The sequence below is a fragment of the Ceratosolen solmsi genome, unplaced genomic scaffold (assembly GCF_000503995.2).
Source record: "Ceratosolen solmsi marchali unplaced genomic scaffold, CerSol_1.0 scaffold7, whole genome shotgun sequence".
Classification (NCBI taxonomy): domain Eukaryota; kingdom Metazoa; phylum Arthropoda; class Insecta; order Hymenoptera; family Agaonidae; genus Ceratosolen; species Ceratosolen solmsi.
The window spans coordinates 159094-231182 of NW_011948413.1; the positions used below are offsets into that span (position 1 = coordinate 159094).

Here is a 72089-nt window from a genome sequence, read left to right on the forward strand (position 1 = left end):
TACTTTGATAATTTACATATTTAATTTGCTAGTCTATTGTATAGTTATTTTAAAAAATATTAATTCATATGAATACAAAAATTATAATATTTCATCTTCGTGTACATAAAAATGTTAAAATTGTATTTGATGTATGTTTTATACATAGTAATTATTTATGATAATTTAAAAAATATAAAATTATGAAATCGCTGTATCAAAGAAAAAAGAAGTGTCAAGTATAAATTTTCTACTTTTCAAATATAATTTATCCTATAACTATTAATGGTCTTTTGAAACATAATAATATTTTATATGTAAGAAAAATAATTTTATGAAAATAAGCAATTTTTTTGTTTGAGACACGATTCTGTACAATAAAGACATTAATTATTTATATTATATAAATTACATTACTAGATGGTTTTATTGCATCATTTAGGATATTGTTATAATTGAGTATACTAAATTAAAAATTAGAAGAATTAGTATGTACTATTTTCAATATTTCTATTCTGTGAACATCCTGCAATAAGAACGTCAAATTTCAATGTGTAACCTTTTCAATCTTATGGTTTCATATAATCTAAATACACTGCACTTTATTGCGTTACTATCTCTCAACCTAAGTAGTTTCAGTTAATATTTAATTTTTTTATTCAATTGTTTTATCAGTCATGAAAAAGCTTTAAATCAATCAAATTCCTCGAGAAAAATAGATTTGATTTGTTTAGTAAGTGTTTTTGCTTATTTATATATTAATATTTAATTAAGCTAAATATACTGATAATATAGACAATAAAACTAAAGGCGTTCTATTCATTGTAATATTTTCATATTAAATCTTTTCGTTTTATTAAAAGTACTACTACTACAGTAAAACTACTACAGTAGACATAAATCTAGGCACTAATTTTTAAAGTTTTTCTAAATACGTAAAAATTAATTTTTAATTATTGATCATATTTCTGTAACAACTTGTAAATATTTTTATACTTGGTATTTAAAAATATTTATATATATATAATTCGTTTTCTAAAAAATATGTTCAAATTTGCATTCTACGAAAATTATATATATGACATATTACATTAAAACAGAAAATTAGTTCTTATAAAATATAAGATAAAACGGTTTTCATATATATTCAATAATAAAGGTTATTTTTAAAACTAAAAATAATTTACTCTATTATAAATTGCCATAATCAGGTAATGGATATTATATATACACGAATCATTATTAATGTGTAATTTAAGCTCGATTCTAAAAGGAGCTTTGAAAACTTAAACTAATTCAATAAAAAAAAAAATGGAAAAATTTTAAATGGGTTAACGATTTAAAATAAAACTAGCAGAAAGTATATTGAAATAAAACAGAAAATTTAATTTGTTAAATATATAATATACTATAAATATATACATTTACATATATATATATATTTATAACTTGCTTAGAACCATATATTTGGAACCTTGTACTTTATCTATTACTGCGACCTCCCTTCTTTTTACGTCCATTTCTCTGTTTCTTTCTTTCAAGTATTTTGCGTGCTTTCAGTATCTGATCAGGAGTTTTAAGTTCACTTTTAATTCTAATCTTCTCTTTCAATTTTTGATTATGCCTTGCCCAATGTGTTTTTGCTGATGTTTCAACTATAATTAAATATTTTGATACACTTAAAATATAATAAAGTATGATAAAAGTATTAAATAAAAAGTTATACCCATTTTTCATTTACTTTAATTTAAAAATGTTGTTGAAGACATATTTAAAATTTTATTATGTAATGATATGATCGTGCATTTCATTAATACATAAAAATTTCGAGTTGTAATTAAATAAGATATATATTTGTTTTAATAAGCATTCAAAAACAGGATTATTAATAATAAGTAAACCAAATAATTATGTAATAATAATACAAAATAACATTAATTTTAATTAATAAAAACATTTGGTAAACATGAGCATATGAAATTCCTTAATTATCTGTTTCAGGTATAAGTTTTATGTTGCATATTGTAGTAGACTAATATTGAACTGTTTTATGGTATCTAATTATAACAGAAATTAATTTCTATATATATTGAAAATCTACATAAAACATATACATAATATTTTCCAAGAAGGGTATTTTGACAATAATATGCATACCTATTGGTGAATCAATGACACTCTTCCTAACTTTAACAAGTGAATCGTGTTTTATTCATAGTTAGTATCACATATATATAATAACAAAAATAAATCCTTGCTAATCATACAAATGAATTAATCAAACATCTATCAAGGTAATAAAATTGATTTATCTTATCTATATTTTTCTTATAATTTCTATGATTTTAACAATTATTTATGTATCATAATTTTTTGTATATTCAAATTATACTTTTTTTAAATAAAATTAATTATATTCACAATATTACTATTGTTTACTCATTATCAAAGAGTTATCAAAAATACGTCATTTTAATTTTTTTTTATTTTTATTTGATTATTTATATTTAAAAAATAATAAATTCATTTTTAATAAATAATCAACAGAATTTCCCCAAAATAATTGAACAAATATTGATTTTTTAAAATAATGATATTGTAATTTTTAAAAATTTAAATTATAATCATACATAGATTAAGAGTAAAGTAAATGAAAATAAAATAAAATTAAACCTTAACTAGTTTATAATTAATCAAAAGATAATTATTATTTATTTAAATATAAAAAATAATTTTTTAATTAAAATATATATTTATTAACCAAATAAAATAAAATTTATATGAATTACCTATGTAGACATTAAAAAAAATTAATTGTAAATGATTTCTATTATATTAGTTGCAATTGTGTTATATATATATAATTAAAAATAATTATCTAATTTTTAAATTATTATTAATTTTCATTAATAGCTCTTATCAAACTTACGTTTTTGCATTTGCAATGACACTTCATTATCAGTATTATCATCATTTTGAATTATGCCAATTTTATTCTTCTCTTTCCATTGTAAATATCTTTTAGTTTTATATGTTGATGGAATCCAAGTTCCTGATTCCGTTTGAATTTTTCCCGCTTTAGGATTCTGTATTATAACAAATTTTTTTAATAAACTTAAATAATTCTAAGTAAAATATTTAAAATTTTGTTTTACATTTTCAATCGTGATCATTTTTTTCTTTTTTCTATCCCATTTTTTTATTTGATTTTGAAATCGTCTTGAATTTTCGTTGTCAGCAGTAAAATCTAAATAAACTTTATCTGCTTCAGTTGTAAAATTATTTACAGCTAATCTAGAATAAAATATATAATTTACTTTTTATCATTGAATTATGAAAAATGAGTAAGATATAAATTTAATTCACCCTTGTTCAGTATGCCTATCTGGAGCTGTATAAGGTACATAAAATTGATCATCTTTTAGAACTTTTTGTTTCTTTTTATGTTTATTTTGACATATATCATATATTTTCCTTTTTTTTGAAGTTATAACTTGACTAAAAGTATCATTAATTTCATCTATACTACTTGGTGATAATTGCAGGCTTTTAGCTTTATCTACAATTATTTTACATAAAGTTGAATTTTATTTAACTTTTAAGATTAATAATAAAAACAATATTTACAATTTAGATTTTTAGTTGACACTTCTTCAATTTTTTGGTGATAATTTATGATATTTTCTTTATGAAATTTTCTTTTTTCTTTCATTATTTTATAATCCACCGAAGAAGGTTTTGCTACTATTTCGAAAATTGTCTAAAAGAAATAATAGAATGACAGAAAAAAGAAATTATTGATTTTAATTAAAAATATATTGTTTTAATCACCCCGCGTGGTTTATAACTTTTTATTTTTGAAATTAGTTCAGCTGCATCATTATTAGAATTTCGAAATTCTGGTAAGATACCAGCTATAGAAATATGTAATTCTTTTATTCTTTTATTACTCTCTGTTGATGCTGGTGGTCTAGATCGTATATATTGTTGATATGCATTATTGCATACATTTTGCATACTCGACTAAAAATAATGAGAAAGTTTTAATTTGAATTTCTTTTCCTATATTTTTAAAATGGTAGAAAACTATTTTACAATATCTGTAATATTTTTATGATACATTATTAATTCAGAAAGTTCTTCTTCAATCATTGATTGAGGTATTTTGCCTATAGCTTCTTCTGGAATATTTTCTGTTTCTGATATAGGAATTATGTTGAGAGAACGTCCAAGAAATAAATGTAAATCTAAAAGATAAGCATACTCATCTGGAGCAACTATACTGTATGCATTACCGCTTCTTCCAGCACGTGCACATCTACCTATTTAAAAGATTATTTATAATAAATAATAGCAAAGAATATATATCTATTACAATTTAAATAAAAATATATTGAGATTGGGAATATTTAATCTAACCAACTCTATGAATGAATAATTTGCTTGTTGCAGGAAAATTAAAATTAATAACATTATCTAAACACGGAATATCTATTCCTCTTGCAGCAATATCTGTTACAATTAAAACTTTAACTTTTTCACTTTTAAATTTGGCTGCATTTATTTTACGTGCTGATGGATCTAAATTAGAATATATAAATGTATTTGTAATACCAGCTTTATCAAGAATCTGTAATCATTATTATATGATTATATTATTAAATTATTATATTTTTATTATTCAATTCTTAAATTAAATGAAATTTTCACTTGATGAATATATTCAACATGGTGCATAGTAGCAACAAAGATTACTGTTTGAGTATCAGCCTTCACAATATGTTTTAATAAACATAATAACACAGCTAGTTTTTCTTCAGATCTGCAAGTAATAAAGCAAAGTTTCAACTCATCAGGTAACTTGCTTTCTACATCTAGACGTACAAGGATTGGATTTTCTAGTCCTGCTTTTGCAAATTCAACTAATAATTTTGGTAATGTTGCTGAAAATAAAAGTGTCTGTCTAGTTTCTGGTAATCTATTTAATATTTCATTAATTTGTGTACCAAGTCCCATTTCAAATAATCTAAATTAATAAATTTTGCTAAATATATATTTAAATCATATTTTAGTCAGAATAACAAATTTTATATACCTGTCAGCTTCATCAAATACTACAATTTCAATGTTTTCTAAATTCATATTCATTTCAATACATATGTGTAAAAAGCGACCTGGGGTAGCAACGATAATATCTGGATTCCCATGTATAGCCAAAAACTGATCATCCATACTATCTCCACCCAAAATAACAGATGATTTTAATCCTGTAAATTTTCCTATTTCTTTAATAAACTTCAATGTTTGAATAGCTAATTCTCTAGTTGGTGCAAGAATTAAAGCACGTGCTCCTGATTTAGCTTGTCTTGTTTTTAATTTTTCAAACAAAGGTATTAAAAAACAAGCAGTTTTACCACTTCCAGTGCGAGCCATAGCAACTACATCTCTACCTTCAAGTGCTAGTGGAATAGTCTGTTACAGTGAATAATTATGAACGAAAATTATTAAGTTATTATAAATTTTTGTTACTTTTTTGTTTAATTTACCTTTCTCTGAATTGGTGTTGGTACTTTATATCCACGTTTTAAAATCCCTTTTATAATTGGATAACTCAAATTCATTGCTTGAAATCCACCTGATTTTCTACATTTTTTTTTGTTATTCTTATTAATTTGATTAAAAACATTTTTTTCATTATTGTTACATGAATTTTTAAAATTAAATAATTCTGTTTCCATTTTATTCTAGTTACTAAGGTTTGATCAATTTTAATAAACAAAAGTGGAATAAATTTACGTAATAATCTTTAAATGCAAATATTTCCATGCCATTAATCTTAACCTCTTTTGTGAAGAACCGTTCGTTTTTTAAAAATTTATGTCCTAGAAATTTCTCATCTATGACGATCTAAAAATTTTAAATATATTTTAATATACAATATAATAAAAGAAATTTGTTTGGAATATTGTTCTTAATTTTAAAACATACATTATAATTATTTTAATCTTGAAATATATTAAAATTAATTAAAAAATTGTCTGAAATAATTTCATATATAAATTGTCGGTCATAAACTATTTTTTATCATAATTATGGATATGTGGTAGAATTGTCAAATTTATAAAAATAAACAATAATATATTTTTTAATTAATATGAAATTAAATGTAAATTACTGTACATAAAATTTACAGTAAAACAACGTGTTAGATGCATATATATATATATATATATATATATATATTTGTTTTAATTAGAATTAGAAATATAGAAATAAACAAGAATTCAATTTTGACCAAAATGAATTTTATTTCCAAGACTACAATTATTGTAAAATGGTCTTCGGTCTTCGTAAAAAATATATAAATAATTACATTAACTATAGTATGTTTTCAATAAATTAATCTATAAATTTATAAATAATTAAAATATATTTTCGTAATTAATCAATTCATCTTAGAAAATAATTAAACATTTTTATTACAATTTAATAAAGTTAATAAAGTGGAGAGTTGTTTCTTTAAATGGTTCGATCAGAATTTAATTCCAAAAAATTTTAAATATAAAAGATGTAAATAATATATTTTAAATTTTAATAATGAATAATAAACCATTAGAAATTTGCAAAGCCTTAAATAAATTTTTAAGTATTTTGAGCTGTACAAAATGGTATATTACTTTATTTACAAGCCTTATCTCTTATATTTAATTGTTTTTACGTTTTTATTTTGTGGTACAAAAGAATTATATTTCATAGTATATTTTTTCAGCAATACCACTTTACGTGATCTACAGAAATTTTTAAATTGCGGTCATATTTTATGTATTTCATGTGCTAATACAAAAAATACTATTTGTAGTCAATGCCAATTTTCAAGTAAAAAAAATAATTCGAACATTGAACAAATTATACAGATGTGTTGTAATATTGCAGAAGCAGCAGGTTACAGGTTAATTTATTAGTATATAGTAGAAATAATTTTAACTGCTAATTTTATAACTATTACAATATAAACATCTTATTAATAATCTAATGTAATTATTGTAATGTATTTTAATTTTGGTTCTACATTTTTTAAAAATCAATATTTTAATGTACATCGTTAAAAGATTTAATTTTTGTGAAAATTTACATTAATGATACTGATAAATTAAAGATTGATTATTAAAATTAAAATTTTAATATTTAATTGTATATTATTAAATTAACATAATAATATTTATAGAAAGAATGTTGAAAGTATAAATAGAATCAATAAATCTGACTCATTATCTGAAAAAAATGAATGTAATTCAGACATACTCGAAAGTAAATTCAATTTGAATAACTCAAGTATGACTACTGTTACTTTAAATCAATTAAAAAGAAAAAAATTTAAAAAATTGAAACGTAAAAGTAATTTAAATTTTAAACAAAATATAAAAAAAGTAAAAAATTGCACAGATATACCAAATATGATTATTCCAAAAAATATTAATAAAAGAAATTATTGTGGAGAAACAAAGTTACAGGAAGCATGCAAGAAAGTAAGATTTATATATAATTATTAATATTAAATAATTGACAAAACTATTCTAGGGACAACAAGAATATGTAAAATATCTATTAAAAGCAGGGGCTGACCCTAATATTTCTTGTTATGCAAATTGGACACCATTGGTACTTATTGATATTTTACTGTATATTCATATAATATAAATATTTATTTTAATCTTTATTTTAGCAAGAAAGTGCAGATTATGGATTTTATGAAATAACTAAAATGTTATTAGAATCAGGAGCTAATGTAAATCAACCAGGATATGAAGGTAGAACTGCCTTACACGAAGCAGCTAAAAATAATAGTTATAACATGATATGCCTGCTTTTACAATATAATGCAAAGAAAGATATAATTGATAACAATAAAAAAAAACCTGTGTACGTTGAAATTACAATTTGAATATCTATCTTTTTAAGTATGATATTCTGTATAATTTTTAATTTCTATCTTTTAAAAATAAAGCATAAGCCAGATTTTCATTTTAAAAATTAATCTTATATGGAATGAACATATAATATATTATTTTTATTCTTTTAGAGATTATTGTATATTTAATGAATTATCTATTATTTTAAATTGTGATGCAGAAAATAACATTCAGCATCCTAAAGTAACTACAGAAATAACTAAAAATTCTGAAGATCAAACTAAATTTGAAAACAATAATTTACATGATATTATGGATAAAAGAATTTTAAAAGGAAAACAAGTGGAGAAATGTCTAAATTCTGAATATAATATTAAAATTGACTATCACATTGATGATACAGAGAACGATGTTAATATAGTATTTGAAAATATTCATGAAAATTATTTGGATAAGAATAATTCATACAACATTAAAAATATTTTTTATGATTCTTCTACAGAATCTGAAGAAATTATAGATATTATTAATTAAAGTCTTACAAAATTCATTAAAAGTTCTCTGTATTTTATAAAACTTATTTAAAAATATCTTAATTATATGAATTCTTTATGTAATACAAATTTGTATACATTTTTATTTTTTATTTTTGTATTTTTAATTAATGTGATTTTAAGTTATTATATTTCTTAAATATATGAACTAAAATAATTTAAATAAATTAAATTTTTCAAATATTTGATATCACATTACATTTCATATTTATGGCTTACAAATTGCATTCACCCTAAGGTAATAACAAATGATAGTAATAATTTAAAAACACAATTAAAATTTTTTTTATTATTTTATAAAATCTTAAATAAAAGAATTAAACAGTTAATAAAATTTAAGAATATCTTTTATAAAGCCAAATCTAAACAAATAGTACCAATTATTACAATTATCTGAGAATTCTTTTTAAAAAATATTTTATTTTAATGATAAGAAAGAGTAAATACTAATACTAATAAAAATAAAATTGTTAAAGTTTTTCTAAGTGCTTCATTAAAATGTTTTATATATAAACTGTTTTAGACGATATCTATTCCATGTTTTTAAACATTTTTACATCTTATTTTAAATGTTGACATAGTCTATAAATCTCATTTGAACAATGCTAAGAAAAATTATATCAAGATTTTTGAGATTAGATCTGATCAAGATTAAATTTCATAAGTGCAGATTATATAGTATCCTAATATTTCGTTTTTTGAAAGAACATTTCAAATCGTTCAGAATAAACTCTAAATTCTTACTTTTCACAGAGTAATTATATTTTAGAATTTATCAAATTTATCATAAAAAGAGCCATATATTTTTTAGTATAAATATACATCTTTTATTAATATAAATCAATTAAAAGTCAAAAATGAACTAACTTTTAATTTATTTTTGTTTTCACTTTTCTCATTTTCGTTAGATTTTATGTTTCAATGAGGTGATTAAACTAAAATTGGAAAATAAAAAGTAGTAATTAATTAAAAATCAATCATAAGTTTTATTGGGGCATTAAATTATCTTTTCGCATAGTTTGTAATAGAAGTATTTGTTAAAATATATAAAATATAAAAAGACAAAAAATGTTTTTATGTAACTGTATTAAAAATTAATATTTTTACTCATAATTAAAATTTACATTTTATTATTAATATTTTTTCTCGTGAATTTAGTGATTTTAAAATTGGCTGGACACAATGTAGTTTATTTTCAATATTAAACTACCGGCAAAGAGTTTATACAGTTTTCTTTGTAAAGGCATGTTATACTTGGTTTAAAATCTGTGTTATGTATAAAGAAATGTAATTGATAGTTTTTATTTATATTATTTGCATATACGTAAAAAGAAAGACAGCAAGAATATATTCATTATATAACTCTTTCTAATATAAACTATTTTAAATCTTAATATAAATCTTAAAAATAAATTTATTCTAAAAATTAAGTTATATATACTTTTGTTATGCTTTTATAAGGTAATGTATATTTCTGCGTTCACTTAATTTCCAAGATTACAATGTCTAATGAATACTTCTAATGAATATAGTGAATAGATGACATAACATTATTATAAAATTATTCATTTTCCCAAACAAGTTTAATAGCTTTAAATCATAATATAATAACTTTGAATCATAACATTATGAACAATAAAAACTTTTTCATTAAGTTTATATTTTGTGATAATTAATACTTGCTATATATAGAATCTATATTAAAATTAAATACATTTGTAAGAATTAAGAAAAAAAAAAATTTTAATTTTCCATTAACCAAGTTTCAAATGAATTTATAATATATGATGTTTGTTAATGAATTAATAAATTCTTTAAATTTTATAGCAATTTTCTTTGTTTAGAAATAATACATTTGATTTATTGTTATATGACTCTTATGTAAATATGTAAAATAATTAAAATTTAACCATTGATAATTTTTATTTTAATTTAGTATTCACATATATGGTATTTAATAAAATGTATAAATACTACATACATCAAAATTTAATCTAGATATGCATCTAAATAAATATTGTATTAACTTTTATGATAGAATAGATATATTACTGTAATTGAAAATCGCATGTCCATGACAAAATCTGTTATACATGACTCTGTAAGTGCATGTGCTATCTGTATTATATATTTTAAATAATGTCACTCAATTATCTATAGTAAAATAGATCTATCAACAATTCCACTTGTTAGTAACTACAGTTATAACACTAATTAAAAATATTTTTCCTAAATTTTAAGTAAAATTTATATATAAAATAACAATATTTAATAATTAATATAATATAATAAAAATTAAATAATAAATGTAACATTTTATTTAGGCCTATATTTATATGAACTAAATACTTATACTAAAAAATTTATTTACCGTATGTATAATATATAATAATTTAAAATAACTTCTTATTTATGTACGTAAATTTTTTATTCTAATTGTTGAATTTTGAAATTAAAAATGTTCGTATTATTAAATATACGTGATGATTAGAGACTTGAAAAATGTTAAAATAATCAATTTATGAATTTAATATTAATTTATTAAAATTGATATTAAATTATAAAAAAATTTTATGATGAATTTATATTATTTATAACTAAATTTTAAATGCGTATGCGTATTCGCACTGAGCATATAAAAAATTCATATACTCAAAAATTCATGAACTCATTTATATATATTAATATAATTTTGATATTTGCATTGATATCAAATAATAAATATCTTTATATTTTTTACATTAATATTAGGAAAAAAGTTTATTAAATAGATTAAATAAAATTTAAGAAAGACAAATACATATATATAATTCAGAAAATTTATATAATTTAAAAAAATATTTTATTATATAGTTAAAAAAAAATTTGTTTCTCTTTGTATTTATGTGTATTAATATCAATAAGTCAATTCGAACATTTTAATAATTATACTTATTACAATAATACTTACGAATATCTACGATTTATATATCAATAAAAAACATTGAATAACTGCAGAAAAACATGTGTACATATAATTATTTTAGTATTGTATTTTTAAGATAAAAATATTTATCCAATCTTTATTACTATTGAAATATATTTTATAATATATTAAAGTCTAAAAAAATTGTGTTATAATAAAAATGATAATAGATTTTTCCATAAAAAATATTACAATATTCGTTACATGTTGTCACTTTGTAAGAAATTAAGAAAATTTGATTATAGTAAATAATACAATTATAAATTAATAACAATTTACATATGACAAAAATTAAAAACAAAATTTGTAAATGAATAAAAAATAAAGTAAAATGAAATAAATGAAAAAGAATAACCAATAATAAATAATGCATATTTAATAATCTATTAGCTTGAAATGATTATGAATATTAAATTAATTATTTTCAAAATTGTTTAAAAACAATGAAAATTATTATTCGGAAAAACAAATTTATATCCTTTTTAAAAAATCTTTTCTTTAATATATATATATATATATATTTATACTCAATAATTTAATTAAAAGAATTAAATCAATTTGAAACTCAGAAAAAACACGCATTACATTTTGAAATTTTGAGATAAATAAGTTTTCAGATGATTTTTTAGAAAATAAAATTAATGAAAAAAAAAATAAAAACCAGTTGAATATATATCTTACAATTTTTGTTTTGTTTGATAAACAAATATAAATTGAAAATCAATTTTTTTTATTGATTCATAAATACTAATAAAATTTTGTATAATTATCAAATTTATTAATTTTCAAATTAATTTTATATAGCCTGACAAAAATTATTCCAAATACTTATATTTAAAATTTTTAAGGCTAGAATTAATATATTGTTAATTATAAATTAATATTTGTTATTATTGATATTGCATAATCGAGCAAATTAATTTTAATTTTGAGCAATTTTAGAACTATGAAAATAATCATATAGAATTGTATTATTTTCTTTTGTTATATAATTATGTCATAAATTATGTGAAAAGTTAAGTGTTGACTGTGCCAATAAAAAAGATATTTAATATATTAATTTTTTTATAATGTAAAGTTTCAATGTTACATAGAATTTGATTTTTACTAAAGTTAGTAATTTTCTGAAAGTTTAAAAATTACTATTTAAAAATGACTTATTAAACAATTTATTGAATATTTAGTAGTATTTAAAATTTAATTTATAGATGAATACAAATCGAAGGATACTCATTTTACCAAAAGTTTGATTTATTACTTTTGTAATTATATTTTTCTTTGTTTATTTTTCTAAAAATGAGTACATAATTATATATTTCAGATTGTACATGCATATACTTTTGCATGCGAGTTTGTCATATGTTAATATATATATAATATTTATACATTCACACATGAATATATGTACACTCATTTATATAAATAAAAAAAAAGTTAATAAAATGTTATATCAGAAACTTCTTTATAAATACAATAGTTGGAATATTAATGTATATAAATCTTTTATGGTGACGGGAAATATGCAATTACAGAAATTGAAGAACAAAAAAATTAATTTAAATAATCAAAAAAGTAAAGTAATATCTAAACATGTATCTAAATTTCTACAAAAAACAAATCAAGAACATTTTGTAGATATAATACCAAAAAGATTGTTACAAAATAATTGTAATAAAAATAGTCTATTATACTTAGTTGACCCATCAACTGCAAAAGATTTAACTTCTATAATTTCCCCAGAATTATTACAAGATCATTATTCTGTTATTGAATGTAATCCAGGATTGGGATTATTAACTCAAGAATTATTGAATATTGGAATTCAACATATTACACTTTTAGAAAAATGTGTAAATTTTTATAATTCAAATAGCCCTTTATATGCAATTGTTCTGAAATATAATACACGTTTAACTTTAAAATATATTCCCTTTAATTCATTTTGTCTTTTATCATTACGTAATAAATATCTGTATCAATATGATACAGAGAAGTCAGTAATATCATATTCAAAATATAAAAGAATAGCATATATAATACCAGTTGCAAATAAAACCTCTATATCATTGATAATATATAATTTTTGTAATCAAACAAAATTATTTGACAATAGATCTATTTTTTATCTAATTGTTTCGTCATCAATTTGGAAGGTATATGTTATTTATGTTTAGTTAAAAATTGCAAAATATAAATAAAAATTTTATTTAAGTAAAAGCATTTATTTTATGTTACAACAAATATCTAATCTTTTTTTAATAAATTAAAGTATAATTTAATTTTGTGTTTAAATTTTTTACAATGTTTTCTATTTTAATTAAAAAATAATTCATATTCTTTTGGAGGAATGAATAAAGATTTTCATTTTATTAAAATTTTTCATATAAAATATTATTTATAAATTTAATCTTTAATTCTGATTTCAGGATTTATATGAGAATGTGGAAAAGACATATACGCAATTTAGTAAACATTACAATCGTTATTATATAATATTAAAACTTTTTTTCAATATTACATTACTTGGAAATTTGTCCAGGAAGGCTTTTTTGCCATGGCCCAATTATGATTTAAATAATTGCAATATTAATGATTCTGATTTTCTAATGGTTATCAAAATGGAGCCTAAATTACAGTATTTATTTACAAAAATAGATTTAAAACATTTTTGGTATTTTCTTCGATATTGTATGAGATCCAAGACGACAAGAGTTATAGTGGAACTTGAGTAAATATTATTTAATACAATTATTTCAACTTTTAGCACCAATTCAATTTCATTTTATTACAGAAAACTTGTGCCTGGTTGTGGTATGCGACTAATTCTAAATAATATGAATATGTGTACTAGATTTAAAGATTTAAATCCTAATCAACTTTTAACTTTATTTAATGAGTTTAAATCATGGCCAGAATATACACATTTATTTTATAGAAAGTTTTATAAGGTATTAAATATCTACATCTGTAAAACATTTTTTTAAGAAGAGTTCTTATTTATAATTTTTATATATACATTTTATGTATATAAATTATTATAAATAGTAACTGTTACTAAAATCATAATTTATTTAAAATTTTTATTGTAATCAGCTATATTATAAGCTATATTATAAGACAATAGTATTCATTTTATAAATATTTTATTGAATAATTATTTCTAAAGAATAAAATATTATAATATATATATATATATATATATATATATATATATATATATATATATAATATTATAATATAGAATATATTCTATATGTAATATAGAATTATATATATTAATAATATAGAATTATATATATTAATAATATAGAGAGAAATACCATAATATAGTTAAATTATTATAAAATTTTATCTTTGAAAGATTATTTAAATTTTAAATGCACTAAATAGTAGATATTCTAGTCATAAAATTTGTAAAACTTATATTCTTTTATTTTATGTATGTACATAGATTGATGATGAAGAAATCTATGATGAAGTGGAAATTAATTTTGAATCCAAAGAAGCTGAATATAGTAGAAAAACGAGAGGTAGTTTATAAAAAATATTAGTAATAAATAGTTTCAAATACAAATTGTTAAACAATTTATTAAAATTGTATAGATTAATTATAATATTATAACTTATAATTAATATTTAATTAATTTATTTTAGAATTCAGATGTTTGTATATATTACATATATTTTTGTATTATTTCTTTAGACGTTTTAATAAACGATAATATATTATTTAGTTTTGAAGGTCTTTATTTTCTATTAATACAGTAATTAGATAAGTTAATCATACAAATCATGTTTAACGTGTGCTTATCATTATTATGAGTATTTTATTATTTTTAAATATATTTTTTTAATAATTTAAAGTAATTTTTGATTCTCAATTTTTAATGATATAAATATCAAATGTATGTAGATTTGGGATACATTATCTACATTTTTTTTTAATTATATGAATATAGATAATTAATATTTTAAATAAATTTCAATGTTATTAGTTCAATTTTTAAGATAGCCAAAATAAATTCGTTTTAAAGGTCATAATGGCTTATATATTTTATATACTATTAAATATTTAAATAATTTTATATTTTATTAAATATTTTTTTAAAACAATTTAAAGTAATAATACTCAAATTGATACAAATATTTTTATCATATACGTATTGATGACTTATACTTTATGTACATAATTCTTATATTAACTAAAGTTCCTGTTCTATAAACATTATTTTGAAACCTTTAATTCAGCAGATATCAAAAATGTATTTGCAGCTCTATTAGCTTTCAATTTAGTTTTTAACATTATTTTTTAATTGAATTACATTCAAAAACACATTATCATTTAATAGCTGTTAAATCATCATCATTAAATGTTAAAAATACATAAATATCATTGTTTCTTATATTGACAACTGTAAAAATTAATATTATATCTGGATATTGCATAGGCATTTTCCCTTTTTGTTATACATTATAAAACCTTGTTATCCATACTTAATGCTAATTAGATAAAAATATATTAATAATGACTTATAAAAAATTGTCAGTTATAAGCTTTATTGGGTAATTGTTTAAAACCTTCAATTACTTGCAATTCTGTACCAAACTACTATATTTTATTCATCCTTTATATGTAAAAGATTAAAAATTTATTTTGTAGATTATCTGTTTGTGATAATCATAAAAACGATGTCGATTATTCATATATTAATGTACATATTTGAATATCAATTTATTAAATAGATTTATTTTAGACACGATACTATTGAAAGTTGTACACTAACTCTGTCTTCTAATTAAATCTCAAAAAATTCTCTGCTCCCAATTAAATTAATTAAAATATTTTTATTAATAATATTATTTACAGTTTAATATTTGTTATAACTTAGTTTACTATGAATACTTAAGAATGTTTCTTTGTTTCGTGACTTTTTATGAAAACAAAATGAGAAAAGTAAAAATGTAAGTTTCATATTTCTCGATAAAATTAATATGATTAATATATTTTGGTGATTATTTTTAGTAAATTTGTAAAATTGTAAAAATTAAATTGTAGTATAAATTCAAATATGCTTTCAAATTGATTTTAAGTTATTAGTAATTACGGAATATAGACAGCAAACATGTTTACAAAAATGCCGGTCATGCTAACAATATGAAAAAGAGATTTTCTTTAAAAAATTCCCTCTTATCTACTACGTGAGTAAAGAAAAAGAAACTTGCAGTCATGTTTGTTAACTAGTTTTGAGCGTTACCAAAGATCACCAATTATAAAAAAAAAATAGTGTATGGTCAATGTTTATCGCTTTTAAGGAAGTCTCCACACCATGTAAAAACTATCAAATAAAGGCGTAAATTTAGCTAGACAATTTGCTAGAAGGTGGAAAAGAGGTACGAAGATAAAGTTTATTATCTTAGCAGTGTGAGTGTTCGTAGTTCTTTTACATTGATTTTGCTACCAAGGTATATCTTTTTCTGATAATAAAAATTCAAATGTGTACGTCAGTGATAACTCACCGACAAGCAATACTACGTTAAATACAAATATATGCATGCATATGCGCTCAAACCATCATTATTGCTCCGTTTTCGTCAAAACAATAATTTCACTTTACATTAGAATTTAATTCAAACACTACTACACAACTACTAGAATCTTTTATATACATTTTGAGAATAAAGATGTAGAGACAAAGCAAAAATCATGCAGGAATGACTGAATTTTATTACTTCATATTTTGTAACCCTAACAAAATTGTTCATGTACATCTTAAACATTGATATTCTTGTGCAGTGGATCATTTGTAAAATTATTGGCAACATGTAAAAATAATTTCGGAAATATTTATGAAATTGGAAAAAATTTCATAATTAAAAAAATCATGTACATTTAAATATTTTATTAATAAATAATATTCTAATATATAATATATTTCGATATTAAAAAATACTACATCATTATTCTGCATTAGTTGTCCGTTGTCTTAAGTAACTAAAAATCTAAAATTCTGAATTTATATAAAGAAAAATAAAATGAACAAATGTATAAAATAATATAAAAAAATTATATAATAAATTTCTTCACCATTCTGTACTAAGCTGATAATTGTTCTGAATACATATGTATAAAAAAATATTAAAATCGCAAAAAATATCAGAAATAGTCGAAATTAATTAAACTATTGTAAATACAATAGTGTTTAAAGTTTCAATATTAAAACGTAATTATCCGATTAATAAAAAATCTCATCGCTGCATTTAATGCAAAAGTAATTTAACAATTATTTTAAATGAATTTGCATATATACTGTATATTGTCTGATTTTACTATAAAATAAATTAAAAATCAAATAACTATATTAAAATGATTTAACAATGCAAATTAAAAATAGAAATTACAATAAATTACATTTTTCATTTGATATGCATTTTATTATATTAATTACATATTTTATATAGTTGTATAAACGCAATATTCATTTATTTTTCTTAGTTTCATATATAATTATATATATACTTATATATATGCTACACTTGAAATTAGAGGGTTTAAGAATTATTAGATTCTTAATATATATAACTTTTTAATTATTTGAGCATATATGTATTTAAATATTTATTAAATATTAAATATTAAAAATTTTATTAAATATTAAATACAATACATATATTTTATTTCAATCACTATTAAAGGTATCAAAAATATATTTCAATTTAAGATATTACAAAAATTAAAGAATTATTATGTTAATATATTTTTAACATATTTTAATGATATTATAGAAAATGAGCAATGAAGTATTAAATGATTTTTATAATCAATGCTTTTTAAAATTATCGTGTTATTAAGCTTTGTTTCAATACTTCTCAATATCTGTTTAAATTTAATTGCATTATAAAATAAAAATATACAACCATTATGTTTCAACATTTCAAATCATAATTAAATTAATATGCTTTTAACGTGACATTTATTAACAATGATTTACTATAATTTTCCAGATTTTAAAACGGAAACTAGTCAAGATTTCAAACCGTTTTTGAGAAAATATGCTGTTGTATCCAGGGGATAACTTTAAAAATACGTGGGTCTGTGATTGTCAAACTTATTGGTCTATTTGCTGAAAATTGATAGTTGTAACAAAGCATTTTCACGTGGACCCTGTGCCAAACATTATTATATATATTTATCACGTACCGAAACTATATCGATTTTTTTTGCGAATCCCTTCATACGAAATAATTATGTATTCTATAACGGTGATTATTGCGAACTAAGAACCATAGGTGCACCCTGTGCAAATGTTCAAATAGGGATTAAAAAACAAAAAAACAATTTTTCAAGTTGATTGCGAAAAATAAATTATATTTAAGATCGTAAGACACTGCAATTAGATAACTTAGCAAATGATAATTTTAGATTAATTGTTAATCATGGTAACTGTTACTTACAAAATATTCATTAAATGTGTTAATATATATATGTATGTATGTATGTATGTATAAATTGATTTGTAGATAGAAAATTTAGAAAATTATATTTAAAAAATAATTGTAGATGTGTGCATGTTTATAATGTAAATTTATAAGATTTATTAAAATAAATATATATATTATATTTTTAATTTAAATATGTACATATCTTAATTTTTAACCTTTCTTTCACCAAATTAAATCTTATACTAGTTGCCAATATATTTTTCCAAATATTACACTTGCTTTATACTGTTAGTAATTAAATTAATAATGATTAATAATTAGAAATCATATACTAATTAATAAATTATAGGATTTTTTTTAATAAATTCATAATTAATATTGACAGGATTATTTTATTTCATCCAATTTCTGCTTGTTGGTTATTGCAACTACTTGCTGCTTCAATCAGTCTCTGCCTTTCTCTGTACATAGAAACTTTCATATTTTCTAGCTGATGATATCGAAGTAATTTTAATGTTGCAAATACAGAAAGACCGACCCATATTGAAAGACTACTCCAAATTCCAAATTGGGCTACACCTAATTCTATATGGAAACCAGATGTATCTATATGATCTTCTTTATCGATGTTATTACCTGCAGCAAGTTCACAAGATGGAAATCGTTTAGTCATGTTCTTGCACCATGTCATAAAACCTAAAGTAACTATTACTGCAGCAATCAAAGAAATGCTTGTTAAAACAATAGATGTAATAACATCTATAAAAGCTGATAAGAATGAACTATCTTCTCCCTTATACATCAGCATGGATAAACAATAGATTTGTACTGCTGATGTTAAAAATAATATTAATCCAACAAATATTGTATAATTACAATACATTTGAGAAGCCCAATCAGCAACGAATTGACCATCACTTTCTCGCCAGATACCTGCAGAAAATAATAAACAATGACCTCTGAAAAGAATAAAATAATTATTACATTAGAAAATAAGAAAAGTATTTTTATTTTATAGTACAAAATTCAATTAGTTTTAATAAAACAATTTTTTAAATGGCTATCAATTATAAGTATATTACACTACTTAAGAATTTCATATATACATTATATAAATTTTCAGAATTTATAAAAAAAATATGGTCTCATAAATTAAGAAATGATTACCGAAATTCATCTTGATGTAAACTCATAGGCACAATAATACATAAAGATAGAATAAGAGCAACTACATATCCAGCTATTTGACTCAATAATAAAATATTTGTTAGGGCCATATTAGGTTTAGATTTTCTTTTTAATATCAATTAACGAATAATCTCCTATTAAGATTTTAAGGCTATGTCAGAATGCAAATGAACTTTCATTATTTTTTTATGCAAACTTCAATAAAGAAATTTTTATGAAAACTAATTTTAGGAAATCCATAATTTATATATACTGCTACAATTAAATAATTTATATGCCCACTGTACCACTGTTGACAAGAATAAATCACGTCATTAAAAATAATTTTTAACACCAGATTGAATATATTTAATAATTTGATTTAACTAATTTAACAAGAAATATTTACTCAAAGAGCATTTTACCAAAGATTATAAAATACTAGTAGAAAAAAAGACATTGCTGTTAACTGAGCTTGAAGCCTTATACAAATAAATTATTCTAGATACAGTGTTGCCAAAGAAATTTTTAATTTAAATTTTTAATCTGGTATAATGCCATTTGTAATGAAAACTTCTTAGAAATTAATTATTCGGAATATAAATAAAAAATATTATTAAATTAATTGTCATTCTAAATTATATTTTTTTAAAATATAGATCATAGTTAAATATTTTTAACTCGTAATAATTTTATTTATTTACGTTATAATTAAAAAAAAAGATAATTTTTAGAATTCAATTTATATAATACATATAATAAAAATTATTAAATAATTAAATAATTATTAAATTAGACAATTAAATAATCATGTTAATACGGAATATTTTTTATGTTAATAATTTATATTACAAATGTTAATAAGTATGTTATTTTTTGGATTTCTAGTATGAAATATGTTATATTAAAATGTCTCACTTTTGAAAATATGAAAATGTATAAATGTAAACATAAAGGCTAAATGTTATAATTATATAGTAATACGCTTCTTAATTTATTTTCATAAAAATTAATGATATTAGTTATAAATAGTATAAATTTTAAGTAAAAGATTATTATGTTATTTAATATTTTTCATAAAATATTGGATCAAAGTAAACATTTAATATAATAAAAATAAATAAATAATAATGTTACATAATAAATAAGTAATCGAACTATCTATAATAATATTTATCGATGATGAATTGACACTTACAAGGTATAATTTATTGTATTCAAATTGCTTTAGTGCATAGAACATATCATATAGATGAAATAATATTTTCCTGATAAAAAATCATCATAATACGAATATCAATGAAAAATAATGTTTTAAGAAAGTGAAGGGGAAAAGTAGAGGGAAAGAATAAATAAAATATATTGTGTGAATTTATCGAACACAAAGTAAATCCAGACCAGTGGGATCTGGCAACGCTGTCGAATTTCGCGCGTTTCCGTACTGTAAAAGTAATCGAAGAGAAAGAAACACGTCTTCCATGGTAAATCCATGTACTAAGTGTTCGTACATACTTTACTCAAACACATAAACAAAAATGATCCACACATACAAGGAGAAAAAAAGGAAATTATTTGACATTATTAGTGCAGTAAATATGCGCATAGCTCTAGATTATATTACATACGCATTGCACTATCATTGGTTTGTACGCAAACATACATTCTGACGTATCGTTAAATTATTTTCAATGCTAAATAAAATTCTTAATTGTGGCGTATTTCTAAATGACAAATCAAAAGTGTATTGTATCGTGTGTTTCTAAGTGTAAGGAAAAAGTGACAGAAAAGCAGATAATAAAGGGACAGTCAACCTGTTGCTTTAAATTTTTATTTTCTTGTCCTCAACAACTGAAGGTATTTATAATGGAAGCTAAAAAATAAACTACGTACAATCAAGTGAAAGAATAACAAAAACGAAAGAGAGAGAGAGAGAGAGAGAGAGAGAGAGTAAAAAGCAGAGATGAAGAAAGAAAACTCAGTGAGTGAGATGGGCACAAGAGATATTAAGTTGATATCACGGTAGAAAAGATTGTCAAAATATTAACTATTGGTGCTTCTGCTGCTTTTCTTATGCCATCAGCTGATTTCGATTTGTTCTACCTTTCATGGTTCTCCACAAATTGGCGGATGAAAACACAAAGGAGCATAGTGACATGTACGGTTGTGTGTTTGTGTGTGCTTGCGTCCACGCGAGCGTGTAAATATAGAAGAAGGGAGACAGACATATTTAATAAAATTTGCTTTCGTAGAATGAGGCAATTGTCAGGTGCTGAATCTTAATATCGCACACTATTGACACGTGCTAAATGAACTGTTTACATTAAAATTACGATCGAAGTTGACTGTTTACGATTTGAATTAATTTTGTTCAAGACATTACGGACCAAGACATCCTTATTGTTTGTTACTTCTCTTTCATAAGTACGCGATAACTTTTTTTCTACCCTTTTATATGTATATACAACGAAGTGTAAACATATTAACGAAAAACAACAAATTGAATTTTTTTTTGATAATTAAGTAAGTTAGAGGTAATAAATGCAGTTTTTAGAGTGAATGGTCACTCCCTTAGCCAATAGAAATGTCTTGGCTGGGATGTTTACCATGGTCTGAAGGAATAAAAAAAAGAGCATGCAGATACCTATTGCAGCGGTACCTAGGTCAGTTCCTAGAGGAAAAACTGACTTTAGATCAATTGACAGTGGACCTTTACAATGGAACTGGTCGTGTTACAAATGTTAACCTAGATGTACAAGTAAGCTACAATGATAAAATTTCCCATTTACTATATATAAACTGATATGCGAATGAAACATATTTAAATACAAAAATATACATGTAAATATTATTTTAACATGAACAAAGTGCATAAATTTTGGTATTTCTTCCATATAAATAAATTAATTTTGTATACTATTTCAAAAACATTTAAAAGAATAGAGTTTTTTTTAAGAAATTCTTAAACAAATTTAAAATTAAAAATATCTGCTTATTTTAGTATTCAAATTTAAATTAAGATGTAATTAAATACAAAAGTTGTTGGGATAGCAATAAAAGTGGTATTGGGTTGGTGATTAAATATTAATGAATCAGTATATATGATTGTAATAAAATAAATGATTTTTTTAATAACATTTATAAAATATAAAATAATAAAATTAACAAAATATGATTGAAAATTTTATTATATTACATAATTGACATGGTAATGTATATAAAATATATCAAAAGCAAATTTTTATATTTTTTGACAGTAATATCGATAAATATGTGATTTGATAATGGTTCAATACAATTAAATTTTTTAATTTGTATAAGTAATATGAATAGTAAATTGTTAATAATAGAAATCAAAATATTTAATAATATTAATGAAAGATTTTTAAATTATACATATGAAGTTTATTAAATAATTATTAAATTTTTAAAAAATTCATGACATATATAATAAAACGATTTAAATATCAAAGAATTTCGTAAATATTTATGATTCTTTTTTATTTTTTAAACGTGATTAAACAAATAACTTTATAAATTATTAATATACATCACAAAAATAATTAATAATTGTAATAAAATATTATATTGTAAAATATTTATTCAATCATTATAAAATGATAGATAAAAATAAATAAATAAAAATGTTAAATTTTAATACACATTAGAGAATTGTAATAATGAATATTTTTATTTGTAAAATTACATTTATACTTTTGAAATAATATTTACACATAAGGTTTAATAAAACATATATTAAAATTAAATAAAAAATTATTTTAGGCTCTTAATGAGTTGGGAGAGCAACAGCATTTGCCATTACAGTTTGTTGATGGTTTTGTGGCAGAAATGTCAGTTAGTATCCCATGGTCAGCGTTACTAAGTGATCCAAGTTATGTTGAAGTAACTGGTCTCAGATTGACAGTACAACCTAGACAGAGACCAGACACAGGAGCTTCCATGTTTGAGTCTATGTGGAGTTCAATGACTTCTAGTATGCAACTAGCTCAGGAATGTTTACAACAAGATGCCAATAATATAAGCAATTCTCAGCCATTGGAAGGAATTGAATTATTTGCTCAAACAATAGATTCAAGTATTACTAAAATGTTTTTATCATTATATTATAATAGCCATTTAAGTTAAAATTTTAAGGAATTTTAAGGTAGAGGTTTAATGTTATTAAAATTGTTATTCATATTTAAAAAACTTTAAAAGTAAATTAAAAAACATTAAAATAGTTTTCACTGTGCATTTATAGTGATTCTTAAAATATTGTTTATAATTTCTATATTCATTTATTTCTTTTTATTGTATAAAATTAATAATTGATTCAGAACTTTCATGAACTTTTGGCTACAACTATTTCAGAGTAAATAAAGAAAATTATTATTCAATATTTATATTTTTAGTTTTATGCAGAGTTAAAATACGATTTTTGGATACTGTAATACGTTTGGAACATGTGCCACTTGATTCTAGTACTGGAGTAGCAATGGAAATTTTTATCCAAAATTTGGAATACTCAGACGAAGCTGGATCAGATCCATCTCATGCCACTTTAGATCCTAATCAATCATCTAAAGGATACGTAGTATCTGCTTTTAGTACAAAGCGTTTTTATTTAGAAGGTGTTACTTTTCATACAGATGAATTTCCGTCACAAGCAAGAACATTTTCCAAAAGTGTGATAACCATGAGCAGAGGTTCTACTCCAGAGTCTAAAGTATTTATTTATATTTTTTAGAAATAATACTGTTACAGTAAAGATAAAGAGTAATTAACCCTGATGTTTTTAATATAAATTTTTTTTACCATGAAATATTAATACTGTATAATAAATCTTCAAAGATTAATTTGTATAATTAAATTGTATTATCTACAAACATATTTTTCTTATAGAATTCAGATGGACAATTTTCATCTGCACAAATATCTCCGATACAAAATATGCAAATACCACCAGATACAAATATAATTAATAATTTAAGTGAATCAAATCCCATTGTTTTTGGAAAATTGTCTGGACGTCAAGAAATTCGTTTGAAATTAAAACAAGGTGAAGGTGTTGCAGGACCTAAAGTAATTATAAATATTTACGTTATAATAAATTAAATAAAATGTTATTAATATTCTTATTTAATATGTAGGTAGAGTTTATGGCCACCCTAGGTTCTTTTACAATATTCTTAAGTCCTAGACAACTCCATCTTTTAATGGAATTGATGCATGGTCTTGCCTCACCAGATATAGAAGATATAAGCAATGTTACTCCAAGAACAACTTGTACAGAAAAACCCATGGCAAATAGTGATTTTAAGAGAGTTGAGCGAGAGCTTTTAAGTCAAGTTAACACTATTCCAGGATTTCGTACAATGGTGATCTAAATATTAATCCTCTAAAATTTATATAAGCACTTATATAAGCATTTTAACTGATTGTATTATGTACTATTAGTACATATAAACAAAAGCAAAAAAATATTTTAAAATAAATGTTTCATTCAGTAATAATTGTTTAAAAATATCATGAATTATTTATAAAGGCAATGATTTAATATTGTAATATATTCAATGTAGGATTTGCGTCATGCACAAGGTTGGTCAACCACATCGCATGATGATTCCGATAACGAGGACGAATTTTTGCCGATGTGCGTACCCGGAATTAATTCTATGAGTAATTCAATTTTAAGTAATAATGCAAGTATGGACGGGAGCCTATTTAGTAGTAGTGTAAGTTCGAAAAATTCGGCAATTAATACTTCGAAGCAGCACAAATATAGACAGAGTATCGATGCTGATACCTCAACAGAGACATCGCAGTTTCATGTGAGAGTTTCATCAGTGGCTATGATATTGCTTCACGACAATATATTAACAATTGGTATTGATGCATATGGTCCAACTAGAGCCAGTACTGAGATTATGAAAACGACTGCGGATAATTTTTTTATGACGCTAGGGATTTTTGGAATGGGTGGTTATGGTAATAAAGACTTTGAAAAGGCTTCAAAGCTCTTTGCAGATGCTTGCCAACATAGTCATTTACGGTAATAATTTTACTTTTAATTTCAAAATTCTTTTCTTATTCATTTATTTTCAAACAATAATTTTAGATTTGATTATAAATAATATTGAGTATATTTGCATATTTTTAATATAAATTCTATTTTTCTTCTAAACATATAATAAATAGGAATATCATTAATTATTATTTTGTCTATTAATATCATATCTAAATTTTATATTATTTGATTTTCACTTTTTAATATTCCAATTTTATAATACATATATTAATAATAGAAATTTAATTGATAAAACAAATTGTAATTATAATGGAATATTTTTTAAATAAATTTTCGTACTACCATTTGTTTATAACGAATTCATTATTCAATCATTTAGATTTTTGGCAGCTCCTTTAGTAGTCGAGGGAAGCGAAAAGACGACTGTTCAATACTCTACAATATCAGGAAAACTAAGTTTAGCTAGCTTAGAAATTGTTGAATGTTTAGTTGATAGTATGTCCAACAATCAAGGATTGAATAATGCGACGTTTATAGAATTGCTTACTTTTCAAAAAAAAGCCACTACAAATACAACTTTTTCAAATAAAACAGATTTTGAAATGATATTTAATTATACGGAAAAAGCTGTTAGACATGGTCAAATGATAAAATACAGCCATCCTCGGGCAGAATTCGAGTGAGCAATTAAATTTTGTATCAAGTTAATTTTAAAGTTGACTCTATTTATGTGTTAGTTTTAATTAAAAATTATATTTTAGAAATTGTTAAAAATAATGATAAGTTAACAAAGTATTAAAATGAATAATTTTTAATAATTCGAAGTAAAACATGCTCTATCAAATAATATTTTAAGAGAATATTAATAAAATATATTATTCAAATTTTTAGTATAACGTTAGAACCATGTCAAGGTGAGTTCGATATTACAATAATTGATAGAATATCTACATTTTTAAATCGACAACCAATATGCACATTTAGTCCAAGTTCAGCCACAGCTAAACAAAATGTGGTAAGTTTTGTTGAATAAAATTATACTATTTATAAAGATTGTTATATTAAAAATTTTTTTAATTTTTCAGAATCAACAGAAGTTATTTTATCAAGCTGTTGAAAGCACGTCACTGCCAGATACTCGAATTGATATTAAAGTGTCGTCCTCTAATTGTATAATAGTCCTCAGGTAACTATTATTCAGTTTTCATCAATTATCCAGATTTAATAATTTTTCTCAAGATTTTTTTAAAGAATTTCACTCTTACAAAAGAAATATTGAGAAATGGTTTGTTTATTCAGGTTCCCCATACCGGATCTACGACCCTTGCATGATATGAATCGTATTCCCTGGTGGAAGCGTTCAGTACGTCCAGACTACGTGACGTTACATCTCACGGATGCAAACCTACATACATCGTTGGATAGTCGGCAACCAAACCTAGCGCGACATGAGATCCAATGCCGTCAATTCTTGCTCACATATACAGAGGCGGAATCAGATGTACCCCTACATATCGGCAAGGGGTCAGTAGATGAATGCCGCTCTGATGAATTTCTCCAAAATGAAGACGAAGGCTTCGGGTGGCCTCGGGTTGTCATAACGCTCTTTCCACAAAATCTAGGTGGACCTCTGATGGAAGATAGTTCCGAGGGTGAACCAGAATCAAGCTTGGATGAGACACTTGAGAATACTCCAAGACATCAGCCCTCACCTTTTAGTTCTAAACGGATCATTCACGAATCGGACACGCCACATGCGAAGCCCTACAATCAGAATGATAATAAAGAAGACTCTGAACACAGGTTCATATTTTTCAGTCTTGTTTATTTATTAAAAATTTTTTTCGAATGACTATGAGTATGGATGTAAAAACTTGTTCATTAGTTAATATTGGATCAAAATTTCAATGAAAATTATAAGCAAAAAATAAAAACATTTTTATTTATTTTCAAAATATTTTACCACTGAAAATGTTTTATAATTATATTTGAAATGATTTAAAAAATGATGAGAGTTTATCAATAAACAATTATTTTAGAGAGGGTGAGGAGTTGATTATTCCTGGCAATAGGCAAGAAATGATGGAATTTATAGAAGAAGGATCACAAAACTCAAGAATTCAATTGGAAATTGGCTTACCATGTGCTTCTATTCAAATACCTTCAAAGCATCTATATGAATTAATATATAACAGATTTAATACTGATCTTTTTCTGTGGGAACCATCTGCGCCACGACCTAAATACGCATCAAATACTGAAACGAATATTGGTCTTGACTTTGCAACAACACTATTACAAGAATCTGTATATCCAAAGTAATTATCATATTTATTTTAATATTGTTTATTGACTTATTGAGTATTATAAGATAGTAATATAATTTGTAAAAATTGTAGATTCAGTATGTGCAAAAGTGGTATCCAGTATGATTCTGACTCTGACACAGAAGAAGAAGAAGGAATATTTCATTCAACTACAGATAGACTGACAAATAATCAAAGGCAAAATCATATTTTCAAAAATAACCAAAGTAAGGTAGCTGTAACATTGACAATAAGTCAAGGAATTTTAACCATGTACACCCCGGTTAGAGATTCCATGAGAAATGTAATACCTGGCCAACAAGGTGAAATTATTATGCGGTTCGAAGACGCAATATTATTTTCGGTTTCAGATTATAAGGGTGATGAAAATCTAAGCTATGTCTGTTTAATGATTAAAGATGTTAAATTATACCATTGTGGCTTAGTAACCATACCTTCACAGGATCCTCCCTTAAGATCAATTAACAGCATTATACCAAAACATTGTCAACGTTCAATATATAGAAGCGAACCTGGTGCTAATATTTCATTGAATTTAATAGAAAAAGATATGCTATCTGTAGCTATTCGAATACAAGCTGCTCATGAGACTCATAGAATAAAGGTAATTAGTAAATCAATTGTTTATTGTTGACATTCGTTTTAATTTAATATTTCATATAGACTTTTAGAGTAGCTGCTGGAATAAGTGATGCGACTTTGAAACACACAGTATCAACTTCTCAAACTTCATGGTTCACACAATTAACAGATTGTTTAGATATTATTGATCATCCTGTTGCAGGGTATATACCGCCTGGAATTTTAACCGAATTACATGTTCATCTTTGGGATTGTGCTATCGATTATTGGTACGTTCAGTTCATGGTTCACAGATATTTCTTCTATATATTCACGATTATTTCAATTTCAGTCCTACATATTTGCCGTTGAGGTCGATGATAACACTTGGTAGCTTCAGTGTATTAAGTAATATTGCTGCGCAAACAAACACTTCAAATCTTCGCTTTATCGCCGAGGACATGGCACTTTTCATATCAGATAAAATTGGCAAAGTTGTGGATTTGAGGCATGACTATGTATGCGTTATGGATCTCGGTTTATTTGAACTATCATTGAGGCTCAATGAAAAAATGTGTGGAGGCGCACCGAGGATTGATTTACGTGCTAGTAATAATGTCTTACATGTGCGCACTTGCTCGGACTCCGGACGGGCGCTTATGCAACTACTTACATACTTTGCCAGTGATGGGGATATGACACCAAATAGTGGCAGTATGGAAAGCATTACCGTGCCTAGTTCTGAAGATGGCGAAAGTTTACTCGGGGACGAGGGTATTAATTTCCTAAGTAAGAGTCAGGTCGAAAGAGTGAACAGCTTAATGGAAGAGGCTATGGAAGATACTGTCAAAGGTAAATTGATAAACAAGTTTTTCTTTCTCCTTTTTTAAGAATATTTTCTCTCAATTCAATATTGATAGCAATTTGTTTTAATAATTAATATTTTACAAAGGATAAAACAGTTAGAAATATTAGTATCGATTGAATTAGACACATTAGGTTTACATATTTATTAAATATTTTAAATAAGTCGTTATTTAATTAATCAATGCATCGCTATTACATATTAATATTTATTATTATTATTAAATAATATAAAAATTGTATTATTAAGTAATATAATCACCATTGTTAAAGTTATTGTGTCTATTTGTGACACAATTTAGATTTAGATTTCAAAATATATAGTATATATTAAAGTAAATATACTTTTAGCTTCCAGAAAAAATTCAAGGTATATTTAAATCACTTCATTGTAATGTACTTTTCTAGATGCTTTATTTCCATTATAAGCTTTTTTACAAAGTATAGGTATGAAATAATATAATTATGGAATATTTACTTGCTAAACAATATTTTAATGTAATTTATATTTAAACAGCTGTAAATTTATTTTAACAATATGATCTTGTACGATAAAGAAGGTACATGCAATTGAATATTTAAAATAATAAATGAATTTATGAATAACCAAGTATTTGATTTAAAAATTATATACAAATTTATTTGTATAAAAATTATTTGAATGTTTTATTTATTATGATAATTTATAATTAATTATAAAAATAATTCAAATTTCATAATAGTACTTGTATTTTAGAAGTTAGTTGTAGTTATTTCCAGAAATTACATATGTTTAATTACTTTTATTTACTTTCCTTAAATATTAATATATTAATATATTACTTAGTAAATTATTTTTATAATCTAGAAACAATTTTGAATTGTGTAATACCCATGTTACAAAATACTAGAAAAAAATAAACATTTAATACATAATTTTTCATTTTTATATCCGAAATTCTTTATTAAAATCATTATCAAGTTCTGACATCTATTACATTGAGAACTTATGAATTTCAGCAGATTAATTGTATATGCATACTAATTAATCAGTATGTATAGACATATGCACTATTTATAAATTATTTTATTATGTAATGAAATTATTATATTTAATAATATCTTACAGTAACTTTGATCAAAAAGTTAAAAAATATTAATCACTATATTATTTATTATTTGTGTAGTATAATGTATTTTATACTTCACAGTACAAGTAAACTATTAAAAATATCCTTTTTGTAAAAAAGGGATCACTTAAACACAAGAATTTGTGTTAATTAATCAAATTAAATCTACTTGTGAATTCGAAAATATTTTGTTAAATATTCTTTATAATCTAATGTATATAAAAAATGAAATTTCTATAATAAAATAATATATATATTGTATCAGTGACTGCGGACAAACTGGACAGAAAGCCGTTAGAGAAAGAGAATCAAGTTGAGGTGTTCTTTTTTCCCGATGAGTCAAATCCAACGACAGTGAATGAAGTGTTGAGGAGCGTTGGGACAAATGTCGAGTCTACAGACAACCATAAAGTAATCTATGATGATGGTGATGAGGACTTTTGCATATTGGGAGAAGAGGCCGGAGTGGGTATAATGCCACGTCACGGTGTTCCAGAGGTGCGATGGCTCTGCCAAGAGTCCGTGCGCATAGTCGACAATCATTTTGGTATACCGCTCGGCAAAACTGATCTTCTTAAAGCCCCCAAGAACTTTCCCCCAGCTATACTCAGATATACCCTTTGTGAAATGAGCCTTGTCTGGCATATATACGGTGGTAAAGACTTTGGAAAATCAGAACCAGCAATTAAAAAGCATATAACAATCAATGATAATTCATCCAACTGTGTGGGCTACATTCAAGGAAGGTGAGTTTCGATTATCTGCAATCATGAATTGTAATATTCCTATTACCTTCAACTAATTAAGTACATACTTTTTTAATTCTTTATTTGCTTCATAAATTGTTTGTTATTTCATAATCAGATGCACTTCATCAATTATATTGGGGGATTGTATTTTGATAATGCATCTTCCCAATATACAATATTATTAGTAGAAAAGCAATTAATTGTACTTAATTTATAATATATTTTGCATAAAGTATTATGGTAATTTTAACAAAATTATTTTATTATAAAAACAAATACATTCGATAAATCTTAATTATCTGCAGTTTTGTATAAATACCTACCTACCTACCTACGCGCGCGCGCGCACGCACACACACACACACACACACACACACACATATATATACTAATAGCATGATAATAGTTTTTATATAAATTATTTATTATTTAAATACTAAATAGTAAAAATAAAATAAGAATTTTTAATTTTATTATATACATTATGTGCATATATTTACAGTAATTGGTATGTTACTTTCGTAGTGGAAAAAAATTAATATATTATTAAAGAAATAAATTTAAGAAAAATATATATTTAAAGAAAAAGCCAGCTTCTCTTTTGTATTCATCCAATGCAAAATACGATAATATTTGAAAATTAACAAGAATAAAATGAAAACTATATATTTTATAAAATAGGACATTGATTAGAAATAAATTATTTCACAAGTTATATAGCTTTCTATTTGAAGCAAATGTTTACAGTAGATCAAATTGATTATATAATTATAAAAATCGTACTAGAAATTATTGTAACAAGAGAAAAACGATTGATTAAAATTAAGCAAGTACATAAAATGAAAGCGAATGGAAACGCTCAATAATAAAAAGTAACCAGCGTAAGTAAAAAGTAACTCAATAAGTAAAATTGTTCGGGATTGTCGTATTGTTATTTTTTCGTATATGAATCTTGGTCGAAGGTACAATTAAAATAAAACTTCGATTAAGTTGCATAGTAAGAGAGAATAAAATAAAGAGAGTATAGATAATAAAGTGCTCTATTATTGCAGGAGTCGCTCAGCCATTGAAGGTATTAGCTATAACAAGATCTCACCGAATAAGGTGCGGTTCGGCAGCGTGCCAAGTTCACCCCGAGCACGCGCTCGTAATTTCGCGAGTGATTGGCAAGAACTTGGTGGCCCTGGTCGGCGCCATGACGTACTTATGGAGCTTCAGTTAAACAAAATTCGCTTCCAGCATGAAGTCTACCCGGAGAGCGCACCCGAAGCTTCACGTCAAATCCTTCTCGTCAGTGAAATTGAGGTGCGCGATAGGCTCGCAAGCTCTCACATAAACAAATTCCTCTATCAGTACAGCAGTGAGGCTCAACCACGTCAGTCTCACGCAAACATGTTTGCAGCCAAGGCTGTACACTTAAGACCCGATCCCAAGCTGGCAACCCAAGAGTGTTGTCTTAAACTCAGTCTTTTACCGCTTCGACTAAATATCGACCAGGATAGTCTACTATTCCTTATAACATTTTTCACAGAGCTTAGTGGCGTAATTAAACACAACCACGACAATATTACCAAGGTCAACATTGCCGAGTCGTCTACAGGTTCAAAACAAGGTACACCCACTCATCATCCCCCAGTCATGAGTGTCAATGACGCTAGCGACCAGTCCAATACTAATAACCCTATGGGTGTGTCACAAAAACCAATTATTGATCAGAATCTTATGATACTCCTGGAGGATGAACTCATGATCAAGGAGAGCAAGTCTAGTATAAAGATTGTCAGTGAGATACAAGAAAACAGCCATCCAGTATACTTTAGGTGAGCTTTATACTTACATATACTTCTGTCAGGTATTCAATTTATCAATCAATTACTTTGTTCTATTTGTATATGACTTTTCTTTTTACTTTACTTCATAAATAGATATACATACAAGAATTTCAATTAAAAAATTGTGTTGAAAAAAGTACAATTAATTATTATGATTACATTTAAATAATGAATTTAATTACATTATTTATATTAATTAAATTTGATATATGAAATTAAATAAAAATTATTACTAAAATAAAATAACCTAGAAAACTGTACGATTTATATACTGAGCAAAAATAATACTTTATAATACAATTACATATATGACTCATGTAATCGCATGTCAACATTGCTTCTTACAGAAGTGTAATATTTACACCTGAAGTATTGGTACGATTGGATTATCATGGTAAACGTGTTGATCTAACTCATGGACCTCTTGCAGGCCTATTAATGGGTTTAGCTCAATTAAATTGTTCCGAGTTAAGATTGAAAAGATTGACGCATCGACATGGTTTACTTGGTTTTGATAAATTGATATCATACCTTTTATCAGAATGGATTCAAGATATCAAAAAGAACCAACTTCCAGGTCTATTGGGTGGAGTTGGACCAATACATTCTCTCGTACAACTGTGTAAGTTTTTCTGTATTTTATGTTTTTAATTAAATAAATATTTATACATTAAGATCAACATTTTTTGGGTTTCAAATTTGGTTTCTTTGTATTCACTTTCAAAAGAACATATTGATATTAATTTGTTATCTTATTAATATTATTGAACTTTTAATCTTCCAAACATATTTACAATTTCAATGAAATTTTATGAAGCATGTAATAATAATAAGACATTCATTATACGAACATAAAACTATGTCTACTTTTATGTGCAACGATTATAGCTACCTAATATGACTTGGTACACCTGAGTAATGTTGCAGTCGTTATTTTATCATAAGTCCAGAATTGTATAAATGTTTTTTAAACATTACGTGGTTATACATGTTACACATATCAAAGCATAATAATATTTTTAATATTTCAATTGCAACTAAAAGGCAGTACAATTCAGTTACATCACATGCTCTTCTACAAACAAAATATAGTATAAGAAAAATTAATTACCTGATTCTTTTACCAGTTCAAGGGATTCGTGATTTGTTTTGGCTACCGATTGAACAGTATCAAAAAGACGGGAGAATCGTTCGTGGTTTACAGCGCGGTGCCAACAGCTTCACGACCTCCACGGCAATGGCGGCTCTTGAGCTAACATCTCGACTCGTGCACGCGATACAAAGCACTGCCGAAACGGCGTATGATATGGTCAGCCCGGGTCCAAGTGTTAGGCGTAAAATTAAGGGCCAGAAAGGTCGCAGAAAACGCTACAGTCAGCCTCTTGATATTAGGGAAGGCATGTCTAATGCCTACATCCTCGTAAAAGAGGTAAATTACCGTTTATCTTTATTCGTTTCTAATTTTAAAAGATTAAAAGTAATTAAAATCGGTAGCTATTTTTGAGAAAGTATAAATTATAATAATAGGTTAATGATTAAATTAATCTGCAGGGTCTTGGTGAGACAGCCAATCAACTAGTACGCGTGGCTAGCGAGGAGCACGAGCAGAAAGGTGTCTCCGGTGCTGTCGGTGGCGTCCTTCGCCAAATTCCACCGACGGTTGTCAAACCGATAATTCTCGCCACCGAAGCTACCAATAACGTTCTCGGTGGTATGAGATATCAACTGGTGCCGGATGCTCGACACGAGGCTACTCAAAAATGGAGGCAAGAGTCGAGCGATGTAAATTGAATGTACATGCAATGTACTTCATAAAGAGGCTGCGAAGTAGTGGTCGAATTATATTTCGGATAACACCGTGGGGTTGAAACAATGAAACTGTAATCGCACAAGTGTTGCGCTCCCTCACGATTTTATGAGATACTAGATATACTAGAGATACTAGAGATATAAGATATGAGATATACTTCCTATTTTTTTTTCTCATCTACTCCTCTTCAATATTACATCAAATCTGTTGCGAACTAAATACAGCTTTATCTTAGTGTACAAAACTAGAAATTTATTTTGTAATGTCAAGGTAATAAGTGTTCATTATAGAGTGCTAGGATCATACGAGGCTTTCTACATCATTTCATTTATTGTGTGTTGTGTAAAAATTAAAGAAAAAGTTTATTACGATTAGATTATGAATATTCGTTTATATACTGAATAATCATTCATTATCATTTTTGATAAATATGGTAATATCCGCTTGTATGTATTTTATTGTGACGATCTGTAAGTTTTATACCGGCTATCAAAAATATGTAATTAAAAAATTTTTTCGTAAGCAAATTGTACAGCTTATACTGTTTCCACATGAAAAATAAAAATGCTTCATTTAGACCTCTACATTTGATATTTTTTTAATTATAATTAATCAAAAATTTTAAACGCCTAAAGATTTTTAAATAATCTTATTTAAAAATTTTCTGAAATAAAAATTGCTTCTGAAATAAAACACTTGCCAAACATAAAGTTTATATTTATTAAGAAAAATATTAATTAAAATGCAAATAAAAGCAGAATGAAAGGATGAATGGACTATTTACTTTTAATTTTTTTATTGAATGAATATTGATATGAAATATTGATATAATTATTTCATTTAAAAACCAATTAATAAATTGTTTATTTAATATTACCTAAAATTTATAATATTTAAAAATGATAATGTAAATTATTATTTATAACATAATAAACATAAGTATTAGTGATTTCAGTCAAATTAATAGAGAAGTATACCAATAAAATATGTAACTTGTAATTTTCTTGACTCATGTGGTATCTTATCACCAAAGATTCTAACTTTCAATAAATGTGTACTAATAACCGACGGTCGATAAGAATAATTGCAAAAATAACCTATAAAAAGCAAAGCTAATAACTACCAAGAAACTGATCGACCGCTTTGCGGTGTCATGGAGATAGTGACTGTTTATTTGACAGCGTCGACCGATGATACCTCGATCTGGTTGAAATAACGCCTAATAAAGAGCACCGTGAGTATGTCATATTCTGAAAAAAGGAGCGCCGTGTCGTTGGTCTCGTCGGCTGAGTCCTGTAGCTTGATAGGGATCGAACGAATGGATGATGAACTCGGAACCAGGAACGACTTGGAGCGTATAAGACAAAAACTTGGTATTGTCTGGCTCAACTGGCCCTCGATTGAGTTTCATGACGATTACCTCAACCAAGTGCCTTTGGACTACTCCAGACTCAGCGATGCAGAAAAGGTCCTTCACTGGCATGTTGAGAACTTCCGCAAGCAATACCATGCCCTTTATCCACTGCGAAAGCCTCTCCTACTAATTTGCGCTAACGAATGCAGCATCCAGGTACATCTGGTTCCGTAATCGCAATTTTGTAATTAAAATTTATCAACATTATTCATCCACACTTTAAATTTTGCTTTGTGAGTTTGAATTTTCGAGAATTTGGCGAAATTTTAAATTTTTGTGTAGCTGCAATCGAGATATCAATAAGTAATAATGCATCGAAAAAGTAATAGCAAGTCTGGTTGACAAATGTAAACTTTTATACTTTTACTATTCCTAAGTCTTTAAGGTAATCTGATCTTATTGATTTATAATAACGGGATTCGTATTTTTATTTCGTCGATATATAATATTAAATTAATGTAATATTTTGTCACGTACACATAATGTAAACATAACATAAAATTAATGTATAAGTAAAAATATTATTGATCCAATGATTCATTTGAAAGCATTACAATTTAATAGATGGATAAAATTAAGATATAAAGATGTATTGGGACTGACACAAGTAAAAAAAGCAAATTTATTCGATATCGTATTTTTTTATTCTCGGTGTATTTATCGATAAATACTTTCGACTTTCACATCGTACAAATGCGCTCTTTATATATAAAAGAATCGGAACATAAATAAAGTTATTATCGACGTAATTACCATTAAAATCTGCGTGTTCAATTTGCTATCAAATCATGCGAAGGTAACAATTATAGGAATGCCATTCAAAAAAGGTTTACACTCATTTATATTTTTAATTCCTTTTTCTTTCACAAACTCTTTCACATCTTTAATCATTTTCACCCGTGATATTTATTATTCCTTTAAATTCTTTCTTTAATAGTTCGTTCGGTGTGAAGAAGAATGCGTAGAAGGGATTTGTCGTAAAAGTTGAGGACCAAGATAGAGACGTTGATAATTGTATACATTCACTTTAACCGAATTTTTTATATTATTTCTATTCATTTTTATTTTGTTTTGTTTTACAATTAAAAAATAACAAAATGTGTATTTCTTTCGCGGGATTCTGTCACACATCTTTCTTTTTCTTTATGAATCTGAATAATAAAAATAAACTTCGCTATACATTTAAATTCATACATGGCATTTGCTTGTTGCACAATCAATATTCAGAGACGCAACTCTACAATAGTACAGAGAGTTTGCTGAACTGTTACCCTCGTTTGTTTTACAGTCTTATATACAAAAAGAAAATTATTATTGAAGAAAAATTTATGAGGAAAAGAAGAAACACTTTGGTTTTTCATCTCGTTCGTTAACGCCTCCTTTCCTACTCTTTCATCTTTTTTGTTAAATTTTGTTTTAATGTGCAAGTGAAGTGGCGTGTAAAAGTATCACCTCAAAGATTTTTGATGCTCTTAATAATTGATTGAAACATCCAACGAGATCATTATTTATCCATTGGCTATTTTTGCACCTCTTACATGTGTCCACTTTTCGCTTTAACTTTATTCAACTATTCATACTTCTCTGACAAAAAACGAATACATATAATTTTTATTCGGACGCATTCTTTTATTTTTGTTCATTACTTCTTTTAATATTGTATATACAAGTTACATAAATTTTTTTAAGATCTCAACAATTTACAACTCACGCGATTTGATCTTTAATCATTAATTAAGTAGCGAGTGCCGAAGAATTATATTTTTCTTCCTTAATAACCACTATTATTTGAACTAAAAGATGCCGATGCAAATTTACATCCGTTCAAAAAAATGTTGTATGTTGTATACAGAAATATCTACAAAGTATCCGTTGATTGTGGCGAGTGACTGTCGAAGAGGTGATCAACAAGTATAGAACATATTTATTGAATCCCTATTTATAATTTTCTTTATACTTTTTGTTTACAAACTTTGATTTAATTTTGCATTTGTGCCGTTTATTTGATCACTCCAGAAGTAAATGGAAAGACGAGGAATACGACGTAAACAGAAAACGATAATACAAAGAATAATAAAAAAATCATAATATTATTAATAATAATATTTAATAATGATTAATACAAAAATAACAATAATAATAATAATAATAATGATTAATTATTATGTGGAAGATGATGATGGAATAAAACGGAAAGAAAAAAAAATGTATGTACAAAAGTGGAAAAAAATGAAAATTGACTGGCTAATTTTGTTTATCGGTTGCCGCAATCGCCACAGAGGTTTGTATCCTCAGCGATAAGATGTTCAGTGCTCCCGTACGCAGAACTGAGTACATGGCAAGGCTGCGCGACATTCATCCGGGATTTCTTGAGCTACGAGCCCCTCGCCGATCCATTGCTCATGGTGAGTGATCATTCTTATTCATACCCCTCCTTATCTCTTTATCGATGCTCTCACAACTACTAGAATTGAGCTACATTTTCCAGTACACCGTCATTGAGGGGGCACGAACTATCAAAAAAAAATCACATTGATCTGATTATTTCTGATTATATAGTAGTCGTATTCATGTATTGAGAAAAAAACCGAGCGCGTTCGCATTAAGTGCCTGATGACATACAGAAAGGGCAACTTGTAATTACCGATGCATGTCCTCCCATTAAATGATTACCATTGATTGCCTTAATTCATCATTATCTTTATCTTATTTTTACACGCACGTACGCACACATATATTTCCTTTGTAAACATACGCATATATTTACATTTATCCACACACACACGCGCGCGCACGCACACACGCACACACCCACACCCACACACGTGTGCGTACGAAAAATACCGCCAACGTTGGACAAAAAGTATAGATAAAACCGGTTTATTAATGAATGTAAGCAGATGGAAGAAGACAAGAACGATAAAGTTTCGGCAAACGACTAACCTGCGATCAAAACCAATTTGCGAGTCAATTGTTTGGATGCAGTTATCAAGAATATCGTGTGATGACTGCCAATCCAAGATACCTTTAATGCTACGTTTCTGTTATGTTTCGTATATTAAAAACTAAGCATGTGATAATTTCACAACAGGTGGACGAAGGATGGATGATGAACGATAAGCGAATTACAATTAACTAGAAACTTATGGAACGATGTGTGTGTGTGCGTGTGTGAGAGACAAAATGCTCGTGAACGCGTTCACGAGTGTATAATATGCAATTATGACTTAGAATGTTCTAATGGCGTTAGTGTTCATTAATGCGCATTCACGAGATGATAAAATTTTTTTAGTTCTCATTGATTTCGATGACTAAGAACTATTCGCGATTTTATAGGAATGTTTAATTTTACTTTATTTCGTTTTCTGTTATTTTTACAGATTTCATTAATCTCAACCAGTTTTATTTTGTTTGTGTAGTAAGAGCCATGAATCAAATTTAAAAGTAACTCTTTATGTGCTTGATCGTAAAACAGCCAGCAAATTAAATCAAATTCTATTACACTGATACAAATTAAAATGTGAATTTTTTAAATAAAAATAATTCAGTAATTATTATTCAAATTTATTTTAACAATTAAAACTTTAAACGCATGCATGTATGCACATATACATACCCATACGTACAGTTTTTAAATAAATTTATCGTTCAATATATTAAAACATTTATCCACACTTTCAATAAAAAATTATTTTTCGTTCTTTATTTTAAAAATTTATATCCATTTTTAACCAAATTATAGAAGAAGCAAAGGTAAAAGAATTTTAAAAAAGTTAATAATATTTTAATGCTGCAACATGCACATTAAAGCAGAGCGCACAAAAAGCTCATAAAATGCTTTTAAACAGTATAATAAAACAATGAAATTTATACAGTGTAGTAAGCAACATGACGATTGCAAGTATCTATATCTGTATATAATGTATATTAACATTGTCTTACCCATTTATTCAAATATTTATATTCTTTTCGTTGGCGATAACTTCGAACACAGGCTCTGGTGGTAGAATCGCGTTTCAAACGAAGTAGCCAATACTGGAATTCTAAAGTCCACCGTTTTATTTCAACCAAACACGTTTAATAATGATAATGCTAAAAACGGAGTTTAAAATACGATATTTTAATAATGACAATATCTATTATAAGTCTGTACTAATGATGTTTTTCGAATGTAGTTTATTCCGATTAATAATATTGATATCTACTGATGATCGTATCTGCAATTCACGGATGCAGTACCTTTGAAAAAATGATGAAATTTATTTTGCTTAATCACAAAACATAAGACTTAGATTTATTTGAGGTATTTAATAAAATTACACTTCGACATAGTATTAGTAGAACATACTAGTAAAGTCAGTTTTTGTAAAATCTATTCTTTAGACTTCCTAAAAAACAATTTCTACGAGCATCGATTTACAAACGTCGCTATAAATAAAGGATCAAAATACAACAGAATAATATTGAAACATAAATTAGCGTTTAATTTATTTAGCAATGGTGTTGCAATGTTGCAAATGGTGGAGCAATGTAGCAATGGAATTAAGATGTTTGGAATAACAGCTGATTAAGACTAATTTGTTGGACAGTTAATTATACACGATTGCGTTTGCACGAGAGTTTAAATGGTAGCTTAAGGGTTTAAAATTATAACACCTATCAGCTTAGAATTGCTTTTAAATTCAAATAGTAAGTTTAGCAGCAACTCTAATAAAACATCAGACTGTCATTAAATTATTAAATTTATTCTCTGTATTACCTACATTATTTCAACAAGTATTTCAATTCGTTTGAATTATTTCAGATAGAATAACGGTTTTCCAAAATAATGAAAAGGTGGCTAAAATAGAAATGAGTAAGCTTCTCAGTAGACGGGCTTTAGAATGCAAACGAAAACAAAACTGGGTAAGAAATGCGGGGGAGGAGAAATGGAGACTTAAATCTCGAATAGCCTTCCTCAAGGTCGACCATATATTTCTCCCGCCACGAGTGAATGCGCACGCGCTTGTATTTCTTCTCTCTCTTCACCTACTCACTCCCTCCTTCAACTAGCCCTTTCTTTCTCATCCTTCCTTTCTTTATACGAATTTCCTAGAGCGAGTAGTTTTTATTTTTACTTTTCTTATTTTTCTTTCCATTTAAACACTTTTTAAACTATTTGTTCATTCCCTTTTTTAATGATTTATTACTCTCTTATTATTTGCCGGCTTTGTGCTTCTCCATTTATTTATTTGTCTATATTATCTCCCGATGCATATGCAGTAACGATAAATCTCTACAGCGATGACTTAAGACTTAATGAAACGCTTAACCATTACATCTATTTACGAATTTTGGTATAATCTTTTATGTACAGTACGCCCAGGGAGACGAGATGGCAGAACACTTAGGGAAGCAATGACAAGAGTAAGAACCGCGACCCACATATTTTTTTATGCATAGTCTATATTTTTCTCGATCGCTTTCGCCATATTTTTCTCCCAATCTCGCCTTACCTCTTCTTCGCATTTGTTACATTCAACTTCTCATACACATGCACTTGCTCTCATTCCCTTGCATCTATTGTGTGTTGGGGAGGTAAATTCACATGACCATTTTTATCGGCGTATAACAAGACGCGAATTTACACATAAGCGCGCGCGCATGTCAAATACACACGTGCAAGTGACGTTACGAGACTTGCAATAGATTGGATACAAAGCTTAGGCGTACGAGAAATTCGAAAAGAATTGGCGCGAAAAAGCATCGACAGAGTCGAAAAAAATTTCGCGTAGTGAGCCATCAGCCAAAGGAGTAAGGGGGTATGCTTGTCGAAGATGATCGAGGGAAGCGAGGTCCTATTGATCGGCCACTCCATTCTCCACTCCAACACCGAGTAATCACAGCACCGAGGCAGTCGCGTGCACGTGTGTGTGTGTTTGCGCGCACAATCCTCAGCCATCTACTTCCTGCTCTGCTTCAAGCTGGAAGTCTTCTTCCTACAGGTTTTGAGGTTATCCAACAGGTATTTGAACTGAAGAATCTGGAGTCGCGTCACCGAAGGCTCGCTACACTTATCTAGCCATTTGAAAAACTTCTCTCCATGCTCGATAGCTTCTTCGGTGGTGCCGACGGAGGCGAGATCCGTCGCCCGGGCTCCAAGCTCCCCTTCCTCTAGATCATCTCCAAGAGTGCCGTTTCCATTGCTACTGCTTACGTTTAAACTTCTCTTTGCACTTTCGTCATTTTTGTTGTTGTTGCTACTATTGTTGTTATTGCAAAGAACGTTGTCCAACAATGCCTTAGCCTTGCTCGGTGATTTGTTTGACAATTGCTGTTGTTGCTGCTGCTGGTGCTGGGTAACAGTTGAAGCCGTAAGCGAAGAAGCAACTACAGGGAAGCTACATTGTTTGTACCACTGCCAAAACCAGGAACCATCTACACCACTTGCTGCGGGGTTGTACGGTGAAGCAGAAGCCGCAGCGGCAGCTGCTTGTTGTCCTAGAAGCTGTTGTTGCTGAGCGAGCCAAAGCCAAAGGGCTTCGTCAGCCTTACGTGAGCTGCTACTGCTGCCACCGCCATTACCGGCACTCAGACCGTTGTCCTTACGTGAGCTCCTTGAGTGTGATTGGTGGGACTGATGAACTTGATGATGATGATGGTGTTGTTGAAGGGGTTGCTGGTGAGATTGGTGATGGTGAAGTCCGAGAACACCGTTGTGGTGTTCACTAGTCTTACGTGGGGAAGCGGGTACTGGCGTCAATGGTGCTTCCGCCGCCGGGGGTAGACTTTTACGGGAGCCGGATTTGCTAACAGAATCGAGTTGCGTCGTTGGTGCGATTGCCGAGCCGTGAGTTGAAGATGAGGCTGCAATGGGGAGACCGCGTTTTGAGTGTTGATGAGCTCCATGACTACCATTGCTACTCTTTGTGTATTGAAGTCCATTCTCAACAAGACCGACAGCTTGAGCCCCACTACCACTTCCTAAATGCCCCGAACTCAAGCTTAGTAGGTTCTTGGTGAGGCTGGCTGCGCTCTGGGCACTGGATAGGAGTCCAAGTTGCTGCAGCAAGATCGAACTATTTTCTGAACGAACGCCACTCGCAACGATGCTGTTTATAATGCTGCTTACATAATCCATCTTAGGTTGTTTCGGTTCCAGTTTGGCTGAGTCTACGACATCCACATTCTCAGTGACCCCGAGGGCATCGAGCTTAAGCTTTTTGGCGCTACTCGGTCCAACCACTGCCTCATCCTCGCTCGAAAGATTTGAGGCACCGGCCATGCTCGCGAGGGTGTTATTAGCTCCGGAAGACGAAGCCGGCGAATGAGCTTCACTATCTGGTGTGGAAGAATTCCTTGCCATACCGCGGATCTTGTGCTCACTCTTACACCAGCCACGAAGCGTAGATTCGGGTACGCCGATATCTCGGGCAACAGAGGCCTTGCTTTCGCCTTCGTGGACTCTTTGTATAGCTTCCATCTTCTCCGAGGCCGAGAGGGCACGTAAAGGGCGTTTGCCCGGGCGCGCCGACTCGCCCCGCATACTAGCGAGCAGATGCTCCTGAGCCTCCTCGCGGAGCCGCTCCTCTAGGCTAGCGACGCCGCCGAGGCCTCCCGCGGCGCTTTCCAGTGCCAGCGCCGTTTTGGACCGGTGGTGGTGGCTCGTCCAGGCACGCCCGATTATCCCTTTGGCAATTGGTGCCCGCCGTGCAGGCAACAGAGTTAACGCGCTCGCAGTCGTCGCGATTGCACTCGCGCAAGCGCGCACTGTTTATATTAACTGGATTGTTACGCTATGCTGCTTGAACAACCAACCGACACCTATCGCTATTTATACTTCTGTTATCGAGAACTACTAACTGTACCGCTCGTGCTTAATAATGCTCTTCCTGACCAAGCGGTTCCTATTCCGCCGAAAGTCGAAACCGTTCTGGCGCTCGGCAAAAGCCTTCCCGAAGGTGTTGGTGGGGCAACCGATGGATGCTGGGTGATAGAGCGGGGGGCGGTTCTGGGAGTGCTGTAAGTGCTGCCACCGCACGGACGTTATGAGATTCGTACGCGTCGCTGGAGTGGCACATGCGCTCGAACCCGACCGAGAGGGAGAGTAATAAAGAACTTTTTTATGAATGAAACAACTCGACCCCCACTGTACGATCACTTCTGGCCTCGCGCGCTTTATCCACTTTGTGCGCGTGTCACCTTAACGCAGTTTTCTCGGCCACGAGTGTAAACTTGTTCTGATCGCTGTCTTAAAATGAACACGGCCTGGAACCACGGAAAATGGTGCTTGTTAGATTAATATTCCTGTACTTTTACAGCATAAATGCTGTCTCTTCGTCTTACAATGGTGCCGTTATCGTTAGATTCCTTTTATTTTAATTTCGAGAGATGTGCGTAAATATGTACGTGAGATAAGCCATAAATTGATTTGTCCTTCACACCATACAGGTAGATTCTTGCGTTATTATAATAGGTTTCCTTTTCTTTCTCCCTTTCTCTTTTTCACATGATAATTACTTGTAACTTTAATTCAGTTGTTATATCGCTTGTATCACGCAATTGGCTGAATTTTCTACAAAAAGCAGAGTCACAATATATTCACGACGAATTGTAACTCTGAACTGTGGCAGTGGACGCCGGCTTTTCGCAGACTCGCGACGCCGCCACTGCCACCGCTACCACCGCCACCGCGTCCTCCCCCCCCGCAGCTGCTTATTTTTTCACCCTTCCCCCCTCTATTTTTATTTACTGTGTGCGTTCATTTTGGAAACTAGTGACTCTTTTCGAGTGAACAAGTCTCACGTTGCTTCTACCTACCATAACTACAGTCATAATGAAGATAGACATCTTTTGATATTGTTTTTCGTCAGATGTAAGCGATCCTTGCATTTAAAATACTCCTGTGTAAAAATCATTAGTCAATTATTTACTTGGTTGACACCAAGGAAATTTAAATTAACTAGAATCTGTTCATACACCTCAACATATTTCAAATTTTTAATTTTCCACGAAAAATAACTTGCTTTTATGAAATCGATAGTCCGTTCAATCTTTCTTTCTTATATAATTTTTAAGTGTACAAATATATATTTGTTTATTTTTAAAAAATAATTTGTCATTTAAAGTGTTGATACTGTCATTTATTATTACTATAGTTACATTTGAATCCAAATTTTATATGCAATTTGTACAATATTGACAAACAATATTGAATAATAAAAAAGTAGATTGCTATCAAAATACTTATTGCATTGGAGCCATATTTATTCAAGAACCGGAACTTTTCACCTCACCCAGTGACCTATATGTATCGTAAAATTCCTCAAGAAACTTAAAAATTTTAAAATGTTTTTGGGGTGTACGTTTTTATTTTTATGATACTTTTTAAATATATATATACTGATAGTATTTAATGTATTTTAATATCTATACTATGTGCCTACAATGTCTTTGTTAATTAAACTTTAGATTGCCTTATTTTTGAATAATTACACATTTTGTTTAATTATTTTCTCAATTAACTTTATAATATACAAAATACTTTTTACAGAATATGTCATAATTATAATACAATCATTTTCATAAAACCATACCCTTCATTAAATAATAATTGGTTATAAGACTAAAAAGTAATTCACTAAAAATCTTATTCAAATATTTATGTATAATTAGAAAATGTTTACAAATTCATAAAATAACAGTATAATAATTAGCAAAACATTAAATAATATTTATACAAAATTTTTATATGAAAAAAAAACAATTAGAAAATTATTCAAATTATAATTTATTTAAATTAAATAATTTGGAATGTTTGGTATTGTTAGAAGGTAAATAATATATTTTATACAACTGAAGCAAATAATTCAAATTCTATTGTCAATATTCTGAAATTTAGTAAATACCATAGTCTATATAAAAATGTATTATTTATAAAAATCGAATAATTATGTATTCATTCTAACGATTTGATTAAAATGTTTTAAAATTATAGTATTTGGATGTCATTCGTAATCATGTTTCTTATTGGACAATAAAATATAGAAAAATTCGTTGCAATGTCAATTTTCCATTAGAGACTAATTAGTAAATTATTGTAACTATTATTGATTGCTGCGTCTGGTAATATTAGCCGCAAATTGATTTTCTAATTTGCTTAATCAGAACTACTTAAAAAGTATATTATATAGTAACACTAAAAATAATGAATAATAATAATTTGATATAAGAATTGTCTATTTCTCTATGACCAAAGAAAAGAAACCGCTAGGATGCTTGTGCATGTTTTTTTCTATGCAAAAAATAATCTCCAAAGAGCGCGCGATGATGAATAGATTTTCATTGCTGCATTTTTTTCTTTATCGCCTTCATTCGTGTGTTTTTGTATTTTCTTTTTATTTTGGTCGCACCGAACGCACGATTCGAATTAAATAGGATGAACGGAAGCATGATTTCAAAGTTTGATCAAGTATACAAGAGAAAACAAATATTCTACAGTAGAGTAAATGAGATGGCTCCAAGGGAAAGACGAAGTATAAAACATATTAAGACCGTACCATTGCATTTGTTAGTTTCCTGTGGATAGTGGTGATTACGATGATTACGTCACTTTTCTTTCTTTCGTCGATTCTTTATATTTTGTACCCTTTTTATCACATTGATGATGCCATTGCTTTAGTATGGTTTTCTTTCTTTTTTTACCGAGTGACTTATTTATGTATTTTGGGGCTCGATGAAATATGACCGAGGTAAAAAGACCGAAAAGCGCGGCCTGAATAAACTGCACACATGCAGGGAACACGAAGCTACGCTGAATTTAATTGCTGTAGAGAAGAAGGCGGAAGAGGAGAGCACAAAATATAGGATTGTAATTGATAAATTACAGCTACAGTTTAACCCGTTGAAGAGCACGCAAGCGCACAAGTATTAACCTTTCTCTTTTGCCATCTACTATGTATCTCTTTATATTTCATTTAAACGAAGATGTTTTATAATTTGTTTTATTTTTAATGATTTGTATTATAATCTCTGTAATCTCTCCTACCTTCTTCCCTCTTATATTCCTCTTCTTTGTGTTTTATTTGTACTTCGTTGTATGTCATTCGCATCAGATAAACTTTGAATCACTGTAAGAAATTTATTTAAAATATTTTTAGCTCTCGTTAATAAATAATCATACATAAAATTTAAAATAATTAATAATTAATGTTAAACAATCAACTAAATTTATTAAAGATACATATATTTAAAATTTCTGAATATAAATGTAAAATTGAATTCATTTATAGATAATATTAATTAATTAATAAACAAAAAATTTCTAAATGTCTGTATAGAATATTTATAAATTTATTTATATTTTATGTTTTCCGAATAAAAAATCAATGCTATAGCAAAAAATTATTGTAAACAAATATATTGATTGAGTTATTAAAAATAAAATTAGCAAACTGTGTAAAAAATATTCTTCTTTTTATTATACGCGTGCATGGCTCCGCGCTATATATGATAAATATAAAAATTAGTTGATTTTGAGTAGAGCGTGTCTACATAACTTTCGGTCTCTTACTATCTTTAGCTAATTATGACCATTTAGCGAATAATTTTTAAATACTTAGGTGGAAAGTTAACATTTTTTACTTTCATTGTTTTATAAAACATAATGCACATAGTTTTTTAAAGGAAATTATATATATATATATATATTTGTTATTAAATATGATAAAAAATATTTTAAATTATAAATATAATATTTATCTTTCAAAATAAGAAAACTATATATATTTAATAAGCCAATATCGATTTTTTTTAAAAATCAAGTTATTGTAATCTGTAGTAACCTCTCTGTAGGAAAACAATTTTTTTCCAATTAAAAAATCTCAGCTATACAATTCAAATTCACAAGCATTCATAAATTAATGCACATTAAAGCATATATAAGAACTTATATTTATCTATATTACATAATAAATCGAGTGATTTTCAATATTATAGCTCATATTTAAAGTTAGTTTACCCAATTAATTGGAAGACTTCTGATACAAATTAAAATAGTAGATTTGTGTATATACGTTATGAATTTTAATGTATGTATTACCAAAGATAAATTGCAAACTACCATCAACATTAACTACGCATGAGCTTTGTCTTATATACTATAAATAAATACCATGCACTGTTAAACATTAATACGATTATTTGATTGGCAGCGTAAGACAGACATTTTTTTTAATTATTTGTAACTTTATGTTTAAAATAGAATCAATATTATGTATAACAGAAATTGTAAATGGATAGTGTAATATAATAGAGAAGTTCCTGTTATTACATTAATTTCTATCTCATTACATCATTAGGCTTGATAACACAATAATGGGTACTATAATATTGTGATTCTAAGAGCAACAAGTGAAAATTTAATTTACTGCAATAGGAATAACATGTAATTTTTACTTGTCTCCATTTCAAATATTAAAAAAATTTATTCCAATATAAAAATAACATATCGCCTAATTATATTATGAAATTTGTTACGAAAATAAACGAAATTGTTAGAAAACGTTCTTAATAGATTTTCATTGATTCTATATCTCTTTTTTACTCTTTAAATTGTACAAGTTTTATTATTATATTTGTTATATAAATAGGCTTCACACTTATTTATTATAGTGAATATCGTACTGAAATATTTAACAAATTGCATAAATCATAACTATCGTAATTATATTAATTTTATTTGCAATTTATTCCCTTCACGTTAATTTATATTTTAAAAACTAATAACTCTAAATAGTAATCCCATCAAATAAAAATGTAGTAGTGAAAGAAAGCCATAGATGGATTTTTTTCGGGGACCCATGTAACTTTATTGTTCGAAGACATATAATATGATGCTAGTACGTGAGGGAGAGAGAGAGAGAGAGAGAGAGAGAGAGGGGGGGGGAGTAAATGAAAAGTATTTTCCCTTGAACCTATTCTTCTTTACGTTACAAACAAGGTCAGGAAAAGTAATCTTCAAACTCGAAAGTTTCGAGCGCACACTTATTGCGAAAGAACACATGAGAGAGAGAAGGAAAGGAAGATATGGCAAAGAGAGGAAAGAAAATACAAGATAGGGATATGGCTCAATGGTGGCCAGTACACAAGGACGAGAAGAAAATTAGGAAAGCACTCGAATAGGGAAGGTTGAATTCGAATAGACAAAAGTCAAAAAAGCCGCTTCGCGTATAGAAAAGATTAAACAGACTGAATGAAAAAAAGAAAAGATCTGACCGTGCGAAAGTTCATGAAGATGCGGAGTTTAATATTTGATGACGGGCACGGCTTCGAGGGTCGTTGATTCCGGCAGATGTCGAGCTCGTCAGCGTTCACCAAGCTTATTTACATTTTTCACGATGGGGAGGACGATTTCTTATTGGAACAATATCAGCGATTGGCCTCAGGGCACAGTTCTAGCATGAAGCGATCGTGGGTCGTTAATGATTTTCTTTCTCTTCCTTTTGGTTGTCTCATGCGCCGGGGGCCTCACAGTGGTTTCTATCTCATCATGACGTTGCAATCCCCCAATGTCTCGGGGTTCCTTCGCATAGCTTGTAGTCTTCGTTTTCATATTAACTCACCTTTGACAGAACGTATACAATGCCTTTTAGGTAGTACTTACGATTATCACTTTAAACGGTATTGGCTAAGCTTAGAATTATATTAAATTTTCTTAAATGATAATTTAAAGAAATGAAAATAAATATCCAGACAGTTTGTTTTTTTATGTTAATTGATATGGTTTAGTACTGCATAATACAAATTTTTGCAAATACTTTAATGAAGTTTTATAAAATATTGAAGTTTGATATACGTATTTAAAAGTTCCAATACTATTTCAGATAAATGCAAGAATTTAAATTAGTTCATAAAAATTCGATACTTAAGATAAGAAAAATTTATAATTGTTGATTAGAGATACTGTTATAATATTTAATAAATTCTACATCGGAATTTGTCGAATAAGGCATAATCAATTTTCGAAAGAAGGCGGATTTATTTTTTAATGCAACTCTATAGATAATTTACATTTGGAAATTGATATCAATTTTGAGAGAATAAAGGAAGCTAAATGAGGGCGAAAAGGGGAAACTTGCAACGTTGAGGCTAAAGGAAAAAAGTTCCATTAGACAAGTACTTGATAATTTCTAAGGGGTTACTATTGTAATGGATAGATAATGGAAAAGAAATAAAAAGTGACGATGAAGCGAGACATAGGAATAAAAAGAAACGATATGAAGAAATCGTATTTTTTACGACGACCACTTACCCAAAATATAAAGTTCTTTTTTTACAAATTTTCAAATGGTTGATGCGGCCAATCCACGCTTTTCATTTTAATGACAGCAACTCAAATGTCGATTTAGATGGTCTTTATTTCGATTTCATCATAAACGGCAATTAATCATTTCAAATTTCTGTTAATACTTTCTATTCAAAAACCTCTTTCGGGCAACGTTCGATTTCAAAATGAACACCACGCTTAAGATTATGAAATGGATAATGCTTGTTACCCTTATTATGAAAACTTCATAATGAAGGGCGCAAAAATTGAAGGTGGAAGTCTTCTATAAGAGTAGTAACGTAAGAATTGGCTATCGCAAGAAATCGAACAGCCGTCTCGTGGGGTTCTATTTGCTCCCGTCGTCGATTCCAAGGATTCGTAATTAAAATTCGGGCGAGCTGAGGGGAGGGAATCGGTCTATAAATCAGCCGAGCGACAAAGGATCGATGCCAGAAATTCCAATTAAGTCTTTAGGAAATCCGGCGTTTTCCACGGAGCCTCGAAGGCATCCAACGAAATTGCAAAAGATCAAATTGTGGAATGCGCTCTCTAATATTTGGAATCACGGCGCAAAATTTTCTATACTTTCTTAAGAATATTTATTTCACCATAATTTTAGCTAAACTTTACAAATGAGTGTAGAGGTTGTTGAAATGTTGTTTAGTGCCGAGTGTTAATAATTGGTAATCAGAATTGTTCGCAAAAAAAACACATGATTTAAAGATTGTGGACCCCCCCCCCATAATTCTATGAGTATCTTGTCGAGTTCCAGCACTCAATTCCTTTCATTCGTGTTCATAGAGGTGATTAGGAGAAGCGTCGCTTGTTATTCTTGCTAATAACGAGTTTCAGTTTCAATGGGACGCTCGCTTGAGTTCTTCACTCCTCATCCTCTTTCCTTCTGAGTTAATAGTTCTTTTCTCGACTGTATATATATATATATATATATAAGTAAAACATTAGTGGATTCGCGATTCAACGATGAGCTTATTAAAATTCAAATTTCTATAAAAGTGAAGCACGTTGTACTTTTACGGAAGAGTAGTGCGCCCAATCTACTCTGTTTATTTCTACTCTGTTTTAGCGGGAGTAAGGTATATAGCTAAAGATGTCTTGTCTGTTTACCATGATATCGATTGCTTCAAGAGAAAGAGAAAAGGTACGTAATTACCTGATATAAAATCACCTGTTACATCGTTGATAACGATACTAAAGAGGAAGAGTGTTTACTTTACGAATTTTACGAGGGTTGGAGATGTAAGAGCGTACTTTATTTAAAGTGCTTTTATGCATATAAAATGTTAAGTTTCTTATTCAACGCTGGCGCGGAATTTATTTTAGTTTCTGATTATGCAGGAATAAAAATTATTATTTTTTATGTGCTTACTCAATAGCTAACAACATCAATCATTTAAATAGGAGCAACATATTTATTCCAAATATCTTATAACAATATCGATAGTCGTTTAATCTTCATGACCCGTTTTGGATGTATATAGGCTGAAACAAGGTAAGATTCGGTGGCCAAGAGCTTCAGCCAAGACACTCAGCGGCTTTATTTCGAAGAATGTGCGGAAGCCTATAAATACACATACCGTCGATAATTATCGTGACGGGATGTGGCTGATCTAATGTGTGCTCGCAGCTGCGTAAAATTAGAACGGCCGTTCCTCTCCAGGTCGGTCTTTACACTTGCCATTGGTCAATGACTACGGGTGGTCAATGCTTTCCGAAAACAGTCGATTTTGAATATCGAAAAGAGAACACTTTATTATAATAGGAAGAATAATGCTTCAGAAATTCCAGGAGTAAAAGGTTTGACGGAACAATTTCATATACATATGAAAAATAGGTTGCTATTATATTCTATTTTCTTGCTTTTCTTTACTTTTTCTGTGTCTCAAAAACTTTTGCGCTGATTTTATGATGAATACGAGGAGAATTAAACATTAACTTCGGATCTACTTTCTATAGAGATAAATTATTATATTTAGTCAACTATAAACGTGAACACAAATACTTCTTTATAAATTATATCTTTATATATTCTTATATAAATTAATTTCTTAAATTAATACTCTTATCTAATAAAATTATGTATATATCGAAGCGACGTCTTACTTTAATTTTGAATAAACTTAGAAAAATCAATAGAAATTGAAATTAATCATACAAGTGATTTTTCAATAAATATACTACAATAATTATATTATTTAAGATATATATAATATATAATATAATAACGTATTTGATGTTATGATTAAATTGTAATATTGATTAGTCTGCTTATAAAAATGTACTCACTATATAAACAATTGAAAATCGATACAAGGAAGTAAATTCGCCGATATAACTTTGACTTGTCTACGCAAGAATAGAAATAATATTTTCATTTAAAAACAATGCATCTAAATGTTCAATAATAAATTATTTACTAAACAAATGGCCTTTGCGCTCATAGTTTCCTCCTAGGCGTTACATAAGTGTGTAATAAGTGTAGTGTATGATCGGTCTAAAAATAATGGAAAAATAAAAAACAAGAGAAATGGGGTTAGTGTTGCTCATATCAGATAATAAAAAAGCACAAATGAAGAAGAGATTCATTCACAAGAAGCTTTTTTAATTAGGCATCAAATGCGAAATGCAACACAAACACGTTGTCACACAAGAACGTTGCTCATCCCGTTTCAACGATATTCACAAATGTGCTTGAATTATTGCGTCACTCCGCAACTATATCTCCTCTACATCGCCGTTTTCCTTCTTTCTTCGAACTGTTCTTACTTTTTTTTCGCGACTTGGTTACTCTTCCTCGTACTTTTTTGAACTCCTGCTTTTACTTCTCATTTTTTACGTTCCTCCATCGTCGCTGAAAAGAATGTATCTTTCACGCTTTGGACTAATAAAAAAGTAGAAAATGAAACTAACGAACAAGACTTCAATGGATAAACTGCACAACTACTAACATACTTTTACTAGCTTATCAGATAACGTAGGCGCTTCGAATTTTATCCATCGATAGGTGATTTCAAATCCCAATAGAATGTCATATTCATTCTATTATTATTATTCGGTCTCCATCTACAACTATGTTGCCTGTCCGAGAGAGACGGCTTTTTTCTCTTGGTGATACACTCGTTCGCCATACATGATTTTACTTAAGTAAATATGCAACTTGACCTTCGGGACATGATCAGGTTTTTAGAGAAAATATAAAATGATTTTACAAAATTTTTTACGTCTACAAAATTTTTGTAATTTTTCAAAACGATAATAAATATATTCGCCCAAAAAGGTCCAATTAAAAGATAATTTATTATCTAATTAACATTTAAAAATTTTATATCATAATGAGTTTACTTATAATGGTTTTTTTTCTCAATCCTAACCATTTTAGAGTTAACAAAAAATTATTATAATTTCCTTTATACAAGTGATAATTTACTTTTGAAGCAATACTAAATATTTTAAATAATACTATAAAACAGTACTATGATTTTATTATATAAATTTTCTTCTATTGTATTCTTAAATAAATTTGTACAAAGTAGAATTCTTAATATATTTAAATAAAAAACTAACTTTTAATGTTACCTTGGAATACAAGTACTATTGGTTCTTCAAGTATTGAATGCTTTGGTCCAAGGCTTTTATTGTTCAAAATCAACTTTGTAAATGACGTTATCGTCATGTTTTAGCACGACTTGTTTTAACAAGACCGACTCGAAATTGCTCTCATTGCAATGCACAACATACAATATGCTAAATAGTTAAGTTACACATCAATAATGGACAATTTAATAGTTCTGTCATCGCCTTTTGATTTCTTGGTTACAGCTTCAACAACGATTAATTTGTATCCGTGTTAAATATATTGCGTCAAAGAGTAAACTACGTTGCGGAAGTTACCGGATAAAAATAAGTAAATGTGTTTTACTTATCTAGTCTTTTTAATCTCTCTTCCCCTTTTTAAATATGCATGTATTACTCTCTCTCTCTCTCTCTCTCTCTCTCTCTCTATATATATATATATATATATATATAATGTATTTATGCATTACACGTTGGTTATATCATATGAAGAATAAAATCTTTTTTCTAAAAACACGCGGGAAACGAATTTCATTTTTTCTCTAGTTAACTGGCTCCCCAGACAAAATTTAAATGATCAGAAAAATTTATTAACTCATGGAGCTTATTAATTTGTGCGGCCTTGCTTACCTCTAAGAATACAAAAGATTTTCAGTTTGTTTCTCAGCTTTCAATGCTACCTCTTTTCCTTTTCGTCTAGTCGAAATCTTCAGCTAATAGTTTAATTAGTCGAGTTTGCATCCAATCGCATTCGCTTTTTTGGTAAGGCTTAAATTTCGCCTCACCTTAATTTATAGTCACAGTCGTTTTTGCTTATTCAACGATTGACGTTACATTTGTTATTATATTTTCTTGAAAATTTAGTCATACTGCATTATCATTTCAGATGTTCCATACACGTAAGCGTATTGATTTCTTGCGTTTGTAAACAAATTTACTACCGAATTTTCTATATCAACAATTTTCTAGTCCCCAATTTCAACAACTACTTTTTCCTTGTATCTTGTATCAAATTACATGTTTCAATAACTAATCGAGCTTCTCGATTATTCGAGAATCTCTTTGAATTCACAGGGCTCATTTTAGTTGCAATATTTCTTCCTAGTAAAGCAAACTATTTATTTGTATAATGAATACTAACCCTATTTATAAAATGATTGTCTATGTAAGCTGTGTATCATTTAATAATTGAATGTAGCTTAAATAGTTTTCGTATATAAAATTATTTTTTCTGTTACACTTGTAAATTAGTGAGTTAACAATCTATATGTAGTAATTAAAAAAGTCGGTTAAAAAAAACAGTTTAAGAATAATTGTTATGCATATAAAGTTTTTAATAAATGTAAATTTAGAAACTTATTTCCAACGTCATCATTTCATGAATTAATTGTCTTTCATTTCCTTGTTTCCGCTCTACTTTTTTCTTTAAAAAAATATGATTCTATTTAAGAACATGTATAGATTGAAAAATAAAAATTAAGACATAGATATTAAGAATAGTTGAAAAAAGGTCAAAAATTCACGACGAAAGTAGATTTAGAGCATGAAATAAAAAAAATTGACTAATTGAACGAGAGGCCCCAGAAAAGAATAAAGTATGGAATATAAGAGTCATTAGATTTTAGGAATGAGGGGGATGGATAGAAAAAAAGTAAAATTAATTAACAATAATTACTTATATAATATTCACACACTCATATGCTCCCATGACTCAAAAAGGACAAATCGAGGGCTTTCGAAGTACCTGATCTCTCTCTCCATCCTTTTTATTAAATCTATATCTCTTTCGCTCTCTCTCTCTCTCTCTCTCTCTCTCTCTATATCTCTCTCTGTCTCTCTCTGTCTCTCGCGCGCGTAAATACACTCTCGATCGTAGGTGCCTTGTTTAAAAAGAAACTTACGTAATTAATATTCACGTACTTCTCTGGCAATAGCGTTTCGTTGAAAGGATAAATGCAGCGATGACCATTCGTACACACGGGCACTGGCTATATTACTACTTTCCGAAGAGCATTTTGGAGCTATGGAGAGTTGATCATGACGGGCAACGGTAACTATATAACGACTCTCGATGCCTTATATTTGTGTATCATGTACATAACGCGTGTGGCATCACACAAATAGAGCGTCTCTTATTTGGTGCCACGCGTTCACGTGTTTTTTTTTTATCGTGTCACAGCAACCTAACTTCGTACAAAACCAGCAAGTTGGAGAAAGAAATGAATAAGTGGCGAATGCGGACACGAGATATCGCTTTTTATCGGTCATCGTATTCAGCCTATATATGCGTCAGTATGTGAAATTACATGAAAGCAAATTTTTCTTATACTGAACCTTTGATTTCTATACACGTAAGCAGAGCAAAAGGAAAAGAAAGGATGAATCAATAATTTTGTCGCGAATCTTCTAAAAAATGCATGTTTGTGCTAAATACGTTTGAAACTTTATTTATGCTCGCTATTCATTTTTTTCTCTTCAAATTTATTCCTTAATAGGATGAAAAAGAATAAAAGAAGCTTGTATGATATTTCTGCAATCGAATCGCAAAACGAACATTATCAGAAATTGTTAGCTAGCGAGCAAATTCTTTTTTTTATTAGTCTCGTTTTCTTAGAAAATTGTCGCTAGTTTTTGCAAAGCTCAAAAACTTTTTACATTTTATTTTTTGTATTTCAAGCTTGTGTATTTTATTAACTAAAAAAATTCGTGGCACTAAAGTATTACTAATTAAAAGTATTCGTGGCAAATAAAAATTCGAAATTTATTTATCTAAAAAAGAAAATTTTTCTCAAATTTAACCAAATCAATAAATATATTTTTTCAAGTATATTGATAGCAAAACCAGTATTATCGTAATTATATCAGGTAGATAAATACATACAATTATCGTGTGAAGCTATTAATATAATGTGAAGATTAGCAATTAAAAAAGTATAGATCTTGAGTAGGAAGGGAATGATAAAAATATGTGAAAATAAGAATATGATCATAGAGTAATTGTTAGTAGAAATAATAAAAGCTTTAGCAGTATTTATTATTTTCGTAGTTGTAATCTTGGGTGCCATTAGAAGAGAGGCGTTAAATTTCGCGGGGACATTCTTCTATTTCGACCTGAATGCACTATCCATTTGGCCACTCCATTACAATGGTTTCCTTACAGCCTATATTATGTCCCTGGTCCTCGTAATCCAATGGTTACTGTATGCGCGCGCGCAACCCTATGTAATATGAGATGTTATATATAGAGAAAAATCCTGCACGAGTCAATCACATGGTAAAGACCTATTCCCATTAGATTAATGCATATCCGATTTTATCCACAAAGCGACCGACGACTTTTATGAAGTCTCGTCAATGCCTGATTCAACATTCTCGAATTAGCTTTCAAGACCGATGCTACATTTAACTACCAATTACTTCTTATTTCTCTACCTGAGCGCGATGCCCCCCTCTCCCCACCTTATGTACACCGTGGAACTCTTGAGCTCATTCTAATTTTATTATCATGCGAAATACCGTGTGTTCCTTTCTATTGTTACAAGAATATTTATTTTTCAACTCCATATTGTAAATTACTAATGACATCTAAATACAATATACATCACTTCATTATTGGCTCTATCTAGACTATTGTACAAGTGCTTGTTTTCACATTCGTTTTTGCGTAGGCAAATTTTACATTTTTGTGCAGTGATGTGATCAAAAGATACGATAAATATTATAACGTATGATACATGACTATCACCTTATTTTATCAAATGATTATTTATATTTTTCAAAATGGTACGTTATTTCGTTCTAAATCACTTTAAACTTTATCGTTTAAAGTTAGTTGTTTTCGCTTCTAATAAAGTGTTAACAAATGACATTAAATGCATATCATTAAATTCAAATAAAAATGTATGAATTAAAACAATAAACTATATACCAATACATTTTTATATTGTTAATATAATTATTTATAATATTATTTATAATATTATTTATAGTGATGTAAAATACTTGTTTAATAAAATTGGTAGAATAACATATATAATTATTTCGTTATGAGCATTTATAAACATTATTTAAAGTAAAATAAATTATTTGATATACTTCAAATATAAATGAAAGTATAAGTTATTATAAATATAAATTTAGTATAAATTTAATTACAGCGAAACAATATTTTAAAAACATTAACTATAAAATTAAGATTTTTCAAATTTTGAGTATTTATTTCAAGCCTTTAAATGCCTGTAAATCCAGGAATATATATATATATATGATCGACACCATCATAAGAAAAAAAAATATGTTTCATAAATTTTTATTCTTCAAATGTAGGTAGCATAATGAATTGTTAAAAATGTTTTTTCACATATATAACTGAATAATATATGTATAATAATAATAATAATAATAATAATAAATAATAACAACTTTTGTTTGTAACATAAATATTAATAACAGAGACAGAAAAAACAAATTTATTAATATAAATAATTTTTTTTATTTAAGCTTCATTTTACATAATAAAAATATATCTTTATATATTGAGAATCTGTTAGTCGTCACAGTCAAGCAAATTCTCGCATTATTATCGGAAAAATTTTCCACATTAATGCCAGATACTTCTACATAAATAAATTAAAATATTAATCTCTAACTATATGTCTTTTATTTATTCATCTAGTATAGTCTTTGGCTTGATAACTATAATGAAAAAACCAAGCATATATTCAATACTATACATGACATTGAATTAAGCAAGGAATTAGATTTTGTATTGCAAGTTAATATCCGTTACTAAGGGCCAAAAGTGCACACGAAAGTTGAGCACAAACACCGGGAGAGCAAAAACTTGTTGCGAGTTCCAAAACCGTCCTGACCCACTTTACTCCGCTTGATGGCAACGCGCGCGCATCTGTATCAGATATGTACACATGCGCTCATCGAAGAGTCACATAGCTGGTACTCATACACGTTCACGTATAAATTTACTTCTGTATGTAATTCTAACATAATCTTTCTCTAGTTTCCGTCGACTTTTAATTTGTATAGGTTTTTATTTCACGTTTCCCGTCCTAAATTATATACATATATATTTTTATCGATTTCATCGGATGATTTAATTATTTACGGGTACGATTGTAAATACGTCTCTTATAAAATTACGCACAGAAAATACTTGATATACCGATTAAAATTGTTGTTTTGTTCATCGTAATTATTGATGGACGTATCTTGATGAATAGTTTACATAATTACAAGTGATAATAGAAAATATCTATCAACGTATTTAATTCTTTCATGCAAGGGAATAGTTTTTACCATCGATGAAAATTTTTTAAAGAATAATTTACACCTTTATTCGTTAACATAAGGTAGATAAGCTTTTCGTAGTGATATTACTAATCTTTTATAGTACCACCTCAAGCAGTTATTGTATATTGCTAGAAATTTTATTCCGAGTTAAAGTTGTAATTTCCTAGTATAAGCTAAATTTCCTTTATATTCAATATTTTATGCTTTTCGAAAAGTTTCTGAATAATATATATGCTAGGAATAATTTAACTGATGACAGGTTCAAGTTATTTTTGAATGCTTTACAATACGTTCGAATAATGAATAGTATAATCAACATTTATATTTTTTTAGGTATATTAAAGTGAATTTAAATAAAAATGAGAGTGTAAGAAGTCTTTATCTTATTGAGTTTCGGTAACCCATATCCGCTACATTTCTCAAATTTTTGATTTTCAATATATACATGTATTACACATTTGTGGAAGTAATATTCAAGAAATTACATTGTTGAAACGACTGAATGAATAAAATTTGAGGCTGCATTAATAATTCAAAGCGAGCGATTCCACCATATCTCATCGTAATTTTATTTTGCTTACTTGCGCAGCCTTATATAAAGCTTCATTTTATTCAATTAGGATTCTTAGCTTTAAGATTAATAAACTTTTAAATTTTGTGTATAGTGATCTATTTCTCAGAGCTAGTAGAATGAGATTAAATATCTTATTTATCAAGTTGTTTGAAATGGATGAATCGATAATCTACGTCAATTATTTTGTTTTGTGTCATGAAATTTTTTGACTTTCATTCTTAGAGCTGCAAAAAACAGATTCATGGCATAAAAAAGACGTAAAAGAAAAAAAGAGTCACTGTCTTGGAGGTGTATATGAAATGGACAATTCTTTACGACATACGTATTATCCAAAAACTATCCGCGGAGACTGCGTTCACGTCAGAGTAGCACCTTTTTGAACCGACATTTATTTATAACGCATCGGCTGGCATTAAGATTCGCCTTGCTTCGGCGTTCGGGAGTTCGTCGGCCGCGTTACTTCCCCGTTCTCCACGCGTCTTATCCCTCGTATTCAGGGCCACATTAGCGAGCAGCTCGCGGAATTTCTTGATGTTCGATTCGTGATTTTATGATTACCGTTCGATCGCGCCAGAGTCGTTGAACCAGGCGGCGGTGGAATTCGGGGTACGTCCGGAGACCCCGTAGACGGGGCGTGCATAAATCTAGAGGCCGCGGCAGGACTTGCGCATAAATCGCGGGCACGTGCGCATCGAATAAGGCGTTGGTCGGTTGAAGAAGAAGCATCCAACTCTGTATAAACCTTTTGGTAAGAGAGGCATTGGAGGCGATGAGATAGAGGATATCCACATGAAAAAAAGTGTTGGGATTTGATCAGCTTTCAAATAGTGTACGCAGTGCGCGGTAGGCGACGTGGAGATTTATCAGCACTAGGGTAGTTGGAATTTATCCAAACTTCATCCCTCTTGAGGGCAACATTATTACCAATCATTGTCTCTCTTTCTCTTTTTCGTTCTTTTGCTTTTTACAGTTCTTTTCTTTGTTAATTAGTTTGACTTGTGGTTGAGGTTATTTTTTTTTCAGCAAAATTGCGGTTACAAAACATGGAGCTGTGACCACAATAATATTTGAGACTGAAATGTTGCTCCAGAAAATGACGGAGTTCCTCACACCATTCACCGGTCAAAAATCTATTATTGTAATAAGCGATCGGGGGATTAACAGGACTACCTAAATCGTTGAAAAACATGTTTTCAATCAGCTGCTAACAATAAGTCAATAAATAAATTGGCATAACTAATCTATATATATATATATATATATATATATAGGGGCGATGGAGAGGAGGAGATTAATAGACAGGTATATCGAAAGAAACCGGATTCAGCACATATTGAAGCAAGACCGGTTAATTGTGTTGGACGCGACTTAAGGTGCTCGCGGCTTTCTATTCGCTTGGCTGGTTTGTCCATTATTTGTCCTTGTGGTGAAGTAATCGCGCCCATGCACGAGTCCCTTGCGACTACCTCAATTTTTCTCTCTCTTCCTCTGCCGTTCCTCCTTTTTCGAGTTCTTCTGCTGGGCGCGCGTCCAACGGCAGCGCATACAGATGGATAAAAAGGCCGATCGATAACAACAGAAATTGCTGTGAGCGAAATAATGGTGCTGGATTTTCCAAAAGTCGATTTTGTTAGAAATTAGCCACGACCATGGTGTTCCACGGTTTCCCGATTTTATAGAAACTAGTTTTTATTGTAAATTATTAAATATGGTTATATTCTGTACTGGAAAAAATTCATCTTTCTTATCTCTGATAATTATATTTCTCATCAGTATCCATCGACGTTAACATTTATTTATTTGCGCATATGGAATTTTTAAACTATCGAATTGTTCTTTCTCTTTAAAATATTTTATTATTAATACTTATTAAGAGTCCTATCTGTTTTCATGTTACTATGTGTTTTCATTAGCAAATATACTTATGCAATCTTAACTAAGTTAAAATATTCACTAATGTTCAATTGTTTAATTCAATTAAAATAAAACTTAATTGTCTTCTTTAAAATATGTGCTTACAATTCATTATAAATTCCTAATATATATTGAATTAATTTTCATCTTGAGTAAGAATCATATGTATTAATATAATAATATAATACATTTCGATGATAGTAACATTCATTATTAACTTTACTATTTATCTTCTTAAAAATTTAAAAACACTAGTTGCTTAAAAAATAATACAAATACAAATATATAGAATTTTACATTTTTTTATGTTTGTAATTCGATTTTTTTCTCTTATTTATTTTTTGAGTAATTATATTTCATATCAAAAATTAATTATTTAATATGAAAAATTTATTATATTTTAATACTTTTATACGGCATATAGATATAATATAATATACACATACATATAACATGGCAATTGTAAATTGAGTTTTATCTAAATAAATTTCCTTTAAAGTTATTAAGGAATGTATGGTAACTATTTATTTTGAGCATGAAAGAAAAATATTACTCAATAAATAATTACATAATTAATATACTTTTTTAAATTTTATTTTATTGACTTTATTATAATCTCAAGCTACTATTATCGTATGTTTCTATAATATTTACCGTTGCTATTGGAGATCCCGAATTTAGAGTAATTATAACCAAAAAGTTTATATCATTTGTAGATGTATTTATATTGCTAATTAAAATAACTTTTTAAAAGTGTTTAATAGATAGAATTCATTTTAAATTAATTATCATATTGATTTTTTATTTTTCATATTGCTTTCAAATCATTCATTTTTCTTAATAACAGATTTCTATTAATTAATACAGCGTAAATCAATATATAAATTAATCAAGTTTAATTAATGTTACTAAAAAAGAGCTTAATATTCTATATTAAACAAAAAATGGTACACTTTTATCAAATTCTAAAACTGTTTGAATTGCCAATACTCAAGAAGTAATTGATAATAATCAATAGAGTAGCTAGCTCATAAGTATTTTAGAACTTATTTTTCGTTTCTCTTATGTATTCTGTTTTTATTTATTCGTCAATTCTCTTTTTCGTATAGCAGTAGTTCCCTGCAAAAAGAGGGTGACTAGGATAAAATTCTTACGAACACGCACATGACTGGAGGCATATTCGAAATGGAAAATTGAGGGCGTACTTGTATATGTAGGTCATGCATGAAATTCCTCATCTTTGAAATTTTTTTCATGTTTTCTTTTTTTTCATTTTCTTCTAAATTCATTTTCTTTTCTTTGAGGGAATGTATCTTTGAGAGATTTTTGATGTATTTTCATTTTCCAGATTATGTCTTTTCCGAATGCAATGTGTAATTCCTAAGTTTATTTCAAATTGCAAACATTTGCAACCAGATTTCGAAAAAAATTTTTATTTGCATTTTTTTCAAATGTCTAGGATTTCATATGAGATTTAATGATACTCTCAACTTTTTTCTTCCTCTTTTTCATTCTCTCATTCTTTCTATATCCAACTCTTTCTCTTTCTTTCATTTCCTCTTCTTCTCTTTCCTTTCTTTCGTTCACTTGTTTTCATATTCGCTTTTGCTATCCTTCTACCGAGTGCACACACGCGCGCGGCTCAACGAGGGAGAGAATGAGATTGAGGATCGATATTCACCCTTGGGAAAATCCAGCGAACCAGCGAGAGACGTCGTGCACGTATATATATATACTGTAGCTACGAGGAAACACGAGACCGACCAAATGAACGAAAGAATACTCAAGGGAGATATGGTGAGAGAGAGAGAGAGAGAGAGAGGGAGAGAGAGAGAGAGATAGAGAGTGAGAGAGAGACTGCGATAGCGGGGGGGGGGAGATAAAGTGTCGTCCGTGAGACAGCCCGTTATCCACACACGTAGGCACGCAAACGCTTCTAAAGAAGAAATCCCCGAAGAACCGTCTTTGTCGTCGCGGATAGAGCTTCTCTCTATCTTTTTCTTCCATTTTCTTGTCTGCTCGTAAGATAAAGAAGCGCGAGTGAAAAGAAAGAGGAGTAAGAGCACCAGGTACATACTTTATTGCTTTCTTGCTTTGTACTCCGTATCGGCTTTCACATGTAGTTCTACCTGTGAATGTATCTTCCGTTTATATGTATGGACGTTTTGGATCTAAGCGGAAGTAAAATAACGAAGGAAGTGAGTGAGAAAGTAAGAAGAAGAGGAAGGGAAAATAAGGGGAAAGGGAGGAATCAATTGATGAGAGACGGAAAGCAAGAGAGATTAAAAAAAGTAGCGGACTGGATGAAATAGAGCGAGAGAGGAAACCCTGTTTTACAGAAATTTCTTTTATGCTCATTTCATGAAACTTAGAACGCTATACACAAACGAAAAGATCATGGAGATGAAAACATCATAAATTATGTTCACAAGTAGTAAAGTACTGTTAATCCATGGAAGTTTGCAAAACTGTTTCACAAACTTACTATTCTCTCTATGTAAACGGCAATTGTGACTCTTTAACCCTTCTTAGGCTTAGTTTTATATGAATAAATTTCATTAAAAAAGTAATATTTTATTTAGAGAGTTTATTGTATTCTAATTTGCTTTAAGAATGCGTCATTCATGATCAAATATTAATTAAATATCAGTTATATAATACCATATTAGTTTACATATTAATATTTTAAATTCATCTTATATCAATAATTAATGGATGTTATGAAAAATAGCCTTGAAATTAGTTGCATGAAATAACATTAATGAATTTTATTTCTCGTATAATGTATTGATAAAAAATTACGTTTTAAATGTTGTTCAATAATTTATTATTTATAAAAGGAATTTATAATTTAGATTATATATTTTTTATTTTATCTAATTATAAATGATTTTGATCTTGAAATTAATATTTTAAAATTCTAATTCTATTATTTAAAATTCTAATACATATATAATTATATTATAGACATCGTGATTAATTTTACGTAATTTTATGTCTGATTTAATAGGAAATTGTGTCTTTTCTTTGTATAAATAAAATGGAATATTTTTTCATAATAAACATAAAATAATTATACTAAATAATTAATAATAATACTAATTATCATACATATTAATGTCTTATAATTTTATAATACAATATTTATAATAATTTATTAAAACTAACATAAACATAAATTTAATAGTTAGTGTTATTAATTACTTACAGATTTATTAAGAATAAAATGTATATTAGTATTTATTTCCAATTTAATATACTTATGAATTTTAAGCACTAAAAATACAAAACAATACAAATATTTTTAATAAAAAAAATAATGTAAAATATATTCCTAATTTTTAAAATATTATGTTTTAACGGCTATTATTGAAAAATTAATTTAATTTATTAACTATATGTTTTTACTACATTAATTGTACAAATTTTAATTCTTTAATTATTGAATTACTATGAAAGTAGAATTTTTATAATATTGATAAAATATATGAAAACTAAAAAATTATACGTAGCCACAATTTATCTTAAATATAGCAATAGTAATGAATATATAAGTATATTCTGATTGAATAGATTTTTTAAAATTCGTATTCTCAAACATTTATAATGTCTAACTCATTACTCATCGTTTCTCTTAAATATAAAATTTGCATTTTGTATTAAGTCTAGTCACAATATTATTACTAAAATTCTTTTATTTGATAAATTTATTAGTTCATTATTATAATTTTCTATTGCTTTTTATTTAAATTCAAGTTTAATTTTTTTCCAAAATGTATATTTTATTGAATTTATTTATTATTTTATTAATATTAGCAAAGTATTTATTTAGCGGTATTAATGTTCATTATATAAATAATAAGATTTTATATTTCATTATAAACATTTTCCAAGAAGTTAATCGACTGTAATTCAAATAATAAAATTGTAAAGTTCAGTGCTTCAATCCAAATTTAACTCGTCGATGGGCACCTGGTTACTATTATAGTAGTTTCATTATTCATTGTAGAAAATGACGTTTTGATGTTTTTTAACTTTAGTTTTTTAGTAACATTAAAAACCACTGCTAATTACTATTGCCTAAATTTTAAAGTAATTTTAATTAAAAAACAGTTTTGGAGAGGTAATATAATTTTTTTTATATATTAATAAGATCTGAAAGCAATAATGCAAACAATCTGATACATTATAAATTAATGACTTAGTGTAATAATTGAGTAGGAATAAGCCAATTAATAAAATAGCCATTGGTAATAGAATTCTCCATAATGTAATGAACCTAGAGTTTATAAGAAGGTATACTTCTTATAAACGAATGCAATACATATTTACATTTTCATTTGACTATAACTATATGCTTCGCATTATGGAGGCATTATCATTTTTTAAAATGCTCTATGTGCCTTATCAGATTATTCAATAGAGTCCCATAGATTATTAATTTGTTTCTATTTCACGTTTTAGTATTAAATTTGTATACGTGGTCTTCCTTTCATTGTTTGTACATAAGACAATGTAACAAAATTAAATTTTTTTTTGTCCTGTAGTATTTCCTCAGTTTTTTTTTTGTTTTTCACTTAGTATTTGTTATATAGATAAAAAAATTATGGTTTCATATATTATATTTTTGTTGTTTTTAAGATGATTTTGCTCACTTTTTTATTACTGGTCTTTATACGTTACACATGCCTTTTATTTTAGTCACATTATATAAAATAGATGAATTTTTCTTAATTTTTTCACACCTTTTCGGATAAATATGTAGTTTTTATGACACAGATTTTATGATATTGTTTTTGTTGATAGTTATATTTATGTATCCCAATTTTAATGAGTCTTAAAAAGGTTGATACTGACTTATAAAAATTAGTGTCTCATATACAAAAATTTTAATACAAATTATTTTAAATTCACTTTTGTATATCAAGTTACTTTTCTTAGTACACTATATTATAAAAAATATACAAAGGTGATAAAATAGACTAGGCTACAATATATATAACTACAATAACTACTAGATACTATATTTTTGCTTAGCTTTGAGAAATCTAGTTATGAGAGTTTTTAACAGTTACTCCTTAAATAAAATATAACATTCATAATTTTACTTATAAATTGTTGGTACAAATATAGATAATTCTGAAGAAATTAAATGAATCAAAGGGCACTAATATTGATTGACTAAAAAAATATATAGACTAAAAAAGGCAGTATAAAATAAGCAATTGACAAAAAGAATTGTTTTATATTAAAATATGATTATGAAAGAGTAAATATTTTGTAAAATGTTTACAAATAACGAAATGTATATTTATTTATGAGTATAGTTAATATTTCCATTTATTTTCAATGAATAATACAATACATTCCTATTATATATAGGGGCATGAAGAAAAAACGAAACGAGTTAAGAGGTGTATCACTGGCCTTACAAGTGTATGCAATTCCGCGAATAGGCTGCCATTCTTTTTTACCCATTACGCTTTGTACACACTTATGCGAATGTGTTCTGCTACTTATAAGGATGTATTTTCACGCACGAGTGACGAAGCCAGTAACACGAGTGCAGCGTTTCACCCGTGTGTTTGAGCTAAGTTTCCTCGACGCCATTGGTCTCCTTCTTCCCTTAACTACCACCACTGTTGTCGCCATCGTTGTCGTTGACGCTCGACGCCCAATGTCGCTTTTATCCACACACTTGGAGGAGCAGACTCGCGTTGCTGGACCAAAGGACGCCAGAGATAGCACAAGAAGATGAGCACATAAGCGGGAGTGAGACAGGACAGGCAAAACAACGGACAGATAATAAAGAGAGAAAAAGAAGGAGAGGAGGGTAGTGTAGTAATCTCTCTTAGGAGTTGGGAACTGCTTGTTTGGCGTTATATATATATATATATATATATATATATATATATATACATATATATACATATATATATAACTATAGTTACGAGCATATATGTATAGGTATAGGTGTAGCAGGACCTAACGATCTGGTCTCATCGACTCTCTATCTTACTCTGCCTCCCTCGGAGCTGCATTTCATAAGAGGCGGTAGCGAAGTTCATGGGGTGGTAAAACGTGGCGGTAGTTTAGTGCGTCCGCTACGTGGGTGGACAAGGGGATAGTCAGAAGATATTAGACGAGGCGGACCAAAATCTGTGTAATCCTATGCTTGTGTGACAGCATCATAAGCGCGTTGTACCACTATTGCGAGCACTAAATTGAAAAGCAATTTTAAGAAGGTCGATATTAAACGATGGCGGTTATATTTTGTCGTTTTAAGTTTCTGTTTCATTGCATGCATGAAGCAGACGAAATGGAAATGAAGTAATTAAAGAAAAATCGAAAAAGTCGGGTTATCAAAGGTTAATTGAATCAAATGCTAGCATTGGATGTTAACTTTATTTGATCTTTACTATGGTTTCATATTCTGCAGTTTACAAAAAATATTGTGTGATATATGCATATGGACGGGGCAACTAAAAAATGTAGTTTAATGATACAATGTACGATTAATAAATGTTAGAGTTTAAACTTTCAACTTTTAAACTAATTAAACTAACAACAGCTTTCTTCGATCTTATATAATGCGTTAATGTAAATTTTATTCATATAATACAATATTTTAAATTGAGACGCAAAGAATTAAGAATTTATATTATAAAAAACATCTTGTTGATTGGCGATTTTCATTTTTTGCACCGCATTTAGTTAGATTATTGAGATTTTTTGAAGCTGTACTTCAAAATCTTCCCATTATTGTCTTTCAATTATTTTTTTTATACTTTTTAAATAAATGGATACAAGTATATAAAAACAAAATCATTTATTCAAAATCAAAATTTTTTTAATGTAAAATCATAGAGTAATCAACAAAAATTTTTAAATCTAATTATTGGGAATTAAATGAAAATTTAAAAAAATAAATTTCGAGAAAGAATTATTATTATTTAAAAAAAATTTTGTCAGTTGTAGGAGAGAAATGTTATCATTTTACTGTAATATATTCGTCGATTCCAAATAATAGAATGGTACAGAAATATAATAATTTGAGCAAAACGCATAAAACGTGTTGTGTGTTATATCTTGATTATCTAAAAATATATTATTATATCTTATTATCCCAAAATGTATGCAATAATCATTAGTGAAAATATTAAAACAGAAAAATCTTTGTTGTATAATTTCGAATAAATTGTTAATATTTTAAATGAACGAATAAAAAAGAACAAACCTTTTTTATTTAATCAAATTAATTATGTTAAAATGTTATTAAATTAATAATATTATTAATAAATATATTAATTGATCTACTATACAACTTCTATTTAATCCAATTAATTATCAAAGGAGCATCGATAAAGTTAAGCATACATTTTATCTATTTTTTACAAAAGCAAATATTTATAATTTTATTACCTCTTATTAAATACTAGAGTTCTTTTTAAGAAGTATTAAATGACAGTACAATTCATTCATAAAAACCCCAATGAAGTTCTCAAGGGATACGTAGCTCAAGCACAACACATTGTTAGAAAAGAGCAGTGATCAAATATTTAGTAGCATAACCTAGAATCGAGTAGTGGTGGGAGATGAGATCGCGGCGATCGATCGCCAGATGTATACCCTGGGGTATTTACTGATTGGAAACTTTGCACGTTCATATGTACGCGATCGCGATCGCTGTCACATGGTCCTATTCTGCAGAAAACAAAGAGCTGCGCGTTCGATAAACTTCAAGCGAATCATTCAAAGTCGGGGGGCGCTCTCGACCTGCTTGAAGGATCGCCCTGCCGCATGCGTTTTAACTGCAGTGTGTTTGAGAGGTAGGAGCAGTGGGACATCGCGAAACCTTAAACTGTGGACTCTAATTAAGTGCAAGTTTTACCTTTGGTGCCCTTTCTTAAGCTCGCGACTATTTTCTATAATTAAAGTTGAGCAGCGTCTAGATATATAATTAAACAAAAAAAAGAGAACGATTGAATAAAGCTTAGCGTGTGAGAGAACCAGCGAGTTAACTTGCCCCTTCATTTATAACTAGCACTTTATCAGAGAATTTTATTGAAAATATTCGCGAGAAAAATATGTATGATGAATAGGAAGCGACGTAAACGTATTGTCAGAAAAACCAAAAGACAAAATGAATTTAAATAGAGTGGCGGACGTAGCATCTCTCATGCTTAAACAAGAATTAGTCAGTGATATGCTACAGGACTAATGGGCATTACGCAAGTATTGGGAAGGGAAACCGAAATTTGAGGGATGAAATTAGAGGAAGGTACTCGGGTGGACAGAGTCTGCTAACGACGGGGTCTCTGGATGTCGCGAATTGCAAGATGTATATACTTTCGATCGACTTTCTTGTCTTTCTAGCATTAATTACGCGATTATTAGCGTTAATGGTTGAAGAAGTCCCTACAATGGAGAAAATGGAGAATGAGAGTTTCGTAGTTGAAATAGTTACAATTGTGGAGGTCGACCTATTTTCTCAACATTCATAATTCATCATAGGATGCGCTCCCAGCAAAGTTTGCCTACAGTGCATGTTGGGCGTGACGTCCAGAGAAGACCTTCCCCATGTTCCGATATCCCTTGCTAACTCGCGTAACTCGCGTTCCAGTAAATTTCCTAGAAGAGAAGTTAGAGACCTTCGGCTTTCTCTTCCGACCTTTCACAAACCTTTTTTCGTGGTCGTACAGGTGAAATGATTATTCGACAAAATGGTGGTCGAATTTTCTCTTTTCCTTCACCTCTGTATATCCTTGATCAAATGCGCGATTGTGGATACGGTCAAGAGATCTGGAGACAATCTTGACGATCTAGAGGCGTTAATGAAACTCGCAGCCTCGCATTCCTCCATTAGGGTAATAATGGATTTCGTTTATAGAGACGTTGTAGTCTCCGTGACTCGTCTATGCATATAAATCTTCTTTCGCGCGAGTCTTGCGTTCCTTGTCCCTTTAATTTCTGAATCATATAATCGATTTCGATGCTTGTATAACATTCTGCTTAATTAAGGTATCATGTAGTAGGTTAGATAAGAGCGAATAATTCTTTGAGTAGTTATTATTCTTTTTGTATTTCAGGAGTATATTGAAAAAATCAAATAGCAACCGAACAACCTAGAAACCGAGATAATTTAACTTTTAATTTTTAAATATTTAAATAAGTTAAATTGTCCTAGAATATATTTTGGGATGTAATTTGTTGATATATTTTCAATAATCTCTTCTCTTACATGAAATATTTCTATAGAATCTCGATGCGCGTAAATTTTTATTTAGAAGAAAAAACAGTAAAACTTTATGTGGAGAAAAAGAATACAGTTTAAGTTGACCTGTGTTTTTTTTTCATTGGCGATACAGGAAAGGTTCACTTTGAGGCGCGATCGATCCTTTTATTTGTCGCATTTCATCACAAAAATTCTACTTTCCTAAGAGCTTCCTTCTAAATAATGTCAAGTTTTGGTGTGGCTAACCTCCCCAATACTTTTGCGATTTTCCCGCCCGCGGTTTATCCCGGGTGGTCTGTTCCCTCGACGATGATGCCGTACTCATCCAACCGGATGGCTGCGCGTGACTCCACGTTCGAGTCCGCGTTTCATGCAATTCCCGCTGGGGCATAATTTTCTGACGCGTAATGCAAGAAATACCGATTTTTTCCGCGGAACACGCAGAGCCTGCGTGAAT

General features: G+C 28.0%; 7 protein-coding genes across 8 annotated transcripts; 4 read left to right on the forward strand and 3 right to left on the reverse strand.

Moving 5' to 3' along the window:
* Positions 1 to 1435: 1435 nt before the first annotated feature.
* LOC105366883 (ATP-dependent RNA helicase DDX54) lies at positions 1436 to 5784 on the reverse strand. The gene is made up of 11 exons (XM_011505482.1): positions 5526 to 5784; positions 5075 to 5451; positions 4690 to 5005; positions 4399 to 4609; positions 4075 to 4301; positions 3811 to 4002; positions 3607 to 3739; positions 3346 to 3538; positions 3135 to 3273; positions 2909 to 3065; positions 1436 to 1634 (listed from the first exon to the last, which is right to left on the reverse strand). The coding sequence occupies exons 1-11, from the start codon at positions 5715 to 5717 to the stop codon at positions 1462 to 1464; spliced, it is 2310 nt and encodes a 769-aa protein (XP_011503784.1). The 5' UTR covers positions 5718 to 5784; the 3' UTR covers positions 1436 to 1461.
* A 1420-nt stretch (positions 5785 to 7204) lies between these two features.
* On the forward strand, positions 7205 to 7989 carry LOC105366893 (BRCA1-associated RING domain protein 1). Of its 2 annotated transcripts, none has more exons than XM_011505502.1 (3): positions 7205 to 7287; positions 7558 to 7638; positions 7703 to 7989. In XM_011505502.1, the coding sequence occupies exons 1-3, from the start codon at positions 7261 to 7263 to the stop codon at positions 7919 to 7921; spliced, it is 327 nt and encodes a 108-aa protein (XP_011503804.1). In that variant the 5' UTR covers positions 7205 to 7260; the 3' UTR covers positions 7922 to 7989. The 2 variants fall into 2 exon arrangements, with proteins under 2 accessions (XP_011503804.1, XP_011503796.1); XM_011505494.1 differs by lacking the exon at positions 7205 to 7287 and adding an exon at positions 7351 to 7505.
* A 4871-nt stretch (positions 7990 to 12860) lies between these two features.
* On the forward strand, positions 12861 to 14323 carry mtTFB2 (mitochondrial transcription factor B2; the record flags this gene model as incomplete). The annotated part of the gene is made up of 3 exons (XM_011506366.1): positions 12861 to 13561; positions 13835 to 14136; positions 14200 to 14323. Coding segments are annotated over exons 1-3 (1074 nt in total), but the record flags the coding sequence as incomplete, so codon positions are not given.
* Positions 14324 to 19219: 4896 nt separating this feature from the next.
* LOC105366908 (transmembrane protein 179) lies at positions 19220 to 20374 on the reverse strand. Its single transcript, XM_011505515.1, has 2 exons — positions 20016 to 20374; positions 19220 to 19807 (listed from the first exon to the last, which is right to left on the reverse strand). The coding sequence occupies exons 1-2, from the start codon at positions 20123 to 20125 to the stop codon at positions 19246 to 19248; spliced, it is 672 nt and encodes a 223-aa protein (XP_011503817.1). The 5' UTR covers positions 20126 to 20374; the 3' UTR covers positions 19220 to 19245.
* A 2038-nt stretch (positions 20375 to 22412) lies between these two features.
* Positions 22413 to 35398, forward strand: Atg2 (Autophagy-related 2). The gene is made up of 19 exons (XM_011505525.1): positions 22413 to 22770; positions 23796 to 24108; positions 24425 to 24738; positions 24915 to 25094; positions 25163 to 25390; positions 25592 to 26064; positions 26420 to 26719; positions 26932 to 27055; positions 27126 to 27226; positions 27340 to 27843; positions 28080 to 28358; positions 28440 to 28971; positions 29031 to 29218; positions 29281 to 29780; positions 31167 to 31647; positions 32703 to 33470; positions 33830 to 34104; positions 34610 to 34911; positions 35034 to 35398. Exons 1-19 carry the CDS (start codon positions 22597 to 22599, stop codon positions 35271 to 35273), a joined length of 6276 nt encoding a protein of 2091 aa, XP_011503827.1. The 5' UTR covers positions 22413 to 22596; the 3' UTR covers positions 35274 to 35398.
* A 1040-nt stretch (positions 35399 to 36438) lies between these two features.
* LOC105366928 (coiled-coil domain-containing protein lobo homolog) lies at positions 36439 to 39253 on the forward strand. Its single transcript, XM_011505536.1, has 2 exons — positions 36439 to 36862; positions 38986 to 39253. Exons 1-2 carry the CDS (start codon positions 36533 to 36535, stop codon positions 39172 to 39174), a joined length of 519 nt encoding a protein of 172 aa, XP_011503838.1. The 5' UTR covers positions 36439 to 36532; the 3' UTR covers positions 39175 to 39253.
* A 2476-nt stretch (positions 39254 to 41729) lies between these two features.
* On the reverse strand, positions 41730 to 44600 carry dan (protein distal antenna). Its single transcript, XM_011505547.1, has one exon. It carries the CDS (start codon positions 44229 to 44231, stop codon positions 42648 to 42650), a length of 1584 nt encoding a protein of 527 aa, XP_011503849.1. The 5' UTR covers positions 44232 to 44600; the 3' UTR covers positions 41730 to 42647.
* Positions 44601 to 72089: the final 27489 nt, after the last annotated feature.

Excerpts from the sequence above, each read along its gene's own strand:
- Atg2 (XM_011505525.1), top strand. The coding sequence starts at position 22,597 with ATGTCTTGGCTGGGATGTTTACCATGGTCTGAAGGAATAAAAAAAAGA. Across the intron at positions 26,065-26,419 it reads TGCCAACATAGTCATTTACG|ATTTTTGGCAGCTCCTTTAG; the intron begins GTAATAATTTTA and ends TCAATCATTTAG. Across the intron at positions 27,056-27,125 it reads CCACAGCTAAACAAAATGTG|AATCAACAGAAGTTATTTTA; the intron begins GTAAGTTTTGTT and ends TTAATTTTTCAG.
- LOC105366883 (XM_011505482.1), bottom strand. The coding sequence starts at position 5,717 with ATGGAAACAGAATTATTTAATTTTAAAAATTCATGTAACAATAATGAA. Across the intron at positions 5,452-5,525 it reads CAACACCAATTCAGAGAAAG|ACTATTCCACTAGCACTTGA; the intron begins GTAAATTAAACA and ends TCACTGTAACAG. Across the intron at positions 4,003-4,074 it reads ATAAAAATATTACAGATATT|TCGAGTATGCAAAATGTATG; the intron begins GTAAAATAGTTT and ends CATTATTTTTAG.
- LOC105366908 (XM_011505515.1), bottom strand. The coding sequence starts at position 20,125 with ATGGCCCTAACAAATATTTTATTATTGAGTCAAATAGCTGGATATGTA. Across the intron at positions 19,808-20,015 it reads TTACATCAAGATGAATTTCG|AGGTCATTGTTTATTATTTT; the intron begins GTAATCATTTCT and ends TATTCTTTTCAG.
- dan (XM_011505547.1), bottom strand. The coding sequence starts at position 44,231 with ATGCGGGGCGAGTCGGCGCGCCCGGGCAAACGCCCTTTACGTGCCCTC.
- LOC105366928 (XM_011505536.1), top strand. The coding sequence starts at position 36,533 with ATGTCATATTCTGAAAAAAGGAGCGCCGTGTCGTTGGTCTCGTCGGCT. Across the intron at positions 36,863-38,985 it reads CTAACGAATGCAGCATCCAG|AGGTTTGTATCCTCAGCGAT; the intron begins GTACATCTGGTT and ends CAATCGCCACAG.
- LOC105366893 (XM_011505494.1), top strand. The coding sequence starts at position 7,434 with ATGATTATTCCAAAAAATATTAATAAAAGAAATTATTGTGGAGAAACA. Across the intron at positions 7,506-7,557 it reads TACAGGAAGCATGCAAGAAA|GGACAACAAGAATATGTAAA; the intron begins GTAAGATTTATA and ends AAACTATTCTAG. Across the intron at positions 7,639-7,702 it reads ATGCAAATTGGACACCATTG|CAAGAAAGTGCAGATTATGG; the intron begins GTACTTATTGAT and ends TCTTTATTTTAG.